The 72,089-nt window shown below is 38.7% G+C and overlaps 3 protein-coding genes across 3 annotated transcripts in view; 1 reads left to right on the top strand and 2 right to left on the bottom strand.

Annotated features, from left to right (window-relative positions):
- LOC140238158 (long-chain specific acyl-CoA dehydrogenase, mitochondrial-like) overlaps positions 1-19,071 on the top strand; it is a 24,397-nt gene extending 5,326 nt beyond the window's left edge. Inside the window, exons 3-9 of the mRNA XM_072318097.1 lie at positions 4,651-4,788; positions 9,405-9,569; positions 12,636-12,702; positions 13,551-13,715; positions 15,804-16,019; positions 16,800-16,927; positions 18,230-19,071. Coding sequence (XP_072174198.1) covers positions 4,651-4,788; positions 9,405-9,569; positions 12,636-12,702; positions 13,551-13,715; positions 15,804-16,019; positions 16,800-16,927; positions 18,230-18,410 — 1,060 coding nt within the window. The 3' untranslated portion in view covers positions 18,411-19,071. The remainder of the gene's footprint in view (positions 1-4,650; positions 4,789-9,404; positions 9,570-12,635; positions 12,703-13,550; positions 13,716-15,803; positions 16,020-16,799; positions 16,928-18,229) is intronic.
- Positions 19,072-25,655: 6,584 nt separating this feature from the next.
- LOC140238010 (GATA zinc finger domain-containing protein 1-like) lies at positions 25,656-30,954 on the bottom strand. Its single transcript, XM_072317939.1, has 4 exons — positions 30,468-30,954; positions 29,486-29,545; positions 28,373-28,553; positions 25,656-26,024 (listed from the first exon to the last, which is right to left on the bottom strand). The coding sequence occupies exons 1-4, from the start codon at positions 30,789-30,791 to the stop codon at positions 25,837-25,839; spliced, it is 753 nt and encodes a 250-aa protein (XP_072174040.1). The 5' UTR covers positions 30,792-30,954; the 3' UTR covers positions 25,656-25,836.
- An 8,876-nt stretch (positions 30,955-39,830) lies between these two features.
- Positions 39,831-71,601, bottom strand: LOC140237593 (TRAF3-interacting protein 1-like). Its single transcript, XM_072317525.1, has 16 exons — positions 71,365-71,601; positions 69,308-69,376; positions 67,836-67,884; positions 67,013-67,125; positions 65,594-65,731; positions 64,014-64,340; positions 61,877-61,930; positions 56,481-56,504; positions 52,493-52,580; positions 50,057-50,074; positions 44,333-44,444; positions 43,732-43,812; positions 43,132-43,252; positions 42,242-42,346; positions 41,379-41,602; positions 39,831-40,093 (listed from the first exon to the last, which is right to left on the bottom strand). The coding sequence occupies exons 1-16, from the start codon at positions 71,485-71,487 to the stop codon at positions 39,934-39,936; spliced, it is 1,806 nt and encodes a 601-aa protein (XP_072173626.1). The 5' UTR covers positions 71,488-71,601; the 3' UTR covers positions 39,831-39,933.
- Positions 71,602-72,089: the final 488 nt, after the last annotated feature.

Raw genomic sequence — 72,089 nt, 5'->3', positions numbered from 1 at the left:
TCGACATGTTGCTTGGCGTTGACAACACGCACTTGATGGTATGGGAGGAGTATATCCTTGGGGAAAAACCTGACGAGCCAGTGGCGGCGAGATGCCCCTTGGGATGGTTTATCCAAGGAGGACGTTCAGGAGGCCCTACAGCTCTGCTTAACTACGTCAACGTGTCGGCAATCGGTCCCCTAGAGGAGTTCCTCGGCCTGGAAACAGCAGCCTTGCAACCGAGAAGATGTAAGTGCTCAACAGAGATCTTGAACAGAGGAGCAACCAAAACCATGGAGCAAAGTGTTTCTCAGCGTCAGGACGGCTCGTATGAAGTCAAATTGCCGTGGAAGAAGTCTCCTGACAGTTTGCCAGACAACTACGACTACGCCGTTAAGAGGTTGCATGGCTTAGAGAAACAGTTCAGAGACAGGCCTGAAGAGTGGGACGTGTACTGCAAGCAGATGAGGGACTTGCAACACAGAGGTGTCTCACGTTGTGTCAGTGACGCAGAAATTCGACAAGACAGAGAAGCTGGGAGAAAAATGTTGTTCTTGCCACATTTTGCAGTAAAGAAAGATTCAGCAACTACCCCAGTCAGGATCGTCTACGACGCAAAGGCAAGATTCCAAGGTCATTCTTTGAACGAGTACCTCGTGAAGGGTGAAGACCTGAATGCTGATCTGTTCAACGTGGCTCTGCGTTTCAGAGAGAACGAAGTAGGCGTCATCGCTGATATCAGAAAAATGTTTCAGGCAATCAAGATCCGCCCGGAAGATGCAAGGTTCCATCGGTACGTCTTTCAAGAAAACCCGAACCAACCCATTCAAGTCTATGAACTCACTACTGTGATATTCGGAGACAGGCCTTCTCCAACGGCAGCAATTGTCACACTCAGGCACGTCATAGATCGACACGCACCCAATGATGAGCAATTGAAGAAAGTCGTCACCGATCAATTCTACATGGACGACCTGAGTGAATCTGTCACCAATGTCGAGGAAGCCGTCAATCTGAAAGCCAAGCTTGTAGAAACGCTTGCTAAGGGCAAGTTTGACATTCGCAAGTGGCAGTCGAACGCACAGGAAGTGTGTGACTCTGAGGAGGACACTCAGACTGCATCTGTGTTAGCAACAAAATGGAACCTATCGCCTGACACACTTAGTGTGAAAGAAGTCAAGCCAATGGAAGATGTCCTAACCAAACGCAAGTTGTTGGCTCACACCGCATCATACTATGATGTGTTTGGTATGCTTTCTGGGATGTTGATCCGGCCGAAGATTCTACTCCAGCAACTGTGGCAGTTAAATGTCGACTGGGACACGCCACTCAATGACAGACCTGAGCTCTGTCGAATCGTCAGTGAGATCAAGGTGGATTTGGAAGCAGCATCTACCATAGAGATCCCACGATGTCTCATTCCTGAGATATTGCGAGGGAAAAGGCCATTGCCAGAGGTTTCTCTACACGGAGCCAGTGATGCGTCTGAAGATGCCATGGGCATTGGCGTCTGGTTGAGATGGTCAGAGACTGAACACACGGAAGTACAGTTGTCCTTCGTCGCTGCAAGAGCCCGACTCACTCCACTTAAACAAACAAGCATGCCAAGGAAGGAGCTTCAGGCCATTCTCCTCCTGTCAAGACTGATGGTTGCCCTGAAAGATGCCCTTCGTTTCAACATCTCCTATTCGAAGATGTGGACGGATAGTTTGACTGTAGTAAGGTGGCTGCGGGGACAGTCCAAGTCTTTTCGCTCGTTTGTCGCATACAGAGTGGGCGAAATCACCTCAGAGTTCGACCCTCACCAGGACATTGCCTACGTGCCGACCGATCAAAATGTCATTGACATCGTCTCCAGAGGCACCACAGCGGAAGGAATGCTTGAGGTCATCAAGGGACCGACTTACCTGAAGCAACCACCTGAGTCCTGGCCAAAGACACCGCAGAACATCCAGGAAGACACTTCGGATCCAGAGAGGAAGAAATTCCACGTTCGAAATGCGAAGACACTAGCGCTGAAAGTCAATGCAGTGGCTCACACTACCACAGTCGTTGATCCCACCAGCTTCTCGATTGGCAAAGGCTGAAGATGGTCACAGCTCGAGTGTTATCTGTGAGAGATGTTCCAAAGAAAGAGTGGTTCAAGAAGCTTACTCAGCAGATTTCGCAGTGGCCGTCTGCCAAACTCCTGAAGGAGGCCGAGTTGTACTGGATACGTCAAGCGCAGAAGGACATCAACTTTCAAGATGCCAACATAATGCGCCTCGATCCGTTCTTCGACGAAGAAGAAAAAGTGTATCGCGTTGGAGGTTGCATTCGCCATGCTCCAGTATCATACGACATTCGTCATCCCTATCTCCTCCCAAAGGAAAGCCACATCAGTCTACTGATTGTCAGAGATGGACACTCCCTTGCTCTCCATGGAGGACAACTCAGGACTGCGGCAGAAGTGAGGAGAAGGTATTGGGTTGTCGGTGACACAAGGCTCTCCAAACGCGTGGTGAAGGAATGCATCATGTGCCGCAGGCATAGAGGAAGACCAGTCGAACAGAAAATGGCGGACCTCCCAGAGTGACGTGTGAAGCCCTTCTCACCGCCATTTCAGACAACGCTCGTGGATTATCTCAGGCCGATAAACGTGAAGGTCAGCCGCAACATTACTGCCAAGGGTTACTGTGCTGTGTTCACATGTGCGGCTACCAGGGCTGTTCATCTCACTTGTGTCCAAGACCTTTCGACACAAGCTTTCCTGCAAGCCCTGGATCGCTTCATCAGCATCAGGGGTGCACCGGCGACCATCATCAGTGATAACGGGACCTGCTTCCGTGGTGCTTACAACACGATCAACACGCTCAATCTACGACTGGACCAGACAGAACTGAGGGAACACTGTAGTAACTTCAAGGTGCAGTGGAAGTTTGGGCCTCCTGGTGGACCCCACCATCAGGGCGCTGTCGAACGCATGGTGCAAGAGGTCAAGAAAGCCATGAAGCATCTTGTGAAAGCCGATCGTTTGCCTTTCCCTGAATGGGAAACGGTCTTCTGCCAGATTTCGGGGTTGATCAACAGTCGACCGATTACAGCTGTGTCATCTTCACCACTTGATCATCCCCCTCTTGCTCCGAATCATTTCCTCATCGGGAGAGGAGATCTTCCGAGCCCAGATGTTCCCTGTGCGCAGTACAATGGAGACTTCAAGAAGCGGAGAGAGCTGTGCAACGCAATGGTCGACAAGTTCTGGAAGCGTTGGATGGACTGCATACAGAAGCTCTCACCGCGGTCGAAAAACCAACGTGCAGCAGAGAACCTACAAGCGGGTGACGTTGTGCTCGTCATCGGAGAAGACAAGAGGCGCGGCACTTGGCGAATGGCTGAAATTGTGCAGACCTTCCCTGGAGACGATGAGCTGGTTCGCGTCATCGAGCTTCAATACGCAGACAAGTCAATCGCAAAGAGACCTGTCACCAAACTGATTCTTCTCATGAAGAGAACCGAGAGAGTGGACATTTAAAGTGTAATTGAAGGACTGAGTAAATAATAGCGTTCATCTGAAGAAAGGATTCAGTGTAGCCTTTGTTTGGTTTTCCTCGTTTGATCAGAACATTTTGGGCTACTAAGTTCTTGAATTTGTTTATCAACTCGAAGAAGCGATTTCTTGCCTTAATGGAGACGGTGAAACTTAATTTTACTCTGTTTGGACATTAGAAAGCATTCTATTTGAGTGTTCGTTTGTCAACTGGTTTGAATTTCACTTTAGATCTATTTAGGTCTCGACCTTAGAGCAGTTATCTGTTCGTTGTTGTGTAAATAATCGCATTATTGTACACGTTTTGAGTGTTTATAAAGTGACTTCCGTCACGTTCAAGGGGGCAGGATGTCATGGAATGATACAGTATACTACGAGTCTCAAAATTAGGGTCTGAATTATAGACTGTTAGCAAAGAGTTCCAGTCAGTGGTTCCACAAGAGCAGCAGTTTGCTCAGCAGTTGGCCACAGCAGTTTGCTTATAGTTTGGGTTTCTTGGACAATCTAACGAAGTCCAACAATCCAAGGAACCACTCATTCCAACACAGTTGTTGAATATATTTATATATATCACACTAGCAAGCGCAAGTTTGCAGTATGCACAGTTACACATCGCCGATACATGCTGTGTAACAGAATAAAGAACCCACATCACGTTAAACCGAGGATTTCTTTGTTCTTTATTGCAACAACGTGTCCATCTGAAGAGATTGCATACGAATCCACCACATATAGTATGATAATCTATAAGTCATATTGACACTCGGGTTCTCTGTTAATGCCAAACAAGGAAACAAACAAAATTTAACATTAAATCATAAACCTATGAAACTATGGGAGCTGCTTTGTGAAAGATGAATGCTACATTGTAGTTTACAATGACATACATGTATGGCTGATTTGCTCAAAATTCTACAGACTGTCTGTAAGAGCTGAACTCTTGAGAAAGAATAGGAAGAAGCTGGAGAATGAAATCCACCCCAAAACAATTCAATTCAGTTCAATTTAGTGAGACCATGTAGGCTTATCAAATGTGAACGTATCAGCTGGATGGTGTGATCTAAGTGAGACACAACAGTCAATGCAGCAGTGTAAAACGTCTTTAAGTTGTGTAATTTACATCTTGGTGTTCATGCCATTCATAGGTACGAGAAACAGAGGATGGTGGACAAGGAATTGTGGGAGAAGGTGGGCTCAGCCGGCTTACTGGGCGTTGACATCCCGGTGGAGAAGGGAGGTGTTGGAGGTGACATCCTTATGGCTGCCATTCTTTGGGAAGAACAGTGAGTTTTCCACCCTCATAGGATTTCCCTTCAACTGTCTGCCCATAAGTACAAAGCTTCTCAAAGATTTGAAGGTGGATAGATAAAAGATACCATAACTTTTGAAAAGGGACAGAGATGTAAACAGGACATTGCTATACTTGACTCAAGCCAGTAGTAAGAAGTCAGCAGTGGACTATTCAAATAATGTTTTAATCACCCTCAAAATATGATAGAGCTTGGATTAGTCCATACCTTGAAGTGAATTATTATCTTATAAAGCTTTAAGGGATGGTATAGTTTTGGTTCAGATGGTGATTCAGATTTCAACTTTTTGTGAGCTAATTAGAAACCACTTATACATTCATGTATGAAATATTAAAAAGTATATAATTCTAAGAGGAATTAAAAGTTTTATTTGATGAAAATTAGTTCTGTAATTCCTCTTAGAATTGTATGCTTTTTAATATATTATATAAGCGGTTTCTAATTATTTCACAAAAAGATAAAACCTGAACCCCCATATCAACCAATACTATACCATATCTTTAAACAAAATTCTTTACCAATCTTATAAATTGTTGTAAGGAGAGAAATAATTGTGCATAATAAAAAAAAATCAAACAGCATTGCAGTGCAACTTCATGTTGGCTTGTAATGAATAATACCCTAATCATCACTTACAGTGTATGTGGCCAAAAGAATATCTACTTAAGTGCCACATTTCATGACAAAATTTCTACTGCAATTTTTTTCTTCAGATTACTTGGATATGCCCTAAACAAACAAACAAACAAACAAACAAACAAACAAAAAACCTTCCAAACCAAGATTTTGTCAGTGACATAATCTGTCAGTCATTGCTAAAGTAAATATGATTAACAAGAAACATTCAAATGTCCCTTCCACTAGACGGAGCGTAACATGCATGTTTCTCTGCAGTGTTTTTTGTTAATCATATTAGTACTTTAGCAGTGATTGACAGATGCTGTTATTGGGAAAATCTTTAATTAGAAGGGTTTATTTATTTTTTTTTTTTTGTTGCTTGTATCCAAGTGATGTGAAGAAAAATAGGAGAAATGTTAAGATATATGATACATGTACCATTTCAATTACTCTATGTGATCTTCAGCAAATACTTGAGATATCATTTTTGTCTTTGCAAAAGTCTTTGTGATCAAAGATAGATGGACATTTAGAGCAAAGTTAAGAGCTTTTATTTTTCTCGTTCATTAGAATTAGTTGCTATTGCTAAGACTGTACTGTGACCTAGTTTGCAAGATTGATTTTTAGACTGTGTTGATATGTGGAATCACAGACAACTATTAATTTTTTTTATTTGATGTGATGTTTTCATGTTTTCTTGAATGATTTCATGGTGTCAAAGCCTTTTATGAAAACAAAACAAAAAGTTAAGGTAAGGTCGACACAAAAGATATGTAAGATGTGCTTCTTTGTGTTTTAAATAGTTTTTTCAACCGTTTTCTGACTAGTACAAAACCTCACTTTTTTTGCTCAAGTTTTTCCATGATTTTCTTTGTGATGCAAACTATTTGATGTCATTGAAGACTTGTATTATGTGCAATGTGTGAAATTTACATTGGGCTTCTCCTTTTAGAAGGGAATGAAACCCAAATATCCTCTGGATTTAGTGAATGCAGCAATATTAGTGGAACACATTGAAAGTTTGAGTAAAATTGGATAATCGATTCAAAAGTTATGAATTTTAAAAGTTTTGATGCAGCCATTGCTGGATGAGAAGACTACTACAGTTTGTGACATCATGTTTGAAGAACATTATGAGGAAATGATGAAGAAAATTTGACTTCTCTATTTTAATGAAAGAGCACTTAACTTACCTTGTTCAGAAAGCAGGGGAAATAATACTAGTAGTACCATTATATGTCAGTAGCAAGTAGAGGGAATGTGTATTTTTCATTAAAAAAAAAAAAAAAATTGTTGAATTTTCTTTGTACTTTTTTATATCTTGCTTTATATGCGATACCGGCAATTGTAGAAGTCTTCTCATCCAGGGATGACTGCACGGAAAGTTTAAAAATTCATAACTTTTGAAAGAATTGTCTGATTTTCCTCAAACTTTCTCTGATATGTTATATTGATATTGCTGCATTCTTTCAATCCGCAAGTGTATTTGGGTTTCATTCCCCTTCAAGCTTCTTGCTTTCCCTTCCATTTATTTTATGGAATGTGTGTCAAAGAGCTATGTGGATATAGTAAATTCATTTATTTTGTTGAAGAGTTGATTTTTGTGTCAAATATGCGATACTCAAGTTAGCAGCAGGTGTAGCAGCATTTGATGCAGATCAAAACTAAGCAAGGCCCATCTTAGGGAAGACGTACAACATCACATTAAAACATTCCTGGCATTTGCTCTGTGTGTGCTCATTCCTGCAGTGGTAATTATTATGTGAGAATTTGATACCATCTCATGGATAAGATACTGAACTAAATACAGTCAAACCTGTCTGTAACAGCCACCCAAGGGAGATGAAAGCAGTGGCTGTTGATAGAAAGGTGGCCACTATAGACAGGGTCATTAACGTGGCTTTTCTCTCTTGTAAGAATTGTTTGTAGTGGCCGTATACGGCAGGTGGCCGCTATAGACAGGTGTCCGCTAAGGCAGGTTTGACTGTGCACAAATTTAAGGTTCACAGAAAAAAACAAACAAGCACAAATGGAAGTCAGGTATTGAAAAACTGCATAACATGTTTCTCTAGGTTTTATGTGAATGGGGCAGGTCCCAATCTGGCTATTCACAGCGATGTTGTAATGCCGTACATTGTCGAGTATGGTACTGAGGAGCAGATACAGAAGTTCATCCCGGCTATGGGTGCAGGCACCAAGGTCGGGGCGATAGCCATGACCGAACCCTCGGCGGGAAGGTATAGCTTGGTGGCTTTTTGCACATTCTTGGTAGCTTTTCATGTAATGTTCCGTGAAGGCAATGGGGAGAGAAATTCATCCTTGCAGCTTCTGCGCTCATCAAGCAAGTTTGTCTGTGATATCTACAGTAGATAGAGAGAGAGAAAAAAAAAATAGTGCTTCTGCTTTAATGGCATTGCTCATTATTGCTTGAAATGACTTGGTATGAATTTTTTCCACCCATTCAAAATGTCTGTAGAATGCTTCATAGCTGGTGTGTCATAGCAAGCATCAGTTGAACAAATTTTTGCATCTCATTTTCTTTTTCTTTTCTTTTTTGTTGTTGAATTTCCTCTTTATACATTTCATGTGTTGCATCTGCTTTTTTTTCCTTCATTTGTTTTTTATGCCTCCGCCACGAAGTGGTGCCTTAGGCATTATGTTTTCGGGTTGGCCGTCCTTCCGTCCGTCCGTCCATAATCAATTTTGTGGACAGCATAACAAAAAAAACCTTTTGAGGTATCCTGATGACACTTGGCATGTATGTGTGTATGAGGGGGTGAAGTTGTGCCTATCAACTTTTGGGTGCACATGCTCAAGGTCAAAAGTCAAAAGGTCAAGGTCAAATGCTCAAAATTTCACTATTTCCCCCATATCTATGCAATACCTGAAGATATTTTCTTGAAACTTAGTGTGTACATGTACTACCCAATTAAGATTCTCTGGTGAAAGTTTTGGGTCATGAGGTCAAAGGTCAAGTGAAAATGTAAAAATGTCACTTTTTCTCCATATATTGGAAATGGTTCAAGGTTTCTTCATGGAACACAGTATATATGTATGTACTGACTGGCAGTGATTATCCAGGAAATTTTGGGGTCATAGGGTCAAACAAAGGTCAGGGATCAGAGGTCAAGGTCAACTCTTCAAAATTTTACTGTTTCTCTCATATTTATGCAATGCCTGCAGGATTTTTTTTTTACTTGGTGTATACATGTATTACCCAATAGAGATTCCCTGGGAAGTTATTTTGCCAAAAAGGTCAAAGGTCAAAAGGTCAAAGATCAAGTAAAAAAAAGTGCTGAACTTTACTTCTTTTTCCATATCTCGGAAGTGGCTCTAATTGTCTTGAAACTTAGTACGCATGTTCTGCCTGACAGTGATTCTCTTATGAATTTTAGGGTAAGAGGGTCATAGGTCAAGGGTCAAAGGCCAGGTGAAAATGGTAACAATTTACTATTCAATACAGAAATTGCACTTTTTCTCCATACCTTAAAAATTACTCAATGCATAAACTTATAAAAGTGTCGAAGTCAAGTAAAAGTCCTCAAATCCCCAAGTACGCTTTCCCATTCATCCATTTAAACCGAGGTCAAGGAAGGTGAACATTCAACACACTTGTGACAAACATGTCATTTGGATATTTTGCCAATTATGTGAAACTGTCATCACACATTGTCCACATGTATTATAGACCTATTAGGAGAGTCATGCATTATGGCGGAGGCATACCAATCGCCATAGCGACGTTTCTAGTTGTTGTTGTTTTTTTCCCCATGCTCTGTCAGTTATGCAAGGTAAACAATGTGATTGTGGCCCGCATTCATCTGGATGCTCTGCTTGGATATACGTGCATTGGAATTGGAGAGCTACAGTACCATAAAGTTCATGAGTATCATACCCCATGTGTTCGCCATGCTTGCAAATATTACGCTTCTCAAGCCACACGCCAATGGCCTTCTACGTGTCACGTGCAGGTTTTATGTCAATGGAGCGGGAACCGCCTTCGCGATGCACAGCGACATTGTCATGCCGTACATCGCAGACTATGGCACACAGGAACAGATCGAGCGGTTTCTGCCAGAAATGGCGGCCGGTAGGAAGGTCGGTGCCCTCGCCATGACGGAACCGGCAGCAGGCAGGTTGTATTGGTTGATGTCTACCATTAGCCCCACATGCACCTACTTTGTAATGTTGGTGAATATGATAATGGTAATGCAGATTGTTTTATTTGCTTTGATAAGCCTCTTTATACTGTTAGCTCTACTCTCCCAGAAGGCTGTGCCAGTAGTGTATTCCCCAATAGGTCAGGTGCTCACCAATATGTCTGCATAGACAGTGGCATAGTAGAAATCCTCCCCCCCCCAAAAAAAAAAATAAAAAAAAATTAAAAAAAATTAAAAAAAATAAAATAAGAATGAAAATAGATTAATAAAGGAATTGAATTGAAGGATCTACCAAAAGATGTGTGCGCTAAGTAGGACTTTAACTTGGGACTTTACAACCCTGTCCACTCTGCCACAGTGGCCCTGCACTGCCAAATTACAGTGTGCCATTTTCGGGTCATGACAACTCCAATACCTCATGTAAATCCTAATGAAAAAGTGGACTACTTATATGTCTTTACCTTGCATATCAAAAAAGGTTTTAACATAACTCTTCCTTCCACATTTCCTGTCTTATCTCTCATGTATGTCAATAAATTATGAGGTGAAAGTGTACCTTTTGCAGTCCCTGCATTTTGTCGCTCAGTGTTATTTGATGTTCTGACCCAAATTCTTTGATTTGCATAACGCACCCGCCAAATATATCTTCCATTTCTTAAGACAGTTGTGATGGTGGTGGTGTATAGCAGAAGCGTTTTATTTTTTTTTTCTCCCACTGAGATTGAAAGTAGTCTTCTCTAGCTGAATCCATCCTGTGCTGTCTGTTGAAAAAAGAAAAATTATTTCAGATCATTAGTCTTTACTTATATTAGGGAGCTTTAGATTTTGCCGCACGGACGCTTGAGACGATGCTTGACCTGGACGTTCTCCTCTCCCCCGCGTTGTGCTGAAAACTAGCTTTAGATTACGCTGGGACGCAACGTAGAAAAAGTAAAATGGCGCCCCCATATGATCGGTGCATGAAGTAGTTCTCTACGTCGCAACTTGTGTGGACATAAAGATAGCCCAGAACGCGGAGTGAAAAACTCAGACGACGCGAGCTAAAAATAATCGACTTGTCACACGCTTCTGCACATGCTCAGAACATGTTTCTTTACTCTGAACGTCCCTGTCGCAAAAATCTAAAACTCCCTATTGCCGTTAATGCTGTTTCTCTCTCATACATGTGCATGAATGTGTGTGTATGACTCTCTCACCACCTCCCCCCCCCCCCCCCACCTGCTGTGATTATCTATATTAGAGCTCTTGCCTTGCTTGCTTGAATTTATTCTTGAATTCATGAATTGCTTTAATTCATTACTCTCTCCATCATTTAAACACATACTTTGAGTTTTGCATATGTATTTTATGAGTTGTAGTATGTGATCCTTTGAGTGAAGTATTGCTGGGTTAGGTAAATTCCATCATAACAAATATGACAAACAATCTTTGGATCTGACAAGAACATTTTTGAGTATGCAGACATTAAACATTCTAGTATAACTTTCATCTTAGCAAGTACACTTTGATGGACACAGAAACTCCACGATGATGAGTTTGTATACATGCACATCATCTTATTAAATGCTTAATGAAGAAATTAAGGATCAATCCTTTGCGGAACAGTTTTGAAACTTATCAATGCAAATTTTCAGTTCTGTTTGAAAATTTGCAGTGTTTGGAAAAATGGACACAATGTAATATCTTTGCAACTGATTGACAAATTGCCCCACTTCGACGTAAATAAGCACTGAATTGATCAGTGTTTTAGTAGTAGCCATGATAAAAAATCATGGGCGTACATACTCGAGCAGGATTCGAACCTACGACCTCCTGATCACCGGACAGGCGTCATCTCCACTAGACCACCGAGCTTTCGCCCGACAGCAAGTGTTGGTTCTAATCCTTATAGCATGCAGCAGGTACTGCTTTGTTATTCAAATTCATGAAATTCTTCCGTCGAGATGTTTTTTCTTTGCAACTGATTGACAAATTGCCCCACTTCGACGTAAATAAGCACTGAATTGATCACTGATCAATTCAGTGCTTATTTACGTCGAAGTGGGGCAATTTGTCAATCAGTTGCAAAGAAAAAACATCTCGACGGAAGAATTTCATGAATTTGAATAACAAAGCAGTACCTGCTGCATGCTATAAGGATTAGAACCAACACTTGCTGTCGGGCGAAAGCTCGGTGGTCTAGTGGAGATGACGCCTGTCCGGTGATCAGGAGGTCGTAGGTTCGAATCCTGCTCGAGTATGTACGCCCATGATTTTTTATCATGGCTACTACTAAAACACTGATCAATTCAGTGCTTATTTACGTCGAAGTGGGGCAATTTGTCAATCAGTTGCAAAGAAAAAAACATCTCGACGGAAGAATTTCATGAATTTGAAATGTAATATCTGTTGTAAAAAAAAGTGTAAATTATTAATATATCATCACTCTTTTCTGAAACAGCAATGAAGTGTGGCTGATCATTTCGACTTGCAATTAAAAATTGTGTAGATGTGAACACTAACCCCACCCCCCCCCCCCCAAAAAAAAAAAGGGGGTGGGACAGATTTACAGAACAAGAAATCCTATGGCATCTTTCTATGAGGAAATTTCACCCTCGTCTGAAACAAAATATGGAGAAAGACATGAATATATATGAATTTAAGGGGGGGGGGGATAGTTGATTACTTGTCCACTATGAAATAAAGGGGTGATTTCTTTCAGCTCATAAAGAGCCTATTAGCCATTGCCATCTTTCCAATGATTATGTCAATAGATGTTTTATATTTACCCCATGATCTGCCACTTTTTATAGTAATTTTAGAATCATGTATATAATATCATTACCCAAGCAACATAAATGGGACTTTGAATTTTCTTCATAATCATGTAATCAGACCAGAGTATTTCCCCCCCCCCAAAAAAAAAAAAGAAAAAAAAAAGAAAAAAAAAATGAAAATCAGAATTGCAGCAAGTTTTGTCTGGCCACAAATGTTTTGCTGAACACAGGTTAGTGAACCCGTCTCTTCATTCTTTCGTTTTGTGTTGAAACTATCACTCCGCAGTGACCTGCAAGGAATCACGACCTATGCCAAGAAAGACGGAGACGACTACATTTTGAATGGAAGCAAGGCAAGGAGAGGGGGAAGAGATTAAAAAGCTTACACAGCGTATACTATAAACAGTTGCTTTTAATAAATTCTGCTTTTTAGGGTATTTGTATGTGTGGAGCTAATACCACATTTGGGCACTGTCTAGTACCTGCACAAAATTGAATTTTTAAACGAACTTACTTGTACTTTAATCAATTAAACCCTCAATTTTCTACCAGGTGGTGGCTGTAATGAATTGTCTCTTCTTTTTTTTTCTATTTTATTGAAACACATGATCGGTTATGGGGGAAAATGAGGTGTTTTTTTTTTTTTTTTTTGTATGAGCAAGTGATGAATAATGCACGAGGGGCAGAGGAGGTCAATAGACTATAGTACAATGAAGTATCTAGGAATACTCATATTATACATATTATACAATAACTTAAGATATGTTGGGTGTCTTCAAGACTTGCGGAGTAGTGTGTTGTAATAACATTTTTACAGTGTATATATCTGAGACTGCAAGTGCCATGGTGTGTGAATTTATCTCAATGGCATGCAGTGTTGTGATACAGAGCAATGCCACCTAAACCTTTGCACTATAAAGTGTATGATTTTATTGTTTGGTATGGGGTTTTGGAGGGGTTTTTTGGCATGTTGATTGTTTGGTTTTGCTTTGTGTTTTGTTTATGATGGGGTTTGGATGCAGTTTGGACAGGATTAATAGAGAAGGGGAAAAAAAGATTTAATTGTTTGAAAATTCTGTCCAAAAAATGCAGAAAAAGTAAAGAAAATTCAATGCATGCGACTGTGTTAGTAGTAAATCACCAAATGCTCAATTTTTCTCTTGCTTGAGATGTTTTTTGTCTCGTCTTCTCTGTCTCCCAGGTCTTTATCACCAACGGTTACCTGTCTGACGTAGTGATCGTCGTTGCCATCACAGACCTGACCGCCCAGAAGAAGGCCCATGGTATCGGGCTGTTTCTGGTGGAGGAGGGCATGCCTGGATTCACCAAGGGGAAAGTCCTGGAGAAAATCGGCCAGAAGTCCGTGGTGAGCAAGCAGAACTTGGGCACTAATGCAGCTCAGTGTATCCTAGTGGATATCTCAAGTTCAGCCTGACCAAACAGCGTCAAAATTTCATGAAATATTCTTCAATATGTATGAAATATAGTAAACAGATTTGAACCGCAGTGGATTATAGGAAGAAATAATTTTGGCTTCTAGATTTGGAAACCACTGCGCATGAGGATTAATTAGCTGAGAAATGTAGCAGAGAATAAAATGTATTCATAACCATGGAATAAGGCCTGTGTATGTTACATTCCCATAATATATTCAATTGTAAGACTTCTCATTAGAGACTCCAACTTTTCCACTTTGAGGCCATTTTTCGCGACATCTCCTGCTCTCCTGCCCCGAGCTTAATTTCTCCAGATCTACATATAGCTGTAGGTATGTATCTCCCACTTCAGACGCATTTTCTCCTTCTTAAAATTAAGCTTCAGTTTTTATGCCTCCGCCACGAAGTGGTGCCGGAGGCATTATGTTTTTGGGTTGTCCGTCCGTCCGTCCGTCCGTCCGTCCGTCCTTCCGTCCGTCCGTAATGAATTTTGTGGACAAGGTAACTATCAAAACCTGTTGAGGTATCCTAATGAAACTTGGCATGTATGTGTATTAGGGGGTGAAGTTGTGCCTATCAACTTTTGGATGCACATGCTCAAGGTCAAAGGTCAAAAGGTGAAGGTCAAATACATAAAATTTCACTATTTCCACCATATCTATTGAATGCCTGAAGATATTTTCTTGAAACTTAGTGTATACATGTATTACCCAATTAAGATTCTCTGGTGAAAGTTTGGGTCATGAGGTCAAAGGTCAAAGGTCAAAAGGTCAGGGTCAAATACATAAAATTTCACTATTTCCACCATATCTATAGAATGCCTGAAGATATTTTCTTGAAAATTAGTGTATACATGTATTACTCAATTAAGATTCTCTGGTGGAAGTTTGGGTCATGAGGTCAAAGGTCAAAAGGTCAAGTGAAAATATTAAAACTTCTTTTTTTTTTCTCCATACCTTGAAAAATTTTTCAAGGTATCTTCATGGAACATAGTATATACATATACTGACTGGAAGTGATTATCTAGAGAATGTAGGGTTCATGGGGTCAAAGGTCAAGTGCAACACTTCAGAATTTTACTATTTCCCTCCTATCATGCAATGCCAGCAGAGTTATTTTTTTTTACACTTGGTGTATGCATACATGTGTAACCTAATAGAAATTCTCTGGAAAGTTTTTTTTTCTTCTTTTTTTGCCTCAAAGGTCAAAAGGTCAAAGATCAAGTGAAAGTGCTGAACTAACTTTTTCCTCCATATCTCGGAAGTGGCTCAAGTTATCTTGAAACTTAGTACATATTATGCATGTTCTACCTGAAAGTGATTATCTTATGAATTTTAGGGTCAAGGGCCAGATGAAAATCGTAACAATTTACTATTCAATTCAGAAATTGCACTTTTTCTCCACACCTGTACCTTGAAAATTACTCAATGCCTAAATGTATGAATGGGTCAAAGTCGAGTTAAAGTCCTTAAATCCCTAGATACATGCTCTCCTATTCATCCAATTAAACCTAGGTCAAGGAAGGTGAACATTCAACACATTTGTGACAAACTTGTCATTTCAATATTTTGCCAATTTTGTGAATATGTAATCACACATTGTCCACATGTACTATCTAGACCTATTGGGAAAATCATGCATTATGGCGGAGGCATACCAGTCGCCAAAGCGACATTTCTAGTTCATGTTTGATATACTCAAAAATAAAACTATGATAGCACCAGAGAGCATCTATGACCCTAGAGCTTCCAGAATCCTCAAGTGGGCACTGGACCATGGCTACAAGGGATGTTTCTGTTGAGGTGTCTGTGTTACAGGATTAAATTGTTGCTGAGAGCATGGTGTGAGAGACAGTTTTAGATTTGCTTCTGTTAAAAAGTCCTGCTCATCTGGGATGGAGAGAGATGGAGAGAGTTTGTGTTTCCATGGCAACCTGACATTGGAAGGAGGAAGCAGAGAACAGGGAAATGAACAAAAGAGATGTGTCAATCTCCATGTTCTCTGGTTGGTGTCCACAGGACTGTGCCGAGCTGTTCTTTGAAGACGTGCGACTTCCCGCCAGTGCCCTCCTAGGGGCAGAGAATCAGGGATTCTACATGCTTATGAACCAGTTGCCACGGGAACGGCTTATCGTCGGGGTAATGTGCCAGGCTCACTGCGAGTTCATGTTCGAGGAGACCAGAAACTATGTTAGGCAGCGCAAGGCCTTCGGAAAGACCCTTGCTAACATTCAGGTATCACCTTCCTTTAACCGCTCATTACTCACCCATCTCCTACTCAACGTTTCCAAGAGTTCAATCTTCTAATAAGGATCTGGAATGGTTGCTTGCAAACCACCAGCCTCACTAATCAGTACAGCACTCCTAAAGAGCAATATATGGTATAGACAATTCATGTGTATTTGTACTTGCACAGGTACACTACCTCAAAGAAATCAATGATATGATATTGCGCCAGTACTAGACACCCTGGCACCATCTGGTAAGGTAAGTGGAAAGAATTTCCACCTCCCTTATCAATTTTGTTTGTCTTTCAAGGAGCTAAGTTTGGGTTTTCTTCAATGAGTAATCTTTCTCATATGATTTTGATTTGTCACTTTTGTATCTTGATATCTTGCAGGCTCCAAAACTAAGCAAGCAAGCTTATTTCAGTCATGCCAGTAACTGTGTAAAGACTCTGAATATGTCAGTGTGACAAAACATAAGTAGTATATATTTCATTTATTCTATAAGTAAATGTGGTTAGATATAACACTAATAGTAATGGTAGTGGCAGTGGTTGTAATGATGGTGTAGGGGGTGATGAGAACTTTGGCGATAATAATTTTGTTGATATATCCTCAACAATGCCAAGTGTATTGATGTGAACAGAACTCAAAGAGTGCTTTTGAAGAAAAGTATTATAGGAAATATGAACATGAATATCAAAAGATCATGAAGGTGGTCCTCCACTGACAAACACAGCTTTGTTAAAAAAAAACTTGAATGTCCATCTTGACTATATTATTTCCCCAGACCATCCAGCACAAACTTGCGGACCTGAAGACGCAGATCTGTGTGAGCAGGAGCTTCATAGACGAGTGTCTGACCCTTGCAGCCCAAGGGAACCTGGATACCTACACTGCCTCCATGGCCAAGATGTGGTAAGTTCCGTCGTTTCTTTCTGACAGTGCTCTAAAAGTCAGTTTTCAATCTCAAGCCAACTTCAAATGACACTATGTAATTTCTGCCAAGGACAAATATCAGGTAGTCGTCTTTATTCTAACGCTGGATCCCCTGCGATCTGTTGCTATAAATGTGCAAAAATGACGTGAACTAGAAAAGCACTTTGAGAGTGCAGACCTCCGCCACACAGCTAACTTCTACCCATGCACACATGCTGAAAATAGTGAAAATCGTCCAGTTTCCCAATATAGAAGCCTTTTGTTTATGTCATCGGCTTCCAGCTGCGTGGCGCCTTGCGGAGTAGAGCACACGCTTTTGAGCGCTTTGCAAACCTCAAATAAGCACAGCGTGAACTCCCAAGTTCATTGACTCTATCGGTAAAATGATAAAAAATCCTCCAAAAATCCATAAAGATTCCCAGATCACAGTACCAAAATGTTATCATCTGTACCTTGTGTCATAAACCTTTCCTGCAAGTTTCACCCAAATCCGTCCTCAACTTTTTGAGTTATTTTGCACACAAACAAACAAACAAACAGACAAACCAACAGTGATAAAAACATAACATCCTTCCTTGGCAGAGGTGATAAGTGGTCCAGCTGTATAATTTTAGTTTTGCCAAGAGCAGATTTTCTCCTCACTTTTCCTCTTCTTGCAGATAATGGCAACTCTGCTCAAAAAGACTGTCATTGACACTTTATTGTTAATCTTTTTGCCAGATAATCATCGGTTCTGTACATTCAAACATTTCTATGGTAGTGACAGTTATTAGGCTCTGCATGTAGTATGTTACCATGTTAAAGCAGTGCCATTGTCTCAGTTGGTAGTGTGCCTGCCTTGCAAACAACTGCTCAGATTTAAGCCCAGCTGAGCAATGTTATGTTTTATTGCATCACCTCAAAACATGAACTGTCTCTTTAATAGATGGGACATACAATGATAGTCCCATGGTGGTAGCGAGCCATATCTCATATATGTTACATATCCCACTGTACATCTCATGAAGAGCAGCTAGGGTGTAAGGACAATAAAGTAGCACATCCCTCTTATGTACCCTGGAAAGATGATGCCGACTCCATGTGGGTTGCCCCAGTGGTTAGCATTTCGAAGTTGCCCAAGTGGTCAGCATTTCAAAACAGCATGGTACACTGGACATAGGAAGGAAAGAAGGAAGGAAAAGATAGATGGATGGAAGGATGGGTGGACATCCAAAGATTTACAGGAAGGCAGTGTTGATGTGTGTCTAGCTATTGTGGTTATGTTTCTTCCATTGATTTCAGGGCTTCCGACCTGGCCAATCGTGTGGCAACGGAGTGTCTGCAGCTGCACGGAGGGTGGGGCTACATGTGGGAGTACCCCATCGCTAGGGCCTTCTGTGACACCCGGGTCAACTCCATCTACGCCGGCAGCAACGAGATCATGAAGGAACTCATCTACAGACCCATCGTAGCCTCCAATTAACCCTAAAGGGGCAGGCATTTTTGGCTATGCTCAGCCGGGGGGGATGGATTCCGCCCCCCCGTGACACCCGCGTCATAATCTACAAGATTGTGTCATAAGATTTTTTGAAACAATCAATTTCCAATTTTAATTAATTAATTATGCAAATTAAGCTCAAGGTGATATTTTAGCCTAATTAAAAGCATTGAGAGTCTAATTTTTGATCTGTAAATCTGTTTTAGCATATTCAACAATTGTACATCACAAAAACTTCCAAAACTCATTTCAATTCTTATGTATTTTATTGTTTTCAGAATTTCTTATGTATTTCTTTGTTTTTCAACTTTTGTTTTTTCTTTGTTTTTTCATTGGAAATTGTCACTCACCACTTTTCTACCATAATTAGCACAAAATTAATCAATGAAAGTGATTAATTGTAAAAATAATCAGGTTTTTATGCCTTTCATGACAGAGCACTGTTTTCCATAGGAAATGTACACAAAATCACAAAATTGTGCCCGTTTTGGAGCGACATTCCGTTACAAAAATGGGCGTGGCTTCGCAAAAGTATGCGCGGACGTTGCAAATTTGGTCTCAAAAGTTGCGCGAGACTTGAACGAAGAAAGTCAAGAAGCCTCGCGATGAGGCCTTCTCGTGTTACAGAATTATAGCGCGAAACATCGAGGGGGGGGCGGATTCCGCCCCCCCCCCCCCCCCCCCCCCCCGGCCCTTTTAGGGTTAAGGGACCATTTAAAAGGCTCTTCGAACAGTTACTATATACGTAGTATACTGTACTATGTTTCTATTTTTGCGAATTCTGCTTGAGTTGACTTGATCGTGCCTCCTGTAAGACTAATGCACTGTGAATCATCTCTGAGGTTAGAAAATTACTCCACTTTTCCTCTGAAAAGGAATTCATTTGTGGTTTTCTTAAATTTATTTTGAGCAGGTTGTGTGTGGGTGATAGATGGTAACAATTTTTTTTTTCCATTATTTGTTGCCATGACAGCAATGATCATGGTACAGCAAGCAGCATGTGGCCTTAATGCTCCTCATATTTGCTCTGGAACATCGGTCGCAGAGAATGGTGGAATATATTTGTGGGAGCTAATCTATTTGAATTGCCGCTTATTGAGGACTTAATGTTAGTTGCTGAAATACTCTTCTTGTTGCTTGGGCTACTAATGGAGGTGCTTTGCATCATGTACCAAGGTGTATATATTGCAATGTTATTGGCAACTGCAAGGAATTTCACAAACTGAAAATGTAGATGTGCTAGGGAAAGAGATTTTTTTTCTCTGTACTTTGTTACAAAATGCAAGCTCACTGATCATTAATCATCTTTTTAATGTATGTATAATTCTGGTAAATTGTGTGACATATTGTACGTATTTTTTTCTTTCTTTTTGCTACCATCAGATGGTGTGCAATTATTTGTAATGTGTATTGTGACATGATGTATTTACAAAGATATATCATTCGGGTTATCTATGAAATAAAGTGTAATGATTGTGCTGCATTCTTCATGTATATTCCATATTTCTGCTGTATCAGTGTTCATAGTTTGTATTCATGAGTAATTCTAATGTATTTAATGCTCAGCGATTGGCTGAACATAGACATATGATTTCCGATGTTTGCCCATTCAGATTCTTTTGAATACATTACAAGTAATATGTACCATAGCAGTGTATCTACAAAGTGCACAGTTTGCTACACACTCCATATCACTCAAAATTTTGTTCGTTCTTCTGGATGCTAAGCCATCTTCCAGTTGCGTCAAGGATCATAAGTCTCTATAGCGGGTAAAACCTCACAAACTACATGTATTGCTCTATACAAGTGCCTGTGTTCAGAAGTAATTAAAAATGGCAGTAAACCCATTTACATGCATATATATATATATATATATATATATATATATATATATATATATATATATATATATATATATAAATATATATATATATAGATATATATATATATATAAATAAATATAAATATATATATAGATATATATATATATACATACATAGATATATATATACATAATTATCAATCTAACTGGCGTGAGTCTATCATGACTATGTAATCAATCAATCCGTAATTATATAACAGACTCCAATAATAGACTCCAATAACAGACTCACGCCAGTTAGATTTATATTAGTATATGTATATGAATATATACCTATTAGTGTGTAGCCATATGAGTGAGTCATTTTTGTATCGTTACAGCCCTGATGAAGGTCCTAACGGGACCGAAAGCTCGGCAATAAACAGGCACGTTGACCCTAGCTACATCCACGATTGCTCTTCGTTTCGCACTGAATATAAATAATGAAGGAGCTACACTGGTACTGTAAATGGTCGAGACCCCTTCTCGCAGTCTATATATATATATATATATATATATATATACATATACATACATATATATATATATACAGTATTCGGTGACATGCATCTCAGCGAGTTATTGATATACCTAGATGATGTAATCATCTTTAGTTCTACTGTGGAGGAACATTTGAAAAGACGAGCAGGTCTTCACCCGGTTGCGGCAGCTATATATATATATATATATATATATATATATATATATATATATATATATACATACATACATATATATATACACATACATATACATATATAGTCAAACCTGTCTTTGCGACAACTCATCTATAATGGTCATCTTTTTCCGTTTCCCTTGAGTGGCTGCTTTAGAAGGGTTTGACTGTATGTATATAATCAAAAACTCTGTTTTTGGAAAACAAGGCCTACAGCCAATTCAAGACAATTCAACAGTACACTTTTTCCTTCCAGAAGTACACCTCTGTAAGACCCCGTTTACAGTGCGAGGCTCGGCCGCGGCCGAGCCGCGGCCGAGCCCAGCCCCGCTTCAGTGTAAACGCGCAAAAGGCCAAATGCGAGGCCAAAATTGGCCTCGCATTTGGCCTCGCTCTGGAGGTGGTCTCGGCCGCGGCCGAGCCGCGGCCGAGCCCGGCCTCTTCTTGGTGTAAACGCAAACTGGGCCAAATGCGCGGCCAATTTTAGTCTGGCTACCAAACCCTCTGCCTGTATCTTTTGCTATTCAGGATATTAACCCCCCCTCAACGTGGAAAACTAGTATAGTTTAAGGTGGTTTTGTCCTGCAAAGGATTTTTTCCTTCGGCAAAGGCCTTTGCCCGAACGGCGACTTCGTCGCCACGGAATTCATTTGGCAAAGGGTCTGAAAACCAGACAATACCAAATTGCGTTTGTTTACAAGCAGAGCGCCACTACGACAAAATATTGAAAGGTTTGAATCAAAAGCGCGGCCGAGCCCAGCAGTGTAAACGGACAAAATTGCGAGGCTCGGCCGCGCAATTGAGGCCGGACTCGGCCGCGGCCGAGCCGCGGCCGAGCCTGGCCCCGCACTGTAAACGGGGTCTTAGACAAAATGTGATACGAGACCTCCACTCTTCTCATAGACAGACATTTAGGATATCGCAATGACTATTTGAGAATGACCCACAATTATCCTGTGAAGACCAAATATAATGGGACTCCAATTTCTTTTCATACGCAGATATTCAGGGTATCAAAATGACTACTGGTTCGTATTTGAAAATGCCCCAAGTAAAATCCTTTCAACACCACATGCGACGACATGCCCTGCAATTCAACATGCTGCATGTCATTTAGCAACAGAATCAAAATTGAGGTCCCCAAATTATCACCCGTGCATGTATATTATGTTTATACACAACACTGGTTGGTTGTAACGAAATTTGATACAGTGTATAACGAAAGAAAAGTGCCGGTCCCGAGGACTTTGTTATAATGGGAGTACAGTGAAATGGCTATTTTCCTGCATCACAAGAATGTCTAAACAACAGAGAAGACCACATGAAAGAATGTTCATTATTTATGTTTCCTCCTTTTAATTGCATTCAATGCATGATCCTGCAGATTTACATGGAACAGAAAGAAAGATAAAAATACAAAAGTAGGAAATAAACAATGTTTTGTGCCAACACTTCTCATACAATGATGACAATAACTAAACAATACGTGTACTGACTTACAATCAACTGAGCAAGTATGACAATTGTTCCAAGTTTTTTTGTGAAATTGACCAGCCCCTGTGTGCCTCAACATGTAATTAACTTGTCAATGCTCACTTATTTGGCATTCATGATGCTGAATTCTGAAAGAAGGGATGGAAACAAACTTTAAGGGTTAAAAAAAAAATACAAAGGATCAAACTTAAATTGCTTGATATAGTCAAAGTTCATTTCTCTAGTCATGCACATGATCCATTCCAGATCTAACATAGCAATGATCCTATGAGAACCAAATTGGATGATCCCATTTGTTTGATTTTGTTCCACTTATCAAAGTCAGTGTGAACACGATATGGAATCACACTTTAACCCCCTTATTCTCAGCTGGTGTCAACTTGCAGCTTTCAGTTGAGATGGGGCTTCAGGTTTCCAACGTCTATTGATGACATTTAACTGAGATGAGAAATCCCTTTTAAAATACGAATGAGCAATAATTCTTAGAGGAATTCAAAGTTTATTTGATGAAAATTGGTTTTGAAATGGATATATCCAAAAACAAAGCAATCCTAGGTGGGACCCACATTTTATTAGGATTGCTTTGTTTTGTATCGTTTTTGAATATCCCGGCCATTTCATAACTGATTTTCATAAAAAACTTTGAATTCCTCTTAGAATTGTATGCTCTTTCATATTTCATTACGTGGTTTCTGAGTACCTCGCTAAAAGTTAAAAGCGGAGTCCTCACTTCAACAAATGATATACCATCCCTTTAATGTAATTTTATCCAGACATAAACCAGAACTCAAGAACGTAGAACAGATTGAATGCTAATGTGGTTTAAATTCAATTTATGGACTTAACTGGAGGGACTAGCTGTGGTCGTATGAACTTTATGAACAATGAAAAAAAAAAGGAAAAGATATGCATTATGCCACATTTCTTCTCGTGGCAGGAGCCATGGCCCAGCTAATAGTGAGGACATTTAAATTAAAATCAGCAGACATCGGAAAGGTCTAGCCAATAAAACAAAAGTTTGACAGCTACTGTCAATCAAGAAGGAAAAAAAAAAACAACCTTTCAATCTCGAGGTACTGTATCTATTCAACTCTTGTAACCAATGCTGTGATGAGAGCTTCAGGACCTACTTGAACGATCTAAAAGCACTGAAGGCAGATCGCAAAGTTTAGAATCTACGGGTCGAGATGCTCTGTGATTGTGTAGTCTCTGGAATTCATGACCTCGGACTCAAAGAGAGAAACTGCTAGAAATTGACGACCTCAACTTGCAGAAATGCATATAGACGTTTGCAGCATCAAGGAAAGTAGTGCACAGCAGATGGAACAGCTACCAGGTACCAAGACAAAAGTTCATTACTTGAAAGGACAAGCTCAACCACATCAGCAACAGTCTCGAAATTGATATTAAAACAAATCCACTCCTGACACCATGTGATATACAGTCAACCTTGCCTAAGTCAAATCTATTTGGACTGAAGAAATAGCTTCGACTTAGAGAAAATTTGACTTATGAGGGGTTAAAATCAATAGAATATAAAGGGAAGAGGATTTGAAAAGACCTTCGACTCAGGTGATTATTCGACTTATGCGAGGTCGACTTAAGCAAGGTTGACTGTACTTGCATTATATTTAACACTTGCACACATTTACATAGAGAAGGAGAGCATCTTGCTTGAGCGTGATATGAAATAGGAGTGAGTATTCTATTGACAGTGACAAGTTTGGCTTTCCGGTTATCAACGAGGATGGTGTGCTACACAATCATCAGTGGGTGGTTCTTACAAGAGAGGGGTACATGAATATTAATGTTTTGAAGCAAGAGCAATACATCACACTGCTGAGGAAAGGAAATATGTGGAAATGTGAATCATGAGCCGAACTGTGATCAGACCACTGACTACAGTGGATTGGACTTCTACAGACTCGGGGAAACGAGTCACAGCGTAAGCACTAAAGAGGAGTCGATAACATAGGTCTCTATAGGAAGCTTGCGCTGTGCACCCGCGTATGCATTTGACTAAACCACCGGGACCATGTGCTTTTAAAGTTAGTGTAAGCAATCTTTCTTGGTCGTCATTTTACCTGAACAAATGACAAATCCATCAATTCGGGGGTCTCTGCTTTTTTAAACTGCCTGGACTACTACAAAAAGGAATAATGCTTCTGATGAATTCAATCTGGTGTCCAAACAAAAGATCTGACAGGATGAAAATTAAGGTCAAATAGCTATTGAATCAAGAAGAACATAGTCACAATACAACAAGAACTTCTAATTTCAAAGAAGTCCCCATCTAGTGGAACTACATGACAGCCGACTATATGCAGCTAGGAAGAAATGGTCTGGGGGCTTTCATACTGATGGGCAATGTACAATCTGACATTCGAGTGGATGTCGAATATCTCCTACAAGTTGTGTGAATGCACAAGATTGCATGTGATCACCATGGTTACAGTCGTGGAATGTATTTCATGAATTTCAAGTGGCAGACCATAATTATATGACAAGAAAGTACACTCTAATCACACCTGTAACTTATAGTACATGTAGTCAAACTCTAACCATAGTCAACAAAACAAGCACGCAAAGAGTTCAGCCAACTAAGAAATCAGTAATATTTTGTTTACCCTGGTGACTGCGCTAGCACTTTATAGCAGAGATGTCACCTACTGAAGAAAGTGAAACTACTAGTTACTGCTTTCTGGACCATAATCTCTAGCAGAACTGGGCCCCGTTGCTAGAAACTTTGCGTTTAAATGCAACTTGCAACTGATTGTCACTGGCCAATCAAAATCATTGTTGCATGCGTGTCCTCTTAATAGGGCAGACCCTGAGCCAATCAGAATGGTTGTTTCAAAATTAGCAATTATTTGCAATTGATTGCAACTTTCTTGCAACGGGGCCCTGGTAAGTGAGATACCGGTACACAAAACATATGCATTAACCAGAAAGCATGTCAGAGTTGCATTTCTCGAAACAGTTTTCAGGAATTGCCACTTGTACATTGTACTTCTTGAAGCTACTATGGACAAGCATACAGGATATCTGTGGTGTGTTTCATTAAAGTCACTGCCATAGTTATTGCAATCAATAGAAACTTACATAACATTCGCAAACCTCCCTATTAAAAAATGGTTCCTGCATAATATATATGATGTCTGTGTGAACAAAAGCTGGCCAACTCCATCATATACTGGACCCTGGTGCTGATGAAGAAGTGACTCCTACAGTTAGCCTCATTTCGAATAAATGCCTGGATGTTCCGAGTTCCATGCGGAGCTGAATTGTCCGGCAAACTTAGCTGATCCACACCCTCAATCTAGGAATTTCTGAGGGCATTAGCCAAAGTTTCATCTCGTTCCTATGGCTGACCACTGGTGTCATGATCCCTCAAAGATCTGCTTGGTCGTGGGATTGCTCCGGGGCAGTACACTGGACCACATGAAGCCTGACGTCTCCTTGACGGGGACAATGGGATACGGCGTCTTCAGGAAGCGGTAATAATCTGACGGGCAGTGGCAGACGAATTCCATGAACTCCATGGAGCGCGGTAACTCTTCATCTGGGCCTGGGAATATGAAGTATTCAAGAAAACATAAACAAGTATCTCTTAAATTATAGAAACTCTCCTGGTGGGTTCTTCACACAAAGCTGATAAGCACCATGTATTTTCTGAACTGCAAAGACATAAAGATAAGGACACCAAGATTTTTTGTTAGGTCTTATACATAAGCAGCCACTGAAATTAACCATGTCAAGACTCAGAATCACAATGAAATCATTTCTGATGATAGTACAGTGTACTTTGTTTCCTAGGGCAGTGTAGTGTTGCTGGTTATACAAGCAACACTAATTAACAACAAAATAGCAATCTTAAAAGCAATTGTCAATAGGTACATTGTATTACAGGTTGCTTCATACATCACAAACATCTTGCAAATCTCACTACTAGCACCTGTGTTCACACTTACAAGTATGTAGCCTATAATGCTGGTATGTAACCCTATTCTCTAGTTTCAGTATATAATGAACGACGAAACACATTTTTTGATTCCTTTCGTCCACATTGCCCCATCTCTGAAGAGTTTGAATTTCAGTACATCATGTGTGATGAATGAATGACAGAAAAATATTCAGCATGTTAACTTTGCATTTGGGTCAATAAATTGCATGACAATACACGTACTGCTATGCAACAATTTCATATACACCGGCATGGTAAAATGCATGAAATACACGGTGTGTGTATACGTACACACGGTGTGTGCATACGTACACACATACATGTACAAGTACATGTAAGGATACAATGATGATACATGTACATGTAAGCAATGCACATAAAGTTGGATTACCTGTCTATAGTGGCCACCTGTCTATAACGGCCGCTTTTTCCGTCTCCCTTGGGTGGCCGCTTTATACAGGTTTGACTGTATATTCTTTTTTTCTTTTCTTTTTTTCATATCACAGTGAAGATCATTTCAAATGTGGTTTAGCTTTGCTGTGTCAATATAAAGTTTGCCCCCTGCTTTATAGCCATGCATGTTCAATACAGAAATCTTTCATGGATTTGCTGTACCGCTAATTTTCTTACCTCCATTACATGAACTTCATATCACCAATTGACGATAAATTCTTGAGCAGTAAAATTGGTGGGATATCCTTTTCTTTCTGAAGTCATTACTGGTAGATATTTGCTTGGTTTTAATGAGGCCCAGATTTTGAATTCTAGTCTGTCACAAAGATGACCCAACCCTGTGGACTGACCCATTTACACTACACAGATAAATCCTGTGATGTAGGAGTAACATTTTGAGATCTCTGTTTACAGATACTGTAATCTGATAGTCAAGTAGAACCAGTTTTATGAGCGATAAGGGTGTCTTGCCAAAGGCTGTCTCATTTACATACTATATCCCACAACTGTCAGAGATTATTACTATGACAAGTCCTTAAATCATTGTCATAATAAAGCTGACACTCCTCTCTTTCTGGGGTCTTCTTCCGCCAAACAGTCCTTTCAAGGACTACATACACATGGTGTTACCGCAGACCTATCTTCCTCCATTTACATCATCGGTATCATGGTGTCACACAAACTTTCAAACAACACATATGCTTTACGAGACTTTGCTAAATCTAACTACTGTAAAACCGGAAATTTTCATTCACATTTTAATTTCGCAAATTTTACTTTCACAATTTCGCGAGAGCCAAGATTCACGAAATCAAAACGCATGTGAAAGCTCTTGTCTACACTATATGCATTGAATGCCAGTGGGAATTGATGAAAATTCCATGCCGTGAAAAAGGCCGTCGGCTCCAATTTGTGAAATTTCATGCCGCGAAAATGTCTTGCTTAACAGTAAATATCAAACAAAAGAAGAGAAATGTTGAAACACAGTGAAAACATGATATTTCAATGTCAGTGGCCATTCTAATTTTACATCCAGGATATTGGGCAGGCCGCAATGAAGAGAAAAGTTAAAGGGACTGTACAGTTCAGGTTGAGGTGAGGATTTAGCTTTTAACCTTTTGCGAGATATTCAGAAATCACTCTATGAGATGTCAAAGAGCATACAATTCTAAGGGAAATCAAAAGTTTATTATTTTGATGAAAATCTGTTTGGAAATGACTGAGATATCCAAAAACAAGGTAAAACAAAGAGATCGTACCGTAATAAGAGACGTGGCCTGTCACCTTTTATTATTATCGCTTTTTTTTTTTAATATCTCAGCCATTTGAAAACCAATTTTCATCAAATAAACGTTGAATTCTTAAAATTACATGCTCTTTCATATTTCATAAGAGGTTTCTCATTATCTCACTTAGGAATGTTATAAACCTGAATCCTCACCTCAACCAGTACTGTACAGTCCCTTTAAGCTCTGTGGCTTTCTGGTGTTGCTTCTTACCCAGGATATATGTGGAGGGGTCAAATTTGCCCTTGGTGGTTGCCTGGGTCGGCAGGAGCCAAGTGATGATGGCGCTCTTCTGGGAGTACTGATCCTGGAGGAAGCCTCGCAGCTGGGCATAGTAGATGCCGCCCTCTACGTCCAGGAGTGAGACAATGTCACCAATCTGATAGTACACACCCTGCGAGGAGGAATCAGCAACGCTTCACCAAGTTAACTCTGACATTGGGAATCTGAGGATTAAAGACTTGCCATTGCAGAAGTGTAGTTTGCTGGGCAATGACCGACAGATATACATAGTATGTCAATGATTGTGACAGGTTAGCATAATTTCAAAAAAGAAATCTTGATGACTGCTTTTCATATCAACAGGATTACCGAGCAGCAAACAAAATGGGCTTCATGTTGAGGTACCTTGGTTTTAGTGCTATGACTCTAAAAAGTCATGCACTTAACTTGATGTAGTTCTTGCCCTTGTGTAAAACAACAAGCAGAATTAAACATGAGATATGATAGAATATTGAGCTCTTCATGCAAATCTTATTAAGTCCCTAGATCAGTTGATGATTTCACAATTTTCAGTCTACATCTATAAATACAGTACAAGTGAGAATTCACATAGATGTAACATCATACCTATTAAGATTAATTCTTCATTTGGAATTTTGAAGAGGACTGATCATTAATTACCCCCCCCCCCTAAAAAAAAAAAAAATCCATGTTAATCAACACATTTAATCCTTTTTTTTTTTTTTTTTGCAATATACACTTTGCATGAGTACTACACATGTATAAAAGTGGAAATTTTTGTGGTGTTGAAATTTTCACACATTTCGAGCAACCAGAACCTAGTGCAAAAATATAAGCACGAAAATATTTCTGCTTGCCATCGTATGTTTCACTAGGTGATGTCTTGATTCTGCTGAATTAAAAACACACGAAACTCTTCTTACCCCGCCAAGCGCAAAAAAAAAAAAAAAAAAAATCAGTCATGTAAAAATATCCACTTTTATGGTAGTCCTTTATGTGATAATCTCAGGTCCTTTTTCATACAGCTGGCTAGGACTTCTGTATGTCTATGACATATCAGGTCAAAATTTATGCTTATCTCACCCGGTGGAATACATGTCCAGACGTTACCGTCGTAGAAACTGCCTCAGGACTCTTCAATGGCTGTAACAGAGCAAAGAAAGTGTTGAACGCTTAGACAAGTAGACATGAACATGCACACTGTTGTAGACCCTATTCGATAAAATTTCAACATCCATCTACATCAGTCAATCACATTATGACCAACATTATATTGTTGTCTTCCTGTATCAAAGGATAGTCTAGTCCATCACTATCTGCAATATGTTCCTTACCAGCATAGAATCTATTCAGGCTGTAGATTTTCTAGATGTTAGTTTTCTACATCATCAGCTGATCATGTATCAGCTCCGGCACCAAGGTTCGACCATGCGCAGGCGGCAGAAGCACATACATGTAGGTTTCTACATGTATGCCTACCAGGCGGGTCAAATTTTGGAGGGTGCTGTGGTTATAATATATACTAACAGGCAGCTTGCATTACTTACATCAAGTTATTTTTTTTCCTATTCTCCGTCTTTCTCTATGCTATTTCTTCTAATTTTTTTCACCCCATCTGTTTAGGTGTACACATTGCACAAACCATTACGAGCCTTTAATATCCAACACTTTACAGCAGTTTCTTCCATTTTTAGATCGAGACAGTACCGGGTACCTGCTGTCTACCTGCTGTCTTTTTTTATAGTAGGCCTATATTTAGAATAATTCATGCATACGATGTACCTCTATTATTTAATGAAATTATCGATCATCACTTCTTTGTTCAGTTGTTGCTGATGACAAGAAATAAATTAAGTAAAATAAAATAAAATTTAAGTAAAATTAAATTTTAGAACACTTTGTCAGTCATCCTGATCCTGATCCTGCAAACTAATTTTAACTTAAAAATTTACATCCGTAGGCAGTAAATTTATTATTTGTTCTTGTTTGTTTGTTTTTTCTTCAGACACTACCAATACACTTCTGAGTTCTGTATCATGTCATCCTGCATCAGTGCATCACTTACATTTTTCTTGAATATCACACGCCTGTTCTTTCCTTTCGTTGCCTGTGCCTTCGCCATGTTTACGATTTGTTTATATCTCATCCTCTTTCCCGACCGGCCCGATTTTCTCGCATTATCTCGGTTTCTCCCCGATCCATTTCCCTGTCCACCTGATTTTCCATTCCCATTTGACCCGACCGACATCGAACTGTTCTGAGCAGAATTGTCCAGGCCGTTTTTCATGTAGCATCCATTGCAAACGACGGTCCCTGTTTTTCGTTTCCTCCACATCGTGGTCACTGTCGTCTTACATGACGAGCAACATGGTCGAGATCCAAATGGCATTTTTGACTGAATTTATGTCGATTCTCCTGATGTTACAAATCGGTTACCAACTCCACCACCTTCTGCTACCTCCTGACCGGCGTATCACAATAAAACCACTTATAAAGTTTGCCGCTTGTCACTGGCAATTAAAAGCAACCAGTTGCTTGAAAGTGCATGCAAATACATACATCTAACGTTAGGTCTTAGGCCGAGGCGCGGCGTTTACATGAATATGGATACGTGGGGCTGTTGTTCAGACGTGAAAACAATACGGGCTTCGCACAACTGCCATTTGGTCTTCGCAAGAGTTGTATTGGTTGTGTGCACAGAAATGACACGAGTGTAGCACAGAACTATGGAGTGTATTGACCGATTCGGGTTCGTTGAGGGCAGCAGACATTTTACGGCACAGGGCGCAGCCATAGTGGGTGTATCAGCCGACCCCCCCTGCTCTCCCCCACCCCCGGGCAACATGTTTACACGCACTTGTAACAAAGGTTCGCGCACTAAGCAAGCATTCGCGCACTCAGTACGAGACGCCCATTGGCTAAAGCAGTTTTTCATTCTGCGCGCGTGCTAATGTAGGGAGAGGGGTGGGGGAGTGCGAAGGGGGGGTCGGCTGATACACCCACTATGGCTGCGCCCATGCCAAAAATACACATAGCGCGTCACAGAATCGGTCAATACGTATGTAGTTGGTTGCGATCTCGACGTAGGCGCCCCCTACGTCAGCTGTCAATGTAATGGGCAAAGAGACTGGTAAATCTCTTTGGTAATGGGCTCACACCCATAAATATTTCCCCATAGGGATGTGTGTTAAAAATCAAATTTCAAAAAATTCTGTAAAATAGCTGGGAGAAATGAGGTATTTCAGCTTCACTAACCTGAATAAGTGAGATATACCCTTTCATCCATCAAATTTTCAGGGTGGATTCTTCAGTCCAAATTCTGTCCAGGGGTCCGCAAAGCCAGACTATGAGTTCTTGTCACTCAAAAAATCACCTATTTTCCGTGCACGTACCCAATGAAATATAGTCCCCTCAAATTCCATCAGAAAAGCTTTCATCTTCCAACCAAAATGCAGTTTGTAGAGGAATTCATACTCAATATCTACAGCTATTCAGTTTTTTTGCCAAACTACATCATTGATTTTTAATCAATTTTTTCCTTCATTTATTGGTACGAATTTGTGAAGGGGTCTGGGACATTCCATTGTATTTACGGGTGTGAGCCCTATAGGGTGATTTCAAGTTCGGTGCTAGTGCTAGTCGTGCTGGTGCTAGTGCTATAGTGCTATCTCAGCACTAGCACCGGTGATAAAAAACCCGAACTTGAAATCACCCACTGTCGTCCCGCTGTTGACTGACTCGCCAGAAGAAGGAAGGAAGGAAGGAAGAAAGGAAGAAAGGAAAAAAGGAAAAAAGAAAGGAAAAAAGGAAAAAAGGAAAAAAGGAAAAAAGAAAGGAAGGAAGAAAGAAAGAAAGAAAGAAAGAAAGAAAGAAAGAAAGAAAGAAAGAAAGGAAAAACAACAACCCTGCAAAACTAGAATTCCGACATTGTAATAAAAGAGAGTACAACAGTAAGAGTGCATGGTCAACTTTTCAGCAATTATGTTTTCATAGATGATGCATTGTCAAAAGGTCCAAATAATCAAATAAATGCCACAATAATATCCTTCTCCAGTGTTGGTCACAAATCTACTAACTCTGCTCCCATCTGAATTATTCACTATCAATAAAAAACGGGAAGCTCAGATCAGTGATTGCATAAAGCCGTTGAGTATGTTTTCAAATTTGTTCTCACTTTTTTACAGACCCCCCCCCCCCATCCCCTCCCGGTTCCATGGCCCCTGAACAGTCTGCATGTTTTGTACCCGAAATTTGTGATGGGGGTTGCATCAAGGTAAGCCAAGTGTCAAGGAGGAGTTTGATTTACATCTTCAGGAAAAAGTGCACCGAGTTCAGTATATAACAAATGTATGCTTACCCCAGGGAGGTGGAAAGAGACCTCCCTGCTTATGCCAGGCCCATATGTCTAGGGAACTCCCCCCATTTGTCAGCTGCAAAAAAGATAAAAAATGATTTCTTTTTTTAAAAAGAAAATGAAAGAAATTTATAAAAAGAAAAAATGAGTCACAGAACCCCCAGGGGAGCCTTTTATGTGCCCCTAATGTGTAATATAACAGAACTGAACATAAACTTGATCTGAAAATGTCCACTTTTTCTAATTCTGAACCGTCCCATAAAAATCCTAGTTATGGGCCTGTATCCTGTATTCTGCATACTTCTTTTCTTCTTTATGATCATGCATTTCTTCTATAGATTTTATGAAGCAATTTGAATTACATGTTTATGTCGATGTACATGCCTCACTATAACACTATTGGTGTGAAATGTCATGAAATATAATGTAATGTAATATGTATTATTATGATTATGATATTATCATTATTCTTATTATGATGATTACAATTATGATATTAGTATCATTATTATTATAATTATAATTATTATTATTATTATTATTATTATTATTATTATTATTGTTATTATTATTATATTTATAATAATAATAATAATAATAATAATTATTATTATTATTATTATTATTATTATTATTATTATCATTATTATTATTATTATTATTATTATTATTATTATTATTATTATTATTATTATTATTATCATTATTTTATTACTACTACTACTACTCCTACTACTTCTTCTTCGACATCATTGCTGGATAAGGAGACTATACACTTCATGTCATCATTATGGACAACAATTTATGCAGAAAATTCAACATGATTTCACTCTTTTAGCATGAAAGCACTTGATTTACCTCTTTAAGAAACCAGGAGAAAATACTATTACCCTAAACATGAGTACTTGTGTAATTGTGTAATGGGCAATATTTATCAAAAAATGAAATTATGTGAACTCTCCCTGTATTTTCTTTATATTGTTGTCCAAAATGATGTTATGAAGTGTACAAGTTTCCTTATCTACTGATAATGGCACTGGAACCTTGAAAAATTCATCAATTTTGAATTGATTGTCTGATTTTCCTCAAACACTAGCTGATGCGTTCTAATAATATTGCTGCTTTAACTCAATTCACATTTATATTTGGGGTTTGGTTGTCCTTAACAATACCTATGCATTCCTATGCAATACCTATGCAATCATTACTAATCAGTAATCAGTCAAAGTGTACAAGGGTATTCAGACATAATAAGATTATTATTTTGTTTTATATCTTACCTCATTTGAGCATGATATCCCATGTTGTATTTTTCCCATGCAGTGATCAATAAACACACAAAGACACAAAATTTCAGCTCCACACAAGACACAGTTGACTTTTATTAGATCCCTAATTATCTACAAACTCTGAGACTTATAAACAATATTTACATTCAGAAAATAGGAAGAAATATTGAAGAATATTTTAGAGGTGTGTATCATAAATCTCTTTAGCATCAATGACAGAAAGATTCGTAGAGAAAACACATCACAAGTATATATGTATATAAATCTGCATTTTTGGTGATTTACAAAGGCCTCAACCTAATTCCGAATTCCACATGAATAGTGACATCCGATGATTCGCTGGAAACAGTTTGTACAAATAAGCAACAGCGTACCAGTGATAAAACAGTTTGTGTGAAATAAAAAAAAGTACATAGTCAACTAAGAGGGGCATTTATAAAACTCTGGGTGGCCACTTCTACACTGGTATATGTGATACATATTACAATCAAAGGTTAGTGAAGAGCTTACAAGATTTCTGATGCAGACAGCCTATAATACACCACTTGTATGGTCACTGACTGTAAACTGTGCATTCTTTTGCTGATTACATAACAAATTTGAGTCGCTAACATTTTCCCAGTTTCCCAGTGATTATTTTTGCTGTTGGAGATCACCACCCACACTTGCACATCTGTATAATCCCCACAAAATTTCATCCACAAATCCTATGAGACAACAGTATGGCATTTTCAACGTTCCAGCTCAACCTGAATACTAGCCTCTCCTACTGCCCAAAACTTCCCACTCTGTACAATGTCATGGGCATAAATGGAATGTCAAAACTTTAGCTAAAGATATCATCAGTTCAAATCACTGTACACATGCAGTCTGTTAGCTTCTGTTTCCTATACCTCTTTGACGTTTGGCAAAATAAGGCCTGCTACTTTTTGCGACTTCAGATGCCGAGAAGAAGAGCATGAGATATTTAAAGAGAAAATGATTGTAACTAAAGTAGTGTTATTGAATAAAGCTGGGTGTTATCACTGCTAGTTTCATCAAATCATTTTTGTCTTGCATATGAGACTACCACAATGTAAATACTTTTTGTAAAAATAAATATACTTCGATGCTCTCCTGACTAGACTTGCTCCATAGACATATTCTTTTCTCTTTTTTCTGCATTCATACAGGGCCCAGGGGGTGTAACAAAACTTAATTAGGTGACATCTGGTACACTAAAACATATGGCTCCGAACAGCTTTATTGCAAAGCTTTCATTGAAGCCTGACCCTAAATGCTATGGTTTGAATTCATGAGGGTAAAGAAGATTACATATTCAAAGGAACAATTTGCTGTATTTCATATTCTTTTATGCATGAAAAGAGGTATTTTTGTTCATAGAGAATTCTGAGTCAGACAGACACGCACAGCCATGTTGCTCAAAGAAAGAAGGCTATTGTCACCATGTTACATTCAAAGCAAACCCAAGGTGCATTTCATTGGCTGCGCAACAGAAGACTTAAGTAAACCAATATACGTTGACGTTTAAGTGATGATGACGGATATCCTCCATGGTGCATCATGATATTACGTTGTAGGAAGTGCTACAATTAACTCCCCCCCCCCCCCTCCATGTTGCCTTCTGTCAACACAGACTACATTTGCCTGATAAATCAAAGAGTTTGACATTCGTTTTGGCATTACTTGTGATTCCTGCTGACAGTTTAGAATGGCACAGAAAATATATCCCAACATCAACTCAAAGCAATACCTACCATCATAATTATGCGAGAGATGGCCGAGAATAGTGTAAATGATGAACATAACATGCAGTGCAGCAAAGAAGGTACTTGGTAACACACAATTACTAGATGATTGTATGCATGTTTACCTCATCAAGATATGGCACTGCGATTGTCCTGAATTTTTGCATACATTATGAATACCACAATGTAAGCTTTCACATACATTCATGAATACTTCTAGACCTAAGGGACAACACAAGTCATAAATATTCAAGATTTCTCAAGATATTCAAGATATACATCTCTATGAATATTCAAAAGTTGAACTCTTCCTAGACTTTTGTGCTACTGTAACTTTTCAATTTGTTTAGTCTTTCAGACAGGTTTAACTTTGATTCACATTTTTTTTTTTTGATTTTAATCTCTTCTTCTTCACTGTCTACAGTACATATAATATCACACACCCTGTAGCAACACAACAGTGGAATTGAAATTGTTGATAGAGTCACAGGAGTTATGAGTAGACACTATTGACAGGACACCTGGAATTATTGTGGCTGGCAAACACAATATTTCCTCATTCCTAGTTCGCGTACCATGATAGAAATAAATAGAAAGATGACTAATAAATAACAGAGTGACTTGTAAGTGAGCCATGAGAGACAAACAAACATAATCTGCTCTGCTAAACTTCGAGAAATAAAGTGAGATAAGTATTCATGAAATAAAGCTCTTGTGACAAAGGTTTAACTGGGAATTTAATTAAGATTAACTGAATTGATTGAAAGTTAATGCCATGAATTTTAGGTGAGTATGGGAGATATCAGCTTGCTCCTTGGAAACACACTGCTTCAGTCAAAGTAAAACATCTGACCACAGAACACAGAGAACCACACGAAAGGAACCAGGGACGCTAACTCGTTTATGAGCTTTGGTTTGACATTGTGAGATGAGGGAATTCAAACGCTTGATTTGTTTGTTTTCATTCATATCAGACAATACTAATGCAGAGGTCAACCTTTCAAGCTTGAACGCTCACTACATGAATTTACAGATTAGACACAATTGTGGAAATTCTTCACATTGTGAGACATATGTTCGAGAAAACGCATATGTAAATTATACAAGCAAAGTCTTAGGCTTCATTCCATGTACTTAATCTAAGTCTTTTAGTTTTATACATGTACAAGGATTAGGGCAGAAAGTGCATGTAGCAATGAAACATATGTATTCCCTCAGCAATTGAGATACTCCACTGCCTATAACAAATACCTTTTGGGGAAAAAAAAAAGAACAAACTACAGAACAAATATTTGCACATAATTTGAACCTAGTAAATTTTTAAACGGGAACCTGGTGAAATGCTCAGACACTGTTTCAGAACCCAGCCATGAAATACTACAGCCTGCTAGAAACTGAAGGACATCATAAATTCGCAATTATACTAGTATATTTAATATCACTCTGGCGCAACAGATAGATGACATTCTATGTACATATATCTAAATGGTAGAAAATTCTATGATTGGGGATGGACGGTTTAGCAGCTTATATCACAGAAAATGATCCCCTGAATCACCATGAATACTCATACAGAATATTCAGTCAGAAATGAAGGCTGGCATGGCACAAGACCAAACCTCATACCTGTGTCGAAACTTCTGTTATTAGTACAGTAAAGAGTTAGAGAGCAAAAATGTTTGACCCATTTCATGGCTATGGAGTTCAGACAGCCAGACGCTTTGTTTCATTTAAGTCACCTTCATTTAATACATGGATAAAGTTACAACTTGAATAAAGTTACAATCTCTTATCATTTTTTTTTTTGTATAAAATAAAACATTACTTCTTTGTAAAGGGTTAAAGAGGAGTCAACATCCATTTGCTTCATTTTTAATAGCTAATTCTAATGAATAAAATGTGAGATTTTGGACTTTTAACGAATTTGAAATGCAATGCTTTGCTCAAGTTTCCCATGCATGTTACTTCAACTTTTAAAGCCTATGATAGAAGCAGATGGCACAAACTGTCTCAGTTGTATTTTTCTTGATGGGAAAGAAAAAGACAACAGCAAAACACTGAATCCCCATGTAGGTTACAAAATTTGATGTAATGTAATGTAACGACGGATAGCTTTTACTCATTGACAATCATATGCCTCTTCCACTCCTAAAGCCTTGAGATGACTCACAAAGAATTTCCACCCTATAACGTACACATGAAAACCAAAATGAGTGTTGATAATTCTTGGGAAAGTAATTTACAGCTACTTTGAAAGAAAAAAAAAATGGCAACTGAACATAATTGTCTGTAGGCTAGAAGTGATCAATGTTCTATGATAATCAATTAATGCATTTTTGGATTGGGTCACTTCCATGAATTCAATAACTTGTGTCATTAGTCTTTATATGAGCACAAACTGACTAACTGAGCCAAATGCATGAAAAAAGGGTGTACAGTCTTTAAAGTATGTGCATTACTTCTCTACACATCTCATACTTCAAAACACTACAGAATGGACACTCTGTTCGTGCACAGAAGTAAATCTCTGTGCCATAAAAGATCAATTCTCGTCAGACTGAATGGTGTCCAGGTAAGATGAATCTTGCTTGCACTTCCCTGCTGCCATAATTACACGACCACCTCTGTACATCTTGAATCAGCCATGCAGTCTTTCATTTGCCCACTTCACAGCAAAATTGAGATGTCTGTGTGTCATCCAGGACAGTTATACATGGTACTTACGTAAGTCTATAGAACAAGCGAGGGCTGTTGGCTATGTGGTAACGGAATCTGTAAAAATGGTAGGTTTTTGTATCATGTCTTTATCAGAAAATGACATCGTGCAGATAACGAGAAAAGGTGTTAGACTTTGAAGGTAATCCAGCAGAAATGGAAGCAGAACTAATGCAAAGCTCCGGTAGTTTGTTTTGTTTTGGTGCTTTTCCTTGGGTTGGTTATGTTGTTTCACCTTTGTTTTTCAGAACAGCTACTCCAGTGTGGGATTTTCTTTGATGTCAGATGGGAGAGAGTCTTACAACAGAAACTCTGGTAGAGTCACAGCGCATATTGATGGCTGTCTTGGGTATATATTAGACAGGAAGTTATTTATTTACAAATTTAGACAAATTGTCAGGTAAAGAAAAATGGATGAGAGATACACCAGTCGATCAGATGGTGGCCATTTTAAAATCTACTCATTGCTAACAGTACTCACATTGTAGTTTAGTCAGCCTCTGGGACTGAAAAAAAACTTGTGTAGGTGTACTCCTCATTCTAAGGATAACAGAATTTGATGTACGCGTCTGACAAATGAACATATTTCACACGAATCCTTCTTGATTCAAGGATATATTCCTGTGTCTACAGTCATCCTCCCACTTTACCAACAGATGCAGGGGAAGAAATTTGTGCCAGCTCATTGCGGCAGACAGAAACTCTCACCTTAATGATAGACAAACGATATCTTGTCTAAAAACAGATGGACAGATATTGGGGAGAATGACAGCACTAAAGCAACAGATTTTTATCAATTGATCCATTACTGCAGGATAAATACTGTATGAAATCAGTAACAATTTTTTTTCTGCTGCTGACGTCTTCCACAACTTTTTTGTCCCTGCACGGATGACACGCTCAATTGTAAGCAATATATCAAAACGTCAAACTCACACACAACAGTCTGTACCATGAGATAACATGCTTTCCTTACATAATAGTATATAAGAGTAACACTTAGGTGGTTTCTGTGATGAGCAATCGAGACAACTGCAGGCTAGGCAAAAATTCTCAAACACAGACGGATTCGGGTCGGCTAGTAGTTTTTGGAAATGTGGGCCAATGAATCAGGCGGACCAAAGAAAGACTGCCAGAGTTGTAACACAGTTAGACAGGGTTGTGAAGTCAATGTTCTTCTTGAAAAGCAGCATACTTAAAGTTATGGTAGCTTTCTTCCAGACTTCATCACAAAATGTGTCACAATAAAGGTCGCTGTGTTCCTCGTTGGTACATGAAAGGTGATTGGACATGAAAGAACGGAGGGAGGGGGAGGGGGAAGGGGGAAGGGGGAGGGGTGTGTTTACAAAAGGGAGAAGAGTTGGACAGATGGTGGTAGGGGGTGGAATGAGATGGGGAGGGGGGATGGAACCAACATCATTTCTCTCATCTTGTGAATGCTATACTGTTGACCATCTTGCCGATCTTCTCCTCATTACGCAGGATGTTAGACTTGACTGCTGCGATGGTGTCCACCTGGTCAGCGATTGCCTGGTCCAGCTCGGCTAGTTGGGCCTGCAGCGGCTCCAGCTCAGAGTCGGTGATCCTGGAGGGGGGGGGGGGGGGGGGTGGTGGTGAAGTAATTAGGAAATTTGAGCACATTTAATTGTCACTGTGCTATACATGTATAGTTATGACTGTCACTAACAAAGTAACTTGGGCACAGCTACTAGAGGTATATCAGCCCTAAATAGCAATACTTCGTGGTAATTCTCCATTGAAGATGACGATATTAATGAAATTAATTAACCATACAGACTACACGCTAAGCTTCTTTCCCATCTGAAGAATTCCGTTTCATCTATGGTATGGATCCTGTCATTTAGAAATGAAATTAGTTATACTGGTTCCAGTTGTCACAATCATCTTCATGAGGGGAGAATATATGCTGTATAGTCACGTATTGATGGCAAGTCTAGTTTTTAGCGAATTGTGACATCCCGACAATTTCGCAGGTAGTTAAATTTGTGGTCACTGAATATGGTAACGAACGTTCGAAATATACACATGCAGATCGCATTCATATCTGGATTAGTGTTAATATGTTTGCGTGTATTTGATTTTGTGAATAGCACTGGATTTGCAAAATTCACAAAAATAAACACATTGCAAGATATATGGCTTATAACGTATGGTAGGTAAGCCACATCTTGCCACCATGCCCCATATCGCCATAGCGTGTATAAAATCGCTGCTCGCACGCAAAGCAAGACAAAAGTGCGCAGTAAGATGGGTGCAATACGCAGAGAACATGCATCGGTTTGATTTGCCATTAAGAAACAAGGGGGAAACAGGCATCAAATTGCTCAAATTTGTGATTTTCTGGAGCTTTTAATTTGGCATTTAGCCAATTTTATTAAATTTTCACCTATTCTATGCCATGGAATGCGTCAATGCAATTAGACGACGATATCTCCGTAGGTGGAATCAAAAATGAGTGTGCGAGATCGGGATCCGAACCTACGGTATTTTCAATGTCCGTGTGGCGAAAATCAGGTAAATTTGATTGTTCTTTCACATCAAAGTCCCGGTAAAAGTTTAAGGGTAGCGATATCTGGCGTACCAAAAATGAGCGAGAGAAAAGTGACACTGCGCGCGATTTGTGGCGATATTCTTGTAAGGCGCCCTCAAATTTTAATTTTGAGGACAGCATCGGAATCTGTAGAGTTTTCTCCATAATATGATACATTTCTAGCCGATTTCCGGTCAGTTTTGATATTATAATCACTGGTTGAACGTTAAGGTGGCGACTATGTGGTGTACCCAATCATACATTTTTTTGTAAATCTGCAGCTGGCCTGAGCAGGGCGCCCTCGCTTATTTCGACTCACCCCTGCTCTCTCTTGATGGCTAAGCCATGCTCCTTGTTTTCTCTCTGCCACAGCTCCAGCTCCTTCTGCATGCTGTCCACATCTTCCTGCAGATAGTCCATGATCTTGCCCAGCGGGTTGGCGCTGCGGGTCAGGGTCTGGATGGCCCCCCGCAGTCGCTCCACCTCCCGCTGGACCAGCTCGCGCTCCTTCCGCCTCGCTGGATCCAGCACGACCGGCTTCTCCTGGTGTTGGGCAAGGGGCGAGGGTGGGGTAGAGTCAGTTGGGGGAGAAGGTAACAAAAATCCTATGCATGTCTGATCTACTAAACCACATATCACTACACATACAACATATACAATACATGTATGAATCATTTGTGGGGATCAAAAGGAGCCTACAATGGCAAATGATCAGTTGTGGTATGTGAATGTTAACCCCCTTTACTCTTCCTCTTCTACTTTAGTGGTCAGAATGTTTGAAATGATTTTTTTGTTTGTTTATTAGTCTATCCTAGTTTTCTCCTTTTCTTTCTCTCTTTGACATGTAATAACAGTTAGCTCATCTGCTCTTGAAAAAAAAATGGACAGTTTCAAAAGCTGATTCTCTTTCACGTCATACTGTTAACAATTCAAGAATGTACTTTTGTGATCAACTACAACGTGCAAGAAACACACAGTCTTAGATGCAGAAGACAATTTTCTGAACAGTGCATCCCATTTCTTGTATGGAGCTTTTTATCACAAATTTTATCTGGTGAATCCATCTCTTTATGCAAAAATATATGACTGCAAGATGAGAATGGAATGCTCTGAATAGCACATTTTGGGTGGTACAGGTGAACACAAAGCTTAAGATTCTGGAGTTGCAAAGGTAGTACTCACATCCTGCTTGGTCTGGGAGCCTTCCAGTTCCTTCTTGGTCTCCAGGATCTTCTTGACGAGACCTCCGTGTTCACCATCATCCTCGATTGACTCACTGGCCATGGGCTGGGTAACGAATAACAGCGCATAGATGGAGAAGTTATACCACAAAGAATGTAAGCTCTAGCTCCATCATCATTATACTATTATCACAGGGCTCGACATTGGTGGTGGGCCGGTGGCTTGGGGCCACCAAACTTTCCACAGCATATCTTTGGGTGGCCCAACTGGGCAACAAAGATCCAAAATAAGTTACTATGTTTCCTTATATATAGTGCCAACACATTGTTTTTTTTTTGTTGTTTTTTTTTTTCCAGACACCAACATTTCAGATTCAGTGATTTTAATGGCCTGAACGGGCAACAGGAGAAAAAAGTTAGTGTTAGCCCTGATTGTCATTTCAACTGCTCAATGTTACATGCCTACCAACACAAGTCTGAATTCAGCATCCTCCTACTAGTTTCAAAACTGGTTTGAAACCACAAGCTTGTAGATATTTCCCACAATATTATTAAGTAAGTAGTTTTACGAGATGATAACTGTTACACTGATTCAGCGAGGAGAAGTTATCTTCAAATTAAAGCATGGACACTATAATTTCATACCTCACCCTTGTATTCAAAAGGACATCACTTTTGTTGGTCAGGTAGTGAGTATAAAGGGATAGAAAAAACAAAGCCTTCCTTAGGTATCTGTGAAAATCTAGAAATATAAAGAATTGTGCAAATGTTCAGAGGGTAGGAAAGTGAGTATATAAAAGAGTTTGGTTCCAGCTTTATCTTCTAGTTGATTATTTTCTGAAGAGAGTTTGGGATATCCTAGCATAAGACGCAATGCTTGTCGTCGCTTACCCGTGGTTCATCATCGATGACTGGCTGGGAATCCTCAACGAGGAAGGTGTCATCATCGTCATCGTCTGTGTTGTGTGGGTTGTCGACGATGACGCTGGTGACTTGCTTACCACTGCCAACCCTGAGCATGTCAGAGAAAATGGTTGGACAACGTATTTGATGGAAAACACACTATTGACGGGAAAAGTCATCACAATACTTGGTCTTTAAAACTAAAGTTATTGAAATGATGGTGATGATGATGATACCTTTGTAATTATTGATGATGGTGGTGTTGGTGGTGGTTGCCTGTATCATCATCATTGACAGCACCATCTGGCATCATCATCATCATCATCATCATCATCATCATTACCATCATCATCATAGGGTATCATCTACCCGAGTAGCTTTGTCAGTGGTAGCACTGCACTTCCCAGGTTTCATTTCTCACTGCTAACTTACAAAGTTTTCTTGTACGTTTGATGATTGGCTACACAATGCCAAGGGACTTTTAATTGTGCACGCTCATGAGAAAAGGAACAGAAAGAGCATTCAGAAAAAAAAAAAACTGGTAACGAGTGGTTCCAATCTATCCCAGTGTTGTTAGAGTTTGCCCACCTTGAACTGTCTTCAGTGGAGTCCTGTTTCCGGAGTCTTGGAGGGGCTGGTCTCGCACTGCTGGGTCGAGCCATCCTTCGACTGAAACATAGAATAAGAATATGGCATTGTATGATAAATTGGAAGACTTCTAAATACTTCTAAAATGTGAGATGAATTCTATGGTGTTGTTTTTCATTTATTTGTATTCATTTAATCTTCTAATGGGCTGGGAAAGGGGAAGGGAAGGGAAAGGGGAAGGTAACAAAAGACTGGGCCGGGAAAGTAGAAGGGAAGAAAAGCAGCAAGGCAATTAAGGAAGAGGATTAAAGGAGTTTGAGAGGAAAGGGGGAAGGGGAAGGGTAAAATAACAAGAGGAGGGCTAAGGGGTGGAGGAAGGTTGGGGAATACGGGGAAGAAGAAGGGATAAGGGAAGGCGAGGGCAATAGGGAAGAAGAGGGAGAAGAGGAAAAGGGGGAAGAAAGAGAAGGGGGAAAGAAAAGGAGAATGGGGGTGGAGGAGGGTAGGGGAAGGGCAGGGGAAGGGTATGGGGATAAGGGGAGGTGGAGGTTAGGAAGAGGAGGAAGCAATGTACTGAACTAACTCTAGCACTAACACACACCTGGCTGTGACTTGGGGCGGAAGAGCGTCGTCAGCGGTCAGGCCGCCCTCACCGTCTTCCTTCTGGTGTCGAGGGCACTGTTTGGCACTCTCCTGTCTCCCAACATCGGCTTCTGACGTCAGGAAGCGTGGCAGAAAGATGAAAATATCGATCATGGTAAGGATTTGCATGCCAAAACCACAGGTACCAAATACAAAAATAGTGATCGAGTATAGAACTTGCACTGCATGAGATATCAAAATGTAAGCTTACTCCCCCAAAATAAAATGATACAAGGAAATCATTAGAAACTCTTGTCTGTAGTTCCATGGGTAGATATAGTATATAGCCCCTTCCAAAGGAGGGGGAAAAAGTGCAGTCATATAGCTTTGATGTGTGTGTGGGTGGGTGGGGTAGGGAATGAAAGTGACAAACAACAGTGTAAAAACTTGCGGCTGTGTTGCTGAAATTGCACATTACATGGCTGGCAAGTGTGTTTCCACAATGTGTATGCTACTGTGTTGGAGGAGAACAAATACCAAGTTACAAAGTAAAACAATGTCATCATTCGAATTAACACATGCAAACCAAATTAAAACTCGATGTTTAAAAAATTAGAATCTACCACATAGGAATTGAGTTTGTAAGTATCAGGCTTGACTGAAATATAGCTTTTTATGGAACAAGACTCTGTACCACATTTCACTATGACAACTATGTGCTACCAATAAACCAATAGGTTTAGCTTAATTGCAAATCCCATATTTAAAGCCTGAAACAGAATTTGGTCCCATTGATAATTTGTCAAATCAAGCTGCATTTTTTTTTTAACAACCATGGCACAATTCATCCATTTCATGTCTGAGTCTCTAGCTCAGTATTGCTCATATTCCACATCAACTGTCATTTTTACCAGGGAGGGGAATAAAGTAGGGATACTTGTGCCAAATAACACTTTTTTTGTCGTGTTTAACTCAATGGAGTTAACCACTCATTTATAACCTATGAACAGAGATTCTGATAGCACAAGTAAATTAAACTGGGATGCCACATAAATCTCACAGACAGTGTGACAGAAAGAATCATGAACAGGTACTCCTTCCTTTACTCAATATATCCTTGAAAGATGATAAATGTCCTTTTTTAGATGTTCTGCCTGTGTAATTCAGAACTTGACCGTGACAACCACATTACATAGTTTCCACTTTTTTTTTTTTTTTTTTTTTTTTTTTTTTTTTTTTTTAAAATAGGTTTCTCTCCTTCCATAGCTTTACTATTTATTAACTGTTGTGGGGTCTTATTCCTTTTTTTTTTTTTGGAGGGGGGGGGGGACTGAGGGGCTCATTATTTCATTACACGAATGAAGGTTGAACTGAATGATACTATTCAACAATGATCAGATACAAATATACCGCATATCTTCAATGGAAAGACTATTATTGAGAATTACGAGAAGGAACAAAAAAATCACACAACAAACAAAGCAACTGCTATTCTACATCTACAAATGTCTGATGAACAGAAGTGAAGACTACTGCAACGTGGAGAGTCAGCAAACAGGATGACAGAAATATTTGAGCTGCATGTGGTCACAATAGATGTGCAGTGTATTCACCAAAGTTCCTGCATGATTATGTACCGGTACACACAGGCAAAGAGCCATGTTTAAATCTATGAAGAACCAATTGCACACTGAATGAGTAGAAAACCATGTTCCATTCACCATGGCATAAGCTTTGCTCCCTTACCCCACTAATATACAGTTTGTATTCTAAAGATTGAATTCTTTTACATAATATAAGTAATGGAACATTAACAGATGCTAAAAGAGTACTATCTTTTTTCAAAAGTGTGATTACATGACTGTACAAATGACATTCCATAGTTTAGAATCATACGGATTAGAATACTGTAGAATACTGTTTTGAATAGGCAACTGATTGACAGACAGAGCAGTATTAGCAAAGGCAATCACCCTGTAGATGCTTTGCCCCATATCAAGACAAAGGCAGATGGCACATGCATGGCAACATATATCTATTCAAAGTTGGCAGCATTACCAAATCTTTCCGACAGGCTTTAATTAGGACAGAGCACCAAAGCGAGACGTTATGACCATTCATCACCATGAAAACTGGTTCTCAACAACCTCACGTAGCCTGAATATCTGTGAACACAACGGTTGCTATACAAATGCTTGTACCTGGTTTAAGCCACTGCTCGAAGCCTTGTGCAAGGATATCGTGCTTGGAACCAGCATTTAGCCATAACAAAAGACTGTGATATCATCACTTCAGTATTCTATTGCTTTCTGTGACGCATATATGCAAAAAAAAAAAACAACAACAATAATAATAAATAATAATAATTACTTTCCCCCCCCCCCAAAAAAAAAAAAAAAAAAGGTCTCTTGCTCCAACCTGAGCTGGTCAATAGCACTTGACCAATAATTCACTGGTATATTTGAGTGGACTAAACATACAATGCAAATTTCTTTTCATTCATCAATTGCTACATTCTACCATATTGCACTGAAAGCCAATCCCATTATGATTTGCTAAACCCTGTCAGTGTTACTGACACTGCTACTGACACCTACACTACATGCAATGTTTGTGGAATTCTTCTACAGTAGCAGTTTTGACTGAGAGAAGTTATCACATATAGTTTCAACTTCACACCAGATTGCACTGTAATTTCATTTAGTATTCTAACTTTGTTTTGGTTTGTTTGTTTGAGGTTGTTGTTGTTTTTTTTAATCCGAAATCAACTGGTCCACAGCAACCTAAAATAAAATAAACCTTATGCATCTAAATCAGTCTGTCAGCTTGTGGTGTTTAGTATCAACATCTGTAATCCCTACAGTATGTTCTTATACTATTACAGTATTCACAAACCTGAGGAAAAAGTAAAAAACTATACATCGCTATAATTTGTAAACAAGTACATATATATTTCTATTGAAAGAAGAATGTGTATATTCATTTCTTTGAAGCCATCCCAAACAAAAAGAAATATCTCATTACTGTTTCATTCAAGTAAGCTGATACTGACCAGGAACTGACCAGTCACCAACTTGCTTTCATATCTAATCAGATTGCCAACAATCATTATAATATATCATATGACAATGAATATTATATTGCTACATACTGTGAACATGGTAATCTGTCTTCCCAAAAGTTTAGTGAGATATGGTAACACTGGATTTCAATCAACTTTAAATACTAATGACACATTTGTTAATCGTATACATGAAATGGAGTTGACTGTTCTTATTATGTAAAATTTGTACGTGTATCTAACAAGAAACTATCTGGGTTTATGCAAGTTTCTCCTATTATTTCTCAGGTAACATAGTTTACTCTTCATCTCATTATTTCTATAAATTGCTTTAAAAAATAAAGACAGAACATCTGTGGATACTAGAAAACATTTAGCATATCAATGTTGTAATCAAACAGCAAGTGCACTAGTGTGTGCTTGTGCTGCAGCAAATAAAAATAAACATATGCAAATCAATACACTTAGCAGATTTTAATAGCACAGAGTTCAAAGTTCAGCACTGCTTGGATTTGTCTCAGATTACACCAGTTGGGAAACTTAACCATTTTTTTTTTTTTTTATAACAGCTAAGAAATGAATACAACTATAGGTGAATTCCAAACCAGTGAACAGTTAGTCTGAAAAGGAAAGCAAAAAATTTCACAAGCACAAGTTCAAAATTGATCAAAATTGGACAAAAAGCAAGATAGATATAGAATTTTAAAGATGTGCTGTTATTTGCAAGACCATTTTTGAACAGTAGATATCAATTTTCCAATTGAGTGAGCTCATGATTCCATTACCTCACAATTTTCCATCGCTCATGTATATTATAGAAGTATTTATAACAAAAACTAAATTCTGTTGCTACAAAAATGTAAAACATAATGACATACCTGGCTGAATAACTATCAACTGAGGATCAGCCACATCGCAATACAAGATTTGAAACGGGGACATAATTGCATTTGAAAAAAAAAATGTCAATGTCAAGATTTTATTTACACACTATATGGCAAGTTCCAAGGTGATGACATCATCAACACATTTTCACATTCATATTGACTGTTTGAGAGGTATTTTGTGGAAATTGGTGAAAATTTCACAATTTCATACCTTCCCTGATTTTTATCTACTTTTCACTGCTGTGCTCGTAAAATTTTACTCTTTCTTTTCAGGCTAACTTTAAACTTGTCTGGCCTTCCCCTTTTACACTAATGCTCACAAAGATTGCTGGCTGCATTACAAGAAAGAAGATAACAAAACCAAAAAACAAATACGAAAGGCTGCATTATGGAAAAATGGCAGTCGAAAGAGTTGTGAAAAGTTTGGCAAAAGTGAGTCACGCAAGAGGAGGAGCATGTGATGTAAAGAATGGAGAATCAGTGACTGAGTCAAGCTAAAGTCAGCTACTCTGGACACACAAAACCAGTGAGAACAGACACGTTCATAATGATGCGACAATAAATCATGTTGTTGTAGACATTTAGTTCACAATCATCATCAAGGACACACCTAGTCTTACTCTGTATTATAGAGAATATGTCATTATGTTTGTTGTCAAGAGATTTTATTGGATACGATGTTTAATCACTGAATGCTACTTAAAGTAATGTCCAGTTTGCAATATCAGTAGTTTACAATTCTTTGTCAATGAATTTCAATAAATGATGCACAACTGCTTCACCAGAAGACCACGATGTATGATTTGACATGCTCAATTGCACAAAATTTCACTTTGCACATGCATGCACCCCATGAATATACTCATTTGATAGCATTCTGAGTTAATCCATCCACATGTCTAATATAATGTCTATCCTCTTTTTTTAAAATTAAAATGCTCTGATCACTTTGTCTCTTTGATGTTGGTTAGAATTATCAGAATGCAACAGTTTTTGCAAAACTTGTAGGTTATTGCAAAGAACCATCAATGAAAAAGGTGAATCTGAAACCCCAAATTGTACCTCACTCTTTTATTCATAATACTTGGACTTCCTTCACACTACATAAACTGGTGATGCTTTGTTTGTCGATGTGTCTGTTTGAATGCATGTGTTGATATGTCTGTTTGCATGTATGTGTAGATATGTCTGTTTGTATACAAACGTGTAGATATGTATATTTGTATGTATGTGTTGATATGTATGTTTGTATGTGTTAATAAGTATGTTTATTTGTATGTGTGTCATGATATGTATGTTTGTGTGTATGTGACGATATGTATGTTTGTATGTCAGTGTTGATACATCTCGTGAGCTGAAAGACTCAAGCTCTATAACATCTTTCAGGAGTAATTTAAAATCCTATTTGTTTAGCAGTGCATTTTGAAGACCAGTGCCTTTGCAGACAGACTTTCATGTCTTTTTTTTTCTTTTGCCTCTTCATCTTCTTCTATTACGGTGATGTACTTGTATCTTCAGTCTGTTTGCTTTGATGTAAAGCGCCTTGAGCATTTAATCAAAGTGGAGAACGGCGCTATAGAAATTGTATGTATGTATGTATTATTATTATTATTATTATGTTTGTATGTATGTAAATTATACAAGCTGTACACTAGAGACAAGTCAGAGTGCATTTCAGCAACATCAAAATCAAGACAGGTGGAAAAGAGATTATGTCCCAAATGGCACACACATTAGATAAGGGCAGACAGATGTAAAGGAAAAAAAGAAAAATAGATTAGTAAAACCACCATACCTCCTTCAGCATCAGAATCTGTAGGAAATCGATTCAAAAAGGTACAGCAGAAAATACACACATAATCAAATCAGGAGGTTGAGAACGAAATCAGTTAGTCTTCCACGGTTGTGTATCATACACCGTGCACTGCATGTACACCGTACATTGCTCATACAACAACATCAACATCACACTGTCACAAGCCCGTGCTACATCCCACAATTTGTGTTGACTTGCAAAAGGGCAAAGTGGCATTCACAGTTCCCATTTAAATGACATAAAAGTATATACTGTATGTGAAAAAAACAGAACAACAACATGCAGATAGCATCTGCCCCTGGTCAAAAGAAACACTCATAACATCCCAATAAAGTAGTTAACAGCATGCAACAACAACATGTAGGTATCTAGAGCTAATCAAAAGATGTTTCTATATTTCATACTCAAATTGCTAGCATGTTATATGGATAATTCATTTTCAAGCCTACAATCTCCTTTAATTATGATTTAATAATGAAATCTAATACTGCATCTGAATGATCTGTTCCTCCATTGACAAATCCTGTCCATCGCAAATTGGTGACCGAAATGATATGCTACCATCAGTCTCGGGGCAAAATATTTTGCAAGAATGGTTAGGAGAAACTGTCAATCTTGTGACAAAATATTGTAAGAATAATTATTAGAAGAAACTGTCACGGAAGTGTGGGTGGGGGTGGGGTGAGTTTCCTTGAATGCCAGTAATACCAGGGGGTGTTTCATATTAAAAGCTGTTCGTAAAGTTACGAACGATTTACGAGTGACTGGTGATCAGTTCTTGTGCTGAATTATGGAAATCCTGATAAGTATAGCACATCAGAACTGCTCACCAGTCGCTTGTAAGTTATTTGTAACTTTACGAACAGCTTTATAAAACAGGGCCCAGGTATACCGGGGGCGGGCAGAAGGGGTACAAATCAATCATTTATACCTACGCTTACACCATTGGGAAACATATGGAAGTACACAATTTCTGCAAACGTATATCCCGCGTGTGCACAATAACGAGCATATTGTCCTTTTCACCAAACACAAATGGACTAGTTGCTTGAATAAAACTTGAGGATTTCAGTGTGGGCATCTCAGAAAGAGTGTGAATCATCGATAAACACTTAACACCAAAATGTGCAATGTGGACCAGTGGCACTTATAACAGTGTGGGCATAACATTCAGAAATAGTGTGAATCATTGAATAATACTTTACATCAAAGTGTGCCATATGGACCAGTAGTAAGTTCAACAGTGTGGGCATTTCAACAAGTTTGAATCATTGACAAACACTTTACACCAAAGTGTGCAGTGTGGGCCGGTTGCAATTTGGACAGTGTGGGCATTTCAGCAGTAGTTTGAATCATTGACAAACACTTTACACCAAAGTGTGCAATGTGGACCTGTAGAAATACTTGTGTTTCAAGGGGATATCATGCAGGTATAATGGGCTAGATTCCTGACAAAAGTGAATGCATTCAGCGCTCATAGGAAGTTAATGAAGAATGAAACTAAATGGCGATGAGGGGTGAGCCAACTGTATTACATAATGTGTTATCAAGTGAGAATATATCTTCTTTTTTTTCAACATGCAAAGCTGAAGTGGTGTACATGTGTGCATGTGTGTATGTGCGGAGAAGAAATCTCAAAGGCATAACTGTATAGTGCATTTTAAAGGGACTAGACTGTACAGTACTGGTTGAGATGGGGATTCATGTTTTGAACATTCCTAAGTGAGATAATGAAAAGCCTCTTATGAAATATGAAAGAGCATGTAATTTTAAGAAGGACTCAACGTTTATTTGATGAAAATTGGTTTTCAAATGGCTGAGATATCAAAAAAAAGTGCTAATAATAAAAGGCGACATGCCACAACTTTATTAGGATGTCTTTGTTTCACCTTGTTTTTGGATATCTCAGCCATTTCAAAACCGATTTTCATCGAATAAACTTTTGATACCCCTTAGAACTGCATGCTCTTTGACATCTCATAGAGTGGTTTCTGAATATCTCACAAAACGTGAAAAGCTAAATCCTCACCTCGACCAGAACTGTACACACCCTTTAACATCCTTACCAATGAAAACTTCTTTCATGGCTTAAACTTGCTTGGATTGACAATTATTTGGTCCAACAAGTCAACTCTAAAATAGTGGTCTGGAGCTAAAAGTAAACTGAAAATAACCCATTTTTGTATAATGTGACTGAAAGACGTATGAAAAGAAAATCTGAAATAATGACATAGAGACACAGCAATAATAATCCTTAATCCTTGCCCTCTGACCAGTGGCTTGACCTATACATTGACATTCAATGCTGTTATCTATTGTTATCCTAGTGGGGAAAATACAAGGCATGATGGAGTGGGAGGCTTATCCCTCTTTACCAAACGCTAAGTTCTATCCAAGAAGAGAATCTGAACATACCATCACTGTCCTTCGTGGGCCTTCTCCTGCTTCCCTTGGCGGATGTTGGTCTCGGGATGCGGTTGCCACCCCCTCCGTCTTCACTCTGCTTCACAAAAAAGTTTTGGAGAAATCTGTTACAAACATGAAATGGTCCTTGCAATAGGAATTGTACAGTTGAACCTCTCGTATCTGGACAAGACGGGACCGGGGCACATCCGGATAAGGGATATGGCCGGATACGGGAGACTCAATGCTTTATACATGTACATATACATACACATGTACTGATGTAGCCCATTGTAGTACCACATGTAGTAATGTGTATACTGCAACCTTTTCATTGTTACATTTGGGGATGTTTCGGGATGTTGAAATGTCTGAAGGTAAGCAATTTGGAAGGAAATTTGATGCAATGTATGTTAATCATATTGGAAGTAATATGTAATTCATGTGTGTTTGGGTAGGAGTTCTCAAGGAGTTGGGAATCCCCCTTTCTTCCCGTAATTATTAAAAAAAAAAAATCACGGCAAGATTGCGTCCGGATAATAGAGAGATCCGGATAAAGGGAGGCCGGATAATAGAGGTTCAACTGTATTGTGATGAACTAACAGAGATAATTCCCCCTCTGCGTCTGTTCTGCATTTATGACACACACGAGGAAGAAAAAACAAAGATAAGATAATCTTCTCTCTTCAAGCTTTCCAGAGAAAATGGTGCCATAATCATTTTTATTGGAAGTCCCGGGCACCAAAATCAGGGCGGACGCAAAGAGTTTAAAGGGAGATACTTCTGCATTACTGTTATATGCCTTTCAGAAGGCTATGATAATTTGCAAATCAAGGACGCTACTACATCAATTTGTCAGGATGGGAAGAAATACTGAGTTCAGTTTTCAGCGAGTGTCTAGCAGAATCAAGAAGTGGCAGATTTGAAATAATGGCTTTGAAGCTTGACTCTACATTGTAGGGAGGAGGGCGTGTGCAGGCAATACTGTTTGTCACCTATATCAGTATGTGGGACATTACATCAACACTGCCCTTCACATTAACATGCAACATGAACACTCAGAAACATGGTCATCAACAATACCTGGTGAAATAAAACAAGTTCATTATGTTAATATGGTTGTTGTGCAGTGTCAACACAGCATATGAGATTGTGTTCGGTGACAGTAGTAATAACACTTGAAAAGAACATGGTTAGGTTAATGGTAGTAGGAATGTTATCAATGGTCATAGCTGCAGCATGATTTAATTCATTTTGAAAGAAACACAAGTTAGTTTACAACAAAGAAAAATAAATATCCATGACAATTTAATACAAATGGGAGAGAGTTGATTCTCTGCCACCTACTGGCACAATAAAGACTGGGGGATTCACACGTACACAAATTTGAAAGCGGGATACAAAACTCGCGATTTGTAACAACAAAGAAAAATAAATATCCATGACAATTTAATGCAAATGGAAGAGAGTTGATTCTCTGCCACCTGCTGGCATAATAAAGACTGGGGGATTCACACGTACACAAATTTGAAAGCGGGATACAAAACTTGCGATTTGTAACCCGCTAGCAAACTCACGTTTTTTGCTTGTGTGGACACAAATACACCCACAAATTAGTACGATCAGCAACACAATGCTAAACCCAAGAAATCTTGCTCTTATTTCCGAATTCGCGCACTAATTTACCCTGCAGTGACGTGTGAATGGTCGCGGGCAAATAAATTCGAGTTTTGATATTCCATCATTCAAAGCGAATGTCACGACAGCATGTGCTCCACACCACTGTGAGGCACAAGAACAATACGTTTATCGATTTATCGATTGGCAACTAGCAGGTTATTTCTGTACGTGTAAACGGTTGTAAACAAACTCTAACGCTAACCCGCTAACTCTGTATGTGTGAACGGTTACAAAATCTCAAGAGAAAAAGGTCTTGATTAACACAATGTGAGCTTTGTTCACTGACTTCCATACACACTGGAGTACTGTAAAAGTGGAAATTTTGCAGTTTTGACATTTTCACGCATTTCGCGCAACTAGAAACTAGCGCGAAAATAAAAGCACACGAAAATTTTTGCTTGCCATATGTTCCAGTAGTTGATATCTCGATTTGCGGAATTAAAAACACGTGAAAATCTTCTTACCGCACCGAGGGCGAAAAATTAGTCGCGCGAAAATATCCACTTTTCCAGTACTTTCTTCACTGATTGGCACAGATGTCTGAAAACTAACTGACACTGATGTAAAGAGATTACCTAATCTCCCAAATTCCTATAGTGTCATCATGACCATCTTGTTAGTCTGTGCCAGGCTGATACAACTGAGTGGGCATGGTAATGTTACAACAAAGTAAAGTTTGGATGGATACTCAGGCAGGTGTCTATGGGGAGCGTGAGCCATTGCAAAATCAGCTCCTCGTCAACGGGTTAATACATGAACCACAGATAAGGGTATTCAAATTTATGACATTTATAAGGACTATCACACAGCTTTATTTCAAGCCAGGCAGATCAAACGCTTTCGTATTAGCAAGCTTAGCTACAAAAGCTACATGTACTGTGTGCATTAGTGTAATTGTTCTGTCTACATGCTCTGATTGCACTTATATATTAATAACTGTAGAATATGATTGAGTAGGCAACTAGACATAGTTCCATGTACTCCTTTTCATTTCTAAGTGTAAGTAAAGTGAAAAATGGGGATGAAAATGTATTCTTCCTTTTGTGCTTAGTGCATGATGCACAGGTACAAAGGCTAATAGTGTTATTATCAACTGTAAGCAGGCAAGGCATATGAAACCTGTACACAGCAAATATAAGTCCCTCTGAAATAACAAAGAAATAAAGTGAGTTTAATTAGCCAGGGGTGCATTTCATGAAGCATTTTGTCCGAGAAAGTTGTCGGACAAATTTGCTCTCAGTCAATCAGATGCAAAGATTTCAGTACCTTGTAACACTTTGTCAGAAAAATATCCGACCAAAATGCTTCACTGATCTATGTGTAGATGACATTTGAGGTCAAATAATTCATGAGTTTCTCTGCAGCTCATTACTAATTAACGAAATGTACAGCAGATGACTGGTGATGTTCATCATGGTGATATACGGCTTTATGAATGTCTAAATTACAGACGACTGGTGTGGTTTAATCACACAGTTACTACCCTTCAAATTGGATCACACACAAGAAACGACACATCACTAGAATTATGTAGTGATACAATGTTGTATAAAAGATATTGCAGAGTTTTGAGAAGTCCCAGTTTCCGCACATGACTCTTCTTTCTTCATTTGTCATAGTATAAAACTGCTCTCTTCCAATGACGCTCTGACGTAAACAAAAGATTCGATAAAAACAATATCATAGTACTGTAGGCTAAGTGGCAATTCCTCTAATCCTGTGCAATATGACATGAAATAATCAAAATTAGTGGTCCATTGACTTGCCTATTCAAAGATCCAAGATGTTATTCCTTACATTTCAGCATTGAACAGCCAATTATTAGATGGATTAAGATGTCTACAAATGAGGCATTCATTTATCTCAGACATATAACATTAAGAAAGAGGGGAGTAGCACTTTGGCACAAACTGACACACATACAGTACAAACTGGCACAAACACACACACATACACTTCCTTAGGGTATGAAGGGGAGTTTTCACTGGAATTTCATTCATAAAAATAGAAATCAGATATACAAAAAATCACACACACATGCACACATACTCACACACAAGCATGAAAACACACACACACACACATACACACATAAAAAGACACACACATACACATGAAAACAACATTTGTGATTCAACTTGTTAGTAGTCCACTGTTCTGCCGATGAGCAAAACGACAAAATGTTAATTTAAATGAGCACTCTGTGATTACGCAGAGTTACATGGGGCAAATAACGGGGTGATTTAAACGCAACACACGCTGGTGCATTAAAAAAAATGCGGAATTCAAACATAAACCACACACAAAAACAATCAGATACCTCTGGAGCAGTCGGTCTGAGGTCCTGTTTTAAAAAAGAATGAAGGTGAATAATGGATGACATTGTTGATCCTGAGTAAATTTCTCACAGAGGATAACAAACAGACACATAGCACGCTTGGATATAATTTTCTTACATCTGTGTTATATACAACTAATCATGCTGCTAGGGTTCAAATGGAGTCAAGCATGTAACACAAAGTAAAAAAAAAAAATCTACAGAAAGAATCAAAAGATAAATCTATGTCTCTTTTGTAGAAGAGGTAAATGTTGCTTGATCGCATGAATCAAAACTAAAGTAAATATCACTTCAAAGCACAGTTCAATACAAGCAGTTCATACATTGATTGATGGCATCAAGGTGAATTCTAGCCATTTTTGGGTGTGTATGAGTACAATGTATATTTACGGCTGTAAGTCTTTTCACTCCAATGTATTTGAATCGAGAAAAAAAAAGGGCAAAAGAGCTTAGTCTTTGTTTTCTTTAATTCGAACAGCTGTTGTTGGTGGTGGAGGGGTTAAGCTTTTGTTTATATATCAAACCAAAGCCTTCCAACTCAAAGGAATTTATCGTTACGGTGCATGCGTTTGCTGTTTCAATTTTATCATTTTGACATAACCATAGCATGCCTTTTAACCTGCAGCTTATCAAACAGGAACTAACGAGTATAAAATTTTGAAAAAAACAGAACAAAACAGAAAACTAAATAAAACTAAAAGAAAGGCAATTTTCATTGATCTTGATCTCCCATACTCTACTATTAACATATGATTGCTGAAATAGAAATAAACATTTGATACAGCTTTTTCTGTCCACACAGACTGAAAAAAAAGGAAAGTTCCTATGAAATAGGAACAGTTGGCAGGTATGTATACATCGCCAGGAAATCCATGGTACCAATGAAAGATTCATTACTCTGCTGATAGATATGGTGCTCTGCAGAGAGAGATGTGTGCAAAAAAAAAAAAAAAAAAAAAGATAAAAGAAGACATGAAATAGGTGCATGAAGTTTGGAGTGAGGGACGTAGTGATGTCGTAGGGTATACAATCGTCATATAATTTCATGCTACATATGTTGTTTGTTAACATGATATAAACCATGTGTATGCCCGGACAAGCGCTTTGTTGAAGTGATCCCACAATCATGCAATAAATGATGACATGGCCATTTCACCATAGCTTCTCTTTTCTGCCAAATAACAGGACATTGATATTTCCCAATACTTGAAGCCCCTGCCATTTCTATGCATAAACTTATACAAACAGACAACTTTCAGCAATCAAATGTACAAGTGAAACAGTGTTTGAAAATTGGTAGAGATTTTTTTTTTCAGCCTCCTGTTTATCTTCTCTTAAGTTGAAGTTCAGTTAACCATGCTGTTTTTGCCCTGCGCAAGAACTGAATAATTTAACACATTTTCTTCTATTTTCAGCTACATATTGTCACGGTAATAAATATATATATAAAACAAATAATGGACAGCCTGAGCAACAGGTCTATTCACTGAACACAAAGCAAACTTTCTTGTAATATTCCATCATACAAAGTCATGAAACTGTCAACTTTAAAGCTCCAAGAGCACATAACAGGGAATTATTTTAAATGAGCTTCTTTAAAAGGGCAGCAAGGGGGGGGGGGGGCAGGGACTGTTTGAAAGCCATTTTACAGATAGCTGGTGTGCAGTGCAAAGCAAGCAAACGTGCTTCTCTCCACTCAAATGCAAGTCACACATAAAATAAAAGTGCTCGTGCTAATAAACCAATCCCAATGCAACAGGTCACATTTGTGTCTCTCCTATTTCCACACTCCTGTTGTATCTATTACAGTGTAAGACTTAAATTTTCCATCTCAATGTTTTGTCTGTTCATAGGACTGGTCAACCAATGACCCCCCCCCCCCCCCTTCTGAGAGTAAAGGGAGATAATTGGAGTTCTAATGATGTTGTTGTGGACTAATGATGATGCATTTGGGGAGTTGATCACGGCAAATTGTGCATTGTGCCTGCTAATGAACCGTGCTTGACTGCGATTCAAGAACAGAGAGGGGATGTCCTCGGTCTGGAGGGAACAATGAAGCAGGCCGTGCCAGGAATGAATTTGCTCCGATATAGATTTGTAGAAATTCTTTACTGGGTACACAAATGATGTGGACATGATTTACTGATAAAGGAGAATACACTGATTAGAGAAAGCCATTTCAGATAAAATCTGTGAAATAGAAATTTGAGCAACCAGGGAACATAGTTACAAAGTCATTTGAATGTAACTTATTTGACATGGCATGCCTTTGCCACTCTGATATACTGTAGATATTCTAGTTGTATGACTGACAATGCCTTCATAGTTCTCGTCAGAATGATGCTTTGTATACAGAACATAGACAATTCTGGCATTTTCATGAAGTCATTGAATTTCTGCCTTACAGGATGTTTTAGAATATTGTGTGCTCGACATACTTCAAGCATATTCCTGAAGAAAATGTTTCTTTACACAAACATGAATTCAAAAAATGTTAACATTTCTTCTACTTCAGTTTTGAAATGGCAGCATGATGCCATATTACAAGCTCTCCCAGAACATGTTAGGGTTATAAAGGTTTATAGGGAATGTTTTCATCAGTCTACTTGATTGAATGAAATCACTTTCTCTGTAAGGATGATGTATTCTTAATGTGCCTGATAGCTGAAATGTGACAATTTCAATGTATTAATTATGTGTCAGTAATCCCACATACCGCAACACCACATGTTCATACTAAAATATACTCGTCAAAGATATTCAGCAATATAATTTATGGCCAAGCATTGAGCAGGAAAACTTATTTTGCCTTATCACTCTCTATGCAATTCATCATTAGCACAGGGATTTGATGACGAGATATGCGGTATTAGTAATGGCAATACAGTTCGACCTCGATTATCCGGCCATGTCGGGACCGGCGCTCATCCGGATAAGCGAATTGGCCGGATATGGGAGACACAATGTTAATGTATATTGCTGCCGTCCAAGCTGCCGTCCCAGTGCACTGGCAGCTAGGCAGGAAGCGTACCTCGCAAAGGTGGTGTAATCTATGCTAGCCTGCGCAAAATTGTAGTCCCTTACTTTTACGATGATAATGTGGTGTGAATTTATGTTAGTTCTATCGGGAATATTGTAGGTAAATCGTGTGAGTTTTGTAGAAATTTTAATTGAGTTTAAAGTCACTGTTTTTTCTCAATTTTTGGATGAAAAAAAAAAGTCCTTCACCGCGTGAACGCGTCCGGATGATAGAGATTTCCGGATAAAAGGAGGCCGGATAATCGAGGTCGAACTGTAATAAATTCTCTTTTACATTCAGAGTACAGTAGTAAATAGGCCTTTGTAGCCAAATTCACTGGCTTTTCTAAAGCCAGACAGTGTCTATTTTCTTGCTCCAACAGCATACACATCTTGGAAGTCTATCTTGTCAAAAGACATCTGATGTGACTTCTAATATTACAAATTGAGCATATAGGGTGAATTCTGTAAATATAGACAGTCCGCATTGTGAACAAAAACACAATAACAAAGTGTAGTATCACGAAATGACTACACTGTTGGCATAGTATTATAGTCGTATGTAATTAATCCGTCATTTCCAAACAAGTGAAGAGAGAGAGAGAGAGGGAGGGAGAGAGAGAAGAAGTCAATAGTGGCAGTAATTTTTGTAAAGATACACTCATACTCTGACAGAGGAGAAAGTCCAGGTTTTAGTTATCTCTGATCACCCAGTTACTCTTTTCCCATTGCAAATTCAGTAAATCTGATACATTTGTAGTACAGGGTTCATACTCCTTCTCATGAAGTAAATTCCATGACTTTCCATGACCTTTCTAGCCAGAATTCCATGATCTTTCCATGACTTTACATAATTCTTTTTTTTTTAACACATTAAGCTGAAAATATGATCTCAAATCAAAGTGAAGTAAAGGAAATACATACATCTCACACAAACAACAGATAAACTTCTATAATTTTTGCAATGCCATGACTTTCCATGACCTTTTGATGAAAATATCAGTTTTTCTTGACTTTCAAGGCCTGGAAAACGACTAGGCCAAATTCCATGATTTTTCAGGTTTTCCATGACCCGTATGAACCCTGTAGTAAGTGATTGTTTGATATTAAAGTGATTGAGATTGATGGGGGGGGGGGGGAGATGTGATATCCTGTGGACTGAAACACACAAGGTGATAAAAAATGCATATTGTAGATGGAAGATGAGCACACATTAGTGATCAGGAAACTCAGCACAATGCATACCTCTGTGTCATCACTCTTTACCATGGCAACGGACAAAACAAATAAGTTTCGAGGTGGGGAAAAAATACAGCGCTCGTTAACATGCAGAAAGAAATGCTTCTGAAAGAAGCGACTACTGCCATCCAATATTCTTGTTTGTTTTTAACCCTACATCTGTATTTTGCTTTTTTTTTTCTTTTTTCCTTCTTTTTTTGGTGTGTAGAATCACTTTGTCCATCTAATACTATCACAAAATGCTCATGATCTACTTTGTTCCATTTGCATAGTCAAGCCACTAAATCACTGATTTTAACAAATATATCTCGAAGCACAATTGAACTGTTACCTAGAAATACCATATTTAACAAATCTGAAAACATTACTCTGAGGAAACAAATCAAATTTTTGGAATGAACGAACAAAAAACAATTCATTGTAACTAGCACATACTTTCTGATCAATAGGTCTAGAAAGCCAGGGGTATATAACATGGAAAAGAAACATACATCTACAAGCAGTTTGTGGAATCCAATGTCGACAGCACTACAATCTATGAAACATTCCCATGTAATTCATAGTCCTACTAAATGCATACTAGGTTGTGTACCTTCTATGGATATGTTTTCATTAGAAGTCATTTCATTTGCTATATCTACTTAACGGAACAACTGCATATTTTTGCATGAATTTTTGGTAGCCCATCACTCATTCCTGGTTGCCCCAGGTTGCTGGGAAACCACAAATCTTGACCTTAGCTTTGCACAACACTGGACACACATACATTCCCTTTTCTACATACATTTAACAGCCATAAAACTGCCACAAATTATACTTTCCAAGCTGTGGGATGATAAATTCATGCATAGATCAATCAAGACGAACATACAGACAGCAGTAAGTTCTTGCATGCTTAACTATTTCAGATCCACAGGGGTAGGAATAACTGTAAGAAAAGATCTATTAGTAACAATCACAATAAGCATGCACTCAAGTATCACAGAGGGCAAGGAATATGAATGGACACTTTGGAAGCAGGGTATTACGAGATCATGCAACTAAAGCATACAGCACACCTTTCATGCATATTATGAGGGGCATTGTTCTGACTGATAAGGAAAGAGACACGACAAACCAACCTCGTCATCATCATTTTGAGACTGCGCCTTCAGTGCCTCTTCATCTTTCCGTCTCTGTTGGGAAGACAGATGCATGGAAAATAAACTGTTTAAGAGACTGTCAATCAGCTAAAAAGATATCACTAAAACTCACACACACACACAAACTTATCCCATTTGAAAAAGATATATTCATCTTTTCTTTCTTTTTTTAATGAATGGGACCAAAATAATCAAATATCAAAAATCAAAAATCATCAAAATAATGCGATTGGATTTAACATTGGGGCTCCATGATCTAAAAACAAATGAAATATCTTCCCCCCCCCAAAAAAAAAAAGATGGCTTTTGATGAGGAATCACGGTAGACCTCACCATCTACAGAGACTTGCAGGTGGCATTTCAATGTATGCATGAAATGTATTGGTAGAAAAGGTTATATGCTGCTGTTAAGCTAACTGATACTGAGAAACCTGGGTAAAAGTTTACAAATTGTATATTTACAACTTTACAATGACACATTTAGTAGACTAATGTACTGATTTAACTTGATATACTCCTGAAAAAAAAGTTTTGATTTCACAGGCTAAGGCCAAGTTGTTTTCAGTGAAGATGATGAGAGATCAGTATGAAACCATGAGCATAATGCCAATCTAGATTTAATTTGGCACACTGTAACCTAGGTATTGTCATACACTGTGTAACAGCATTGATTGATTGATTGATTGATTGAGAGGTCTTTATCAAAAAACTGATTTGGCAACCTAAGGTAAAATTGCATGGATGTACATACAAAATTATATATTGACATTGAAAAAAAAATTATTTCATAACCATAAGTACAAAAATCATCACATTCAAGCATATATGCAATTAATACAAATTTAACTCTAAAAATCATTACTTAAATTTGGGGTACATCAGTCCAACCAAAGGGAAAAAAACCCCCAAAAAAACCAAAAAAAAAAAAAAAAGCAACCGAGAGGGCCTACATAAAATCTTAAAATCTTTAATGTGTAGCAATGGCAAAATCGGGGAAGTTGTGTGCTTGAAGTGGAAGGTGCGCAAATGAGAGAAGTGACACAAAAATGATGTTGTCATGTGGCATAAGTTGAATAAAAAAACTAGAAATGTCGCTACGGCGACTGGTGTATGCCTCCGCCATAATGCATGGTTCTCCTAATAGGTCTATAGTACAATGTCTTGACAATGTGTGATGACAGTTTCACACAACTGGCAAAATATTAAAATGACAGGTTTGCCACAAATGTGCTGAATGTTCACTTTCCTAGAACTAGGTTCAATTGGATGAATGATTAAAACGTCAGAGTGCAGGTATTTGGGGGAACTGATGATTTTTACTTGACTTTTGACCCTTTTATAAGTTTATGCATCGAGTAATTTTCAAGGTATTGAGAAAAAGTATAATTTCAGTATCAAATGGTAAAATAGTATTATCTAAACCTGGCCTTTGACCTTTGACCTCACAGTTCCAAAGAGAATCACTGTTAGGTAGAACATGCATAAATATGTAAGTTTCATGATAATACCTTGAGTTACTTTTGAGATACGGAGGAAGAAATGCAATTTAGCACTTTCACTTGACCTTTGACCTTTTGACCTTTGACATTTTGGCAAGAAACTTCCCATAGAATATATATTGGGTTATACATGCATACATCAAGTAAAAAAAAAAAATCCTTCAGGTATTGCATAAATATAAGGAAAGTAGTGATATTTTGAGGAGTTGACCTTGACCTTTGACCCCCTGACCTTTGACCCATGACCCCCAACTTCCCTAGATAATCACTGCCCATCGGTATATGCATATATACTAAGTTCCATGAAGATACCTTGAACCATTTGCGAGATATGGAGAAAAACATGAAATTTCAACCTTTTTTTTCAAAAAATAACCTGTGACCTTTGACCCCATGACCCTAAAATCCAAACAAAGTATCATCCTCCCAGGATATACCCTCATACCAAGTTTGATGCAAAACCACCTCACGGTTCTTGAGATATCAACAAAAACAAAACGGGACGGACGTACGGACGGACGGACGACCCAAAAACATAATGCTTCCGGCCACTTCGTTGGCGGAGGCATAAAAATTGAAACATCATCTCTGAAAAACTGTAATTCTTGCATCCTTACCCTTCTTTCTCTCCTTTCCCTGTCTCTCTCCTCCCTCTCCTTCTCCTTCTCCTTCTCTCGGCTGTCCTCCTTCTCCTTCTCTCCATCCCGGCCCCGATCCTTGTCACGACTCCTCTCCTTGTCACGACTCCGCTCTTTCTCCTTGGACCGGCTCTTCTCCTCCTTGTCCCTCGACCGCTCCTTCTCTCTGTCCTTGCTCCTATCCCTATCCTTGCCGCTCTTCTCCCGCTGGTCCCGATCCTTGCTGTGCTCCCGGTTCTTCTTGTCGTCCTTTGCCCTGTCCCGGCTCCCGCTCCTGTCGCGATTGTCTGAGCTGCTCTTCTTTTCCTGCGAGTTCACCCGAAAGACAAAGAGGGGTGAAACACTCATTTATAATGAATATTGAGCTGTTATAGTAGTAATCTCATGCCTCACATATGTTGCAGAATGATTTATTTGCATCATACACTTGTACATTTACGGCTACGATTCTTTGAGCCCTGTACTTCTTGAGCAAAACACCACTGTAAGAAATACTGGTCCTCTAAATCTTCACATGAAAATGTACATTAATTTTTTTTTTTAAATCAATGAATACAATTAAGAAGTCTACACAGACAATTTCAAAGATGACAGCTTCTTGGGGCCTAATGATGGCTGTGTAGATTGCTTGATTATTCTGTCTAGAACTCAAATTCTGCTCTAAATGTAAAGGCTTACGATTTCAATTCACAAGAGTTTTTTTAATGAACTTGACTCTCTTGAACAACATGTGAGATCACATTATCCTTGATTTATCTTGAGGAAAATTGTACAATAAGAATTTTGTTACAAAATATGACATTATACACTACATGATCAAAACATACTCATGTATACATGTACATTAGTAAACACTTAAGCAAGTGAGTTTAGACACGGTACACAGACAACATTTGGCAAGTCCCACTGAATATCATATTAGGCATTCCTATAAAGCCCAGAACATCACTAGAAAATTAGACGAATTTCACACATATTTTCACTTATGGTGCTCATGTGTCATCACTTGAACCATCTTTACATAACTTCATTCCTCAGACACAGCCTACTCAAAACTTATCCAAAATCAGAAAGACTTATGTACATATTCTCTTGTAAGGACATGAAGTGAGTATATCTGAAGTTTTAAGTTTACATGGAGCCTCCTGACAGAATCAGAGCGACTTCACAGCTCTGCCTTGGTACACACTAGTGTCTATGTGTTAAAAGCTGCACCACATATTATGACATTTCAAATTTCACTTGCTGTATAGATTACTTGATAATTTCTTTCAATACAGGCTTATGTTTTCTTCTCTTTTTTTTTTTTTTTTTGCACCATGTCAGTACTGGTAGCTATAGTGATCATGGCGACAACTTGTAACCATGGGGATGATGGTGCTGACATAACTCACACATTAATTCCAGCTGACTGGACATACATGCACAAATAAAACAGAACTACATTCACATACCACAGACAGAAACCAACATGGATATCATCAGCAATGGCAATTCAATTGCAATTCAAGACGACACTCTGCATCTACGATGCCACCATATCATCCAAGCTAACAAACCTTATTGTCTCTGTTTCGCTTGTCCCCACTTGTCTCCCTACTCTTCTTCTCTTCGTCCTTCTTCGGCCTGGGTGGCTTCCCCGAGCTGCCCCCCTTCTCGCCGTTGAGTACTTTCTTCACAGATTCAGCACTATCCAGCTGTCAAGATACACAGAGGCAAATTGATACATTTGAAGCAAATACATTGCTGAATAAAGACATCTAGACAAAACAAATTATGCATAAATAAATACATATCTACATATACAAGAAATTAATAAATACACTAATGAATAGATGAATGAATAGAGAAATAAATTTAAGTGAATATATACCAAGATGAATACGCATTAAATGAATGATACACATTAATAATGAACAAATTTAATAATTTATCCATATTAATGACTGCTTGAAAAAACCAAGAAAAACCAGTTATACATTCTGAATACTGCAGCAAAACACAGTTCATTAGTCACTTGAATGTTGTCAAAGCATGTATCAATGCTACATCTCACAAGCAGATTAAAATGAAAAGAAGCAAGTGAAGGGGATTTTCTAAGTAGCAATCAAATGTTACATCTATCATGCCATTGCCCCCTCCCCCCCCCCCCTCCCCGCAACACACACATGATAAAAATGCTCCCTTTTGAAATCTTCACTTGTCTAGATTCGAAAAGATACTTATCACATTCAAAGGACGAATACAAGAGACCATTAAATCAATAAAATCAGGTTACAATGGCATGAAAATGTGGAGAAGGCTAATTATGAATATAAACAAAGGCATCTTGATATGATTTGTAGTTCACGTGATGTTTTCATCACTTTATTACCAATATAATGTAAAATGTCAATATCTGTTTGAGCATTCATAGTGTATTTGCCATCAAGGATAATCCAGGCCTAATTATCCCTCTGATGATATTCTCAAGGAACCACAACTGGCTGAAGTTATTCATTTCCTTTCAAAATCTGCAACCTCCCACATGCAATATATCTATCAGTTCTTCCAGTGACTTATTTGGCTTAAAAGTTGAAGCAGATTCCTGCAAGATGTAATATATTGTACTTGAATATCTGATGAGATGTGCACTAGTTACAAACAAGATCCACCTGAGGTTCAAACACTCTCAAAAGAATTTTAATGAAGCTTATAACCTTGGGCAATCACAAAATTATAGCTTGTATGGTTAAGGGTACTGCCTGGCGGATAAAGATTTTTGTTCAATGTGTTCTTACATGTACTTTAAAAACTCATGCCTAAGAAATACATGTACTTAAAGTATGGCTTTTACCTATGTGAAGAGAAAATCACAAAATAGTGGCATTTACAGAATTACATACAGAGTATGTAATACCAAAACAACCGTACTAATGATGAGAATGTAATCATCTTTGTAACATTATGGCATCACACATTATACGTTGTAATCTCACCTTCTTGGATAAAGCAACTCCGATGGCTTGGAGGAATTCATTTGTCTTTTCTGGTTCGTGACCTGCCACAATTTTCGACGGCCGAACTGACAATGACTTCCCTGTGACCATTGCTGTAAAGGATAGCATGAAGAAAGGTTTGAACACTTTTCAGATAATACTGTATACGCTGTTATTTTCGCGTACAGATATTTTCGCGAATGACGAGGCCATAGAGTTTCTTTGCGAGATGTTGTTTTCGCGAATTGACACTGACGCTTACATTAATGCACTATTAACAGGGCGCACGGAGACAACTTGGGTTGTTCAAATTTGCGATCCAACTGTGATTTGCGAAATTCGCGAAAATTAAACCCTCGCGAAAATAACAGCTTATACAATACTCAGTTGGGTTTACATTGATCACTGATATAATATACAACTGTCACATTATGATAACGACAATATATTTGTTGCTTTCAGTTTGTATATAAATCAAAATGCTATTATTCTTAGATTTTGACAGCTGACCTCTGGCAGTTTGAATCACATTGGTACCTTCTGTAACTTTGCAAATTTGTTTGCAAGAAAGGCAGCTAACAGGCCACCTCTCTACTTTCAAATGATTAAATATTGAATTGCAACATTCTACAGGCTATCTCAGTATCTGGCATTGTAGCTAACTCTTACTTTTACATCTTCATTTATGAATGTAACATGTGTATCAGTCCAGGAAGATAAAGGTAAATTGAACATTTTATTGTGCATGCTGCAACCAACCTTTAAAATCAACTTCATATCACGCATGAAAAATCCTTGGAGAAATTGAAGACATCATACATACCTACTACATCTATTGCTTTCTGTAAAAAGGCGATTTTGGCATCTTTATCCTGAAAAGGAAACCAGAATCAAAACATTGTGTGGAGTCAAAATAACAGCAAAACATGTGCATGAAATATTCCTTGAAGAGTCAAACAGGTCTCCTGTACAATTGTGCCACCACAAATTTCTTCACTTTGTGCAATTCATTAATGCATAGATTATTTGTGAGATAATGGATCATGAATCATGTCTGAAACCTATTCTGAAATCATTCACTTTTGTTATTGCATAATATATTAAGCTGTATAGCAAAGTTTAAAACAATGACCAGTCATGGTAGTAACCTCAGGATACATAATTTAAACCTGTTGAGGACGAGTCCCGAGTATACTCGGGCAAGCATCTATGGGAAATGCGTGTTGTAGCAAAATCAAACCTTCCTCAACAGGTTAACATCTGTCTGCACTAACTCACGTACAATGTAACATGTCGGGTGAGTATCTCACATTCTTACAAAAATATGCACTAATACTATATTTTCATCTTATAAAAGATAACATGTGACATATTCGTGTATCATATCAACTTTGTACACTGATACAGGTCTTTAAAACTAAACATGTTTCCAAATGTTAAACATAAAATCTAATCTCCATGGTAACTAGCATGAGATATTCTTATATCAGATCAATCTTGCACTTCACAGGCTCAATGTCCACTACTGAGAGAGTTTTCATCGACACCTGCAAATCAATTGTTATACAAATAGTGAATGGTCACGAGTGCAATGGTACGAGATTTCGCACACAAGGTGAAAGATACAGGCGCTCTATTCAATGAGGCGAAGCCGAGTTGAATAGTGCGCCTCATCTTTCACCGAGTGCGAAATCTCGTTCCATTGCTCGAGTAAAGACCATACACTATTTGTTTTATACAACGTCCAAGTAGATCTTTGTTATTTGGTTGGAGGATTGTTGGGTAGGTCTAAGAAGGCCTAGAAGTCTATATATGTATGAAAAATATAGCCATACTTACATGTGGATCCACTGCGATTCTCTTTCTGGCTTGTGCAATCAGTGTAGATAGGTCACAGCTAGCGCTCATACACGTACACTAGCACTACGTAGGCGTACATACGCGCATGCATGTACCCGGTCCGCACACGTACACTGCGCTAGCTGCATGTGATCCTCAATATGCAACACATGCAGAGTACATGCAGTACGGTACAATTTCTCGAACCGTGGAATAGAACGAAAAAATTGAACCAAGTTGCACGCAAAAATAGAACCAAAATTGCACGGCGCGTTGAATGGAGTACTTATTGAATATCACGTCACCAACAATCCCCCAATCAAATTACAAGGATCTACTTGGACGTTGTATAAAAACATAATACACTGGTTCACATGAATTTTACAGATAGGCAGAACAATGCATCGTTTACTTTCTACATTGAGTTTGTCACTGTACACCTGTATTTCTCCTCACCTTAACATTTTGTGAGTCCAATTCAGCTTCTGTAAAAAGGCCTTTCATGAAACCAGTTGTTCGTATTACCTGCATTGAAAGCAAAAACATACAGGAGACAGTAATTAGTAAAATATGAAATTGATTAATTCACACACGTACATTGGTAATGCAATAGTCTTCATTTCACGATAACAACCAGAATGAATATTCATTCAAGGTAATGGGGGGGGGGGAAGAAAATGGGAGAAGGAAAAATGTGCTGTCAGTTTACTGATCAATGACAATTTACATTACGTATGAAGGTTTTGAAATGCACCAACAGTAACAAAATTTGCATCAGAAGTTAATATTCACTGTCTGCACTGTAGATGTCTAGCTCGTTACACGATCCATATCTCCCTGTCATTTCTGAAAACGGAATATCAAATACGTTTTCCATAGATTTTTAAAGGTAATTATACATTAAGGGGATGTCCAGGCTATTTTCATAATTTCACATTATGTAGGCCCTAGTGTAGTATGGTTGGACCTACTACTAATCGACCGCCTAATGTTTATTTGCTTGATAAGAACATTTAACACTGAAATTCACGTAAAAAACTTGACCTACGTGATTGAGAAAATCCAGCTCTATCAAATGCCGTTGTTCCCTTTTCGATTCGAAGTTTCAGTGCAAAAATATCGCCGACGAAATTGCGTGGCCTCGTTTCAGCTCCCCGCGGTAAATCGCGTTATTAGGATCGACCGCTGATTTTGCATTGACAATGCACGCAAACCGAGTTGTATTGAACACCGTGTTGTACAAAGCTTTTTAGAAGCCTTTTAGAAACTTCCATAGACATTACATTGTGCTGTCATTACGATTCGGTGAATATATTCATTCGAAATTTTGTCCTTGATTAAAACCATTAACAAACAGTGAATTATCGTGTTTTCCCACACCATCCTCATCTACAATCAAAGCCAATCCATTTTTATGTGCTTTGCGCGCAGAGAAGTGTGTACTAAGTGTTCAGTGCGCGAATTATACGCGGTCGGTTTCAATAAGGGTGGTCGATATGTAGTAGGGCTACCATACTAGTTCACAGTTGTAAATAGTGAAGTACATAAATCAGCAGCTCCATACATGTAGTCCATGTTTAGATTTGGGGAAGTAATTGAGTGGTTTGTTTTTCTTTTGCATTTTTGAGGATACCATTACACTCCAAGCTTGCGATAACTTGCTATAAGCGAAAAATCCCACAAGAGAACGGCGTATTTCTCGATTTTTAGCGCTTTTTCGGTACTCTTAAAACTGGGTTTTATCCGCGCGCGCTTTTGGAAAGTAGCCCCGGTTCTGCACTTTTAACAGTAAAATTTGGGATTTTGGATGGATTTTTGGAGGGGGCTAAGGGAGTTTCCTGTTGTGAATGAGTGTGCAAGTATGTGAATTAATGTGATTTGCGTGTGTTTTGACAGTTGAACTTACTGGGTGGTGACTAGTGATAAGTAACTGAATACCGGGGGCTGACCGAATACTGGTGCCCTTACCCTAGGGTCTAACGTTACATGTTGATCTATCACTATTTTATAATATTAAATTCTTGGAAGAATCAAGCTTAAAACACTCATCAGTGCAGTGTTAACAGTACAGCCATTGTAAATTTAACATAACCTGTCTGTGATATTTTATGACAAATTATGACATTTTGTTTGTGACTGTCACTGTGTCCCATAACAATTAACACTAATTGTTAGGCCCTAATTCTAATTGTAACGTTAATATTGTTTAGCCTGCCCTAGTTAATTAACTAACAAACAGGTTTTCTAGATCTAGGTCTAGGCGTTCTAATCTAAAGTAAATTTAGGCCTAAAGGGAAAAAGTGGCACTGCTTTCACACAAGGGAGATAGAGTCGTCACATTTCATCATTACTGTGGTTTACCACAAATTAGAAGACATCTCACACATGCCGTCATTATAATCATTATTAGATTAAGAAGCCTTTCGGAAAGGAAAGGATAAGGCATGTCGCAATGACTGGCAATTGTTACCGGTGCAATGCTGCACTGTGTTACTGAATACAATCTTGTTTACCTCAGTGAAGATGTCGTGCAGGAATCTGAACGGAGGTTTCTTCAGCAGTTTCTCGGTCATTGGTGGCTTCTTTATAATTTTCCCAAGAGAATCTTGGGTCTTCTTGATGTATTCCTCGCCCATGTTGTTTGAATGTACGTCACCTCATAACTAGATTGTCATTTACTTCGATGAGATCCTGCCTGACACGAGTAATTACGCTGGAAATTCCTGTTGGTAACGAGCCTTTTCATTAGAAACGAGACGCTACTGCACCGGATTCATTTTTGCAGCCGAGAATTTGTTCCCACAATGCATTGTCCCATTTCGTCGTAGAGGGCAACATCTTCGGCTCAATCGTGCACATTTTATGCAGCTGTACTGGTCAACACACACGCCGCTCACTCACACATTCCGCAGAACGAAGAGCAAGTTTAGTGTTAGGTCCTTACAGTCGTTGGAATCTGAACAATAAAGAGGTTCACTATTTTGGGCTCATGTTGAAAATTATTCCAGTATTATGGGTGTAATCTAACAGAAAGACAGATAGCTAATGTCCCAAATTAGATGGACTTCGGATGATATGTTTGCCCGAGTTTACTCTCTTTTTTGTAAAAATAATGATAATCCATCTCATCTCTTGTTGTTGTTTCATAGAAAGAAAGATTAACTAGAAATGTCGCTTTGGCGACTGGTATGCCTCCGCCATAATGCATGATTTTCCCAATAGGTCTAGATAGTACATG

The sequence above is a fragment of the Diadema setosum genome, chromosome 14 (genome assembly GCF_964275005.1).
Source record: "Diadema setosum chromosome 14, eeDiaSeto1, whole genome shotgun sequence".
Classification (NCBI taxonomy): Eukaryota; Metazoa; Echinodermata; class Echinoidea; order Diadematoida; family Diadematidae; genus Diadema; species Diadema setosum.
This window is presented reverse-complemented; position numbering and strand designations above follow the sequence as displayed.

What these genes read in the sequence shown, in the direction of transcription:
- LOC140238010 (XM_072317939.1), bottom strand. Translation starts at nt 30,791, where the DNA reads ATGCCATTTGGATCTCGACCATGTTGCTCGTCATGTAAGACGACAGTG. An exon ending in GTGTGATATTCAAGAAAAAT is followed by an intron (nt 29,546 to 30,467) that starts GTAAGTGATGCA and finishes GCTCTGTTACAG; the next exon opens with CCATTGAAGAGTCCTGAGGC. An exon ending in CCCCTCCACATATATCCTGG is followed by an intron (nt 26,025 to 28,372) that starts GTAAGAAGCAAC and finishes TCATATTCCCAG; the next exon opens with GCCCAGATGAAGAGTTACCG.
- LOC140237593 (XM_072317525.1), bottom strand. Translation starts at nt 71,487, where the DNA reads ATGGGCGAGGAATACATCAAGAAGACCCAAGATTCTCTTGGGAAAATT. An exon ending in GAGTTGCTTTATCCAAGAAG is followed by an intron (nt 65,732 to 67,012) that starts GTGAGATTACAA and finishes GTATCTTGACAG; the next exon opens with CTGGATAGTGCTGAATCTGT. An exon ending in CCGCCCCAAGTCACAGCCAG is followed by an intron (nt 43,813 to 44,332) that starts GTGTGTGTTAGT and finishes TCTATGTTTCAG; the next exon opens with TCGAAGGATGGCTCGACCCA.